At 36.8% G+C, this 72,089-nt stretch overlaps 1 long non-coding RNA gene across 2 annotated transcripts; it reads left to right on the top strand.

Annotated features, from left to right (window-relative positions):
- The first annotated feature begins 43,009 nt into the window (after nucleotides 1-43,009).
- LOC132616643 (uncharacterized) lies at nucleotides 43,010-57,531 on the top strand. Of its 2 annotated transcripts, none has more exons than XR_009573313.1 (3): nucleotides 43,010-43,235; nucleotides 43,664-43,731; nucleotides 57,261-57,531. It is a non-coding gene; the product is annotated as an uncharacterized LOC132616643 (long non-coding RNA). The 2 variants fall into 2 exon arrangements; XR_009573314.1 differs by lacking the exon at nucleotides 57,261-57,531 and adding an exon at nucleotides 46,828-47,156.
- The last annotated feature ends 14,558 nt before the right edge of the window (nucleotides 57,532-72,089 follow it).

The following is a 72,089-nucleotide window of genomic DNA, read 5'->3' as shown; positions in this document are numbered from 1 at the left end:
TGGTATATAGGATGTTAAAGATTGAGAATGTATCCCATATACACTCATGTTAGTAAGTCTTAGATCACCTTGATTCAGGCTAAGAGTCACACTATACACTGTCTGAACCACATGCTGTAAATGTATAAGGCAATCATATGATCATGATGTGGCCTATATTATATGTTGTTGTTAACTGGGGATCTATGGAATGTGTCCAAATGATTGATGCTTGTTTGACTCATATATGCTTAATCTTAACCAACCCTTAATCCAAACTAGGCTTGTTGATTTTAATATGACACTTAGTTGGCCATATTGATTAATCACATGCTCATGTAACTAGTCTATTAAAATTTTCTCTGTGGTCAACTAAGTTTAAGTCAACAGTTGAAATGCTTTATGATTTAAACAAGGCTATTTGCTGTAAATTATGATCTAGTGTCTATAAATATCTAAACTATGCCTAGGTAAGGATCATATGGTGTTTAGTTTTGCTGAATACTCTCTTATACTATTTGGCTCCTATTTTAAAACCCACAACTGCATATAGTCATTGCCTTACCCTTTAGCAGTGTCACAATGTGCATGTTTTGCCCTGTTCTTGCCTATCCCTGCATAGTTATCATGTTGCATATCTCTAATTTTTCCTTAAGTTGAATTTCTTTTGATTCTAACTCTGTAAAAACTTGCAATGTGATCTGGTAGGAATCCCTTTGTGCACATTTTTTATTACTTGTCTTCCCTGAGTGTTGTCTTTTCTTTGTGGAAGTTATCTTACATATATTAAAACTAAGAGTATAGCATGATAAATGTAGTGAGACTTGTCTGTTGTATGGATTTAAGTGATCTGTGTTTGAATATTGGATGGTATACCTAGAAATGTCTGAGGTATACAACCTTGTTGTGCCTTTGGGTATACTAAGGTCTATATACTAAAGGTATACTGAGGTATATCATTTTGGTTATGTCTTGTGAACTGCCTTTATGTTCCTTTTAATATGTATCATGTCATGATAAGTCCTTTGTATACTTAGTATATACGAAGTATACCCTCTGTCATAACTAACTTATGGTCCATGCATCGTTTAAAGACTAAGTATAAGGATTTCCCTTTATTGGGATTTGATGTATTTGGGCCTGTTATTTATGTTCCTCGCCTATTTTCTTTTTCTGATAGCATGTGGGCCTTTCGGCTTCTCCTTAAATTCTTTTAGATTGGCCTAGTTGGGCCATCTGTGTTTTAGGCCATATCTTTGTGCCATTTGATTTAATTGGCTAAGCGTGGGATTGTATATGTATGTGTGATCAATTATGATTAATTGTTTATTTATAGTTTAGTGTACAAACCTTCAACATTTCCTGATCCTTATCCTTTATGTGTTTCATATTAATCATTATGAGGCCACTCGGGCCATTCCTTGCATTTAAACCTATTGGGCCAGAGGTCCAACACTCATTTTTGATCGAGTCCGATAAGAAAGGGAAGCTAATATTTATTTGAAGGCCCAACCATGGGTGAAAATGGTTGAAGGCCCGGCTATGGGTGAAAATAGCCAACAGGTGGGCTTAGGTAGGCCCACCAGCCTAACTTTTTTTAAAAAAAAATTATATATGTATGTATATTTGTAAAGATATGAAAAAATATTGAAATCCCTTATGCATGCGTAGAACTTAGGAAACACATAGTATATTAGGAAGTCGCCTAAATCTTTTTTTTTTCAAAACTCGGTTAACATAACCTTGCATGAAAATTGACACTTAATTCGGTTTTTTGATAAATTTTAAAACTGAGTTGATGTGTCGGACAAGGTTAAATGGTTTTAAAAGTGATTAATAAGTAAATGATTTGGGCACTTTGCCCCTTTTGTAGAATTTGATGATAAAACAACAAGTACTTAAACTGTTTTGGGCCTTATGCCCGTTGCTAAAACTGAACTGCTTATTGGGCCTTTAAGTTGGATTTGAGTCAAAAACGGAAAATAACTTAAGGACTGTTTGGATGGAGAAATTATATTGAAGAAAAACATTTCAAACACTTGAGCAAATTCTGAAAATTAGGAGTTGAGAACTCGGGAGTTTGAAACATAAACAGACCTTTTTGGACTTAAAAGATTTTGAGATTGTGGGCCGAAAGCCGAAACACTAAGGGGACAAAAACAAAGGGAGATCCACTGGGACTAAATTGAGATAATATGGTTTTGGGTATGAATAAAATGGACTTAATAAAACTTTCAATTATATACACACACACACACACTTATCAAAAATTGGAGATATACTCCATATTTTCTTATATATATATATATATATATATATATATATATATATATATATATATATCATAAAACCTGTAAGTACTATACTCATTTTATTAGGACTAAAATAGTAGTGGCTCTACTTGGGAAAAATCCCGAGTGAGTCTTAGTCCGGCAATAAAGTGAGTTGAACACTTATACAGATTTTTTAAACCAAAACCCCTTTTTCTAAAGGGAATTTTTGCCGAAATTTTAAATTTATAAAGAATGACATTTTGCGGAAAACTAAATCATCTTAAGCAAATAAATTTATTAATCACACATTGAAGCTCGTAAGTTAACTGTATTCTACGGATCCTTAATGCTAGGGTGCTTAAAACCTTCCCTAGAGGATCACCAGAACCCTTACCTCGAACTCTGATCAAAAAATAATTTTTCTCCTGCTTGATAAACCTTTTTAAGCCTGGTTTTCTTAGTTTTCCTTAAATAAATTAGGTGACGACTCTAAACTACTAAAATCCAATTAGAGTACCATCAACCTCTTAGTAGCTTTTATGCGCCCGCGTAAAAGTGAACTGTAACACCATCTTTTATGGCATAACATGCCAAGAAGACACCAAATACTTCGACCTAACCCCCACAATTCTAGCTGATATGTATCGAGCCTTAACCCTTTGTCGAAACCACTATAAATACTTCCAAGGGTGAAACCTACTCCTACCATGGTAGATCCTTAAGCACATGATTATAGTTAAGGGTTCCCAATGCCTAAGTAAGCCGGCGGTAAGAGATGGCCTGTTTAATTTTTATCCAAATTTTGGGGATCAGACCAAACGAGATTGTGCGTTTACATTCTCTAGGCTTCGGGAGGATAATGTATGTTTGAAGACTTCATAACCGATACCGTTGTAGTCAAAGGAAGAAAATGACTGTTTTTTCCACTTATTAGAATTCGAGGACTCCGCCCTTATGCGCCTTCTAGAGTTTTAAGATAGTTCGGGAGGACCCAAGTCATACCTCAAGTCGGGAACATGGGGGATTTTATCATTGACTATGATGGGGATAGGATCTCGAGGGATGGAGATTGTGTTCGTGAATGGAATTGCCGCACAATGTGGGCCCCAAACACCTTAGCCCCCGACAGATTTTATGAAGAAGAATATAGGGATTGGTTGAGAGCCGACTTGCAAAACTCCCTTTCCCCCAAGCCTATCCTCTATATTGTGTGTAAGATAAAGTCTCCAAGGCCGAGATTAGAGCCCGTTTGATTCAAAGAAGGGCCGATGATGGAGATGCTAAGTATTTGGAGAAAATATAGCATGACCGAGCCACCATAAAAAATTTGAACCACGAGTTGGAATTCACTGGTGATTGTTTGGTGGAGATCGATGATCAAATGAAGAAGACCTTGGACGACTCCGCTCCAATGAGTTTCACATAAAAGGGGTTTCTAATGGACGCCATGTTAACGTCAACTCACTTCTATATCCAAACAGCCCTCCAAAAGGCCAAGAAGGTGAGGACAGATAGGGCTTCATTGTCAGCTACCGGAGGACATTTCTTTTGATTTGTCTTTAATTATCTTTTGTACGCCCACGGGGAGAATATTATTAATTAAAGTTTATTTCTTTTCTTGGGCAATGGTTTGGCATAATTGGCATGTTCATGTTTCAATGCGACTAAGAGAGTTAGAAACCCGAGTAGTGTATATTAATATGTGAATATATGCTTTGTTTGTTTCATACGTTTCGTTTTAAAAAACTTGATTAATCTAAGGTATCGACCACTACCCAAAGATAAACCAAAGAAAAACACCAAAATGGTTACAACCCCCACTAACCCTAAGGTCAAAAGGGATGTACTAACTACCCAAGAGCATACCACCATCAAAAGGAAAATCCAAGAATTGAAAAGGAAAATTTGTGCGGTTAGGGCCAAGATCAAAGAAGCTGACGAGTTGATGGAGTTGGCAGAAAGCCCGCCCAAGGAACTTACCGAGATAAGATGCCATCAAGAGGGCTTTCTTAACAAGGGGAAAGGAATATCCCCAGGATACGTACCTCTGTTCGAAGAACAAAAAAGTGAGGAGCATGGAACAAAGTCTGATCCACAAGAACCAACTTGGCCATCAAGAGAGGTCGCTTCTGTCGCTTCCGCGAACCAAGAGAGAGAGTCGGAAACGCAAGTGAGTTCATCTGCCCAGTCTTGCCAACTTGGTGGGAAATTGTGCTTAAGGCTGCCGCTTGTCCATATCACGCCTCATCAAGGCATGTGACATGTAAGGAAATCTTTAACAAACTCAAGAGCATGGGTGCCATCTACATTAACCGCGAGAATCTGCCCGCATGTTCACCAGTCTTCGCACATAAAAGGTGCCCTTTCCATCAAGAACAATCAGGTCATACCGCCAATGAATGTTTGGCTCTTAAGAAGAGAGTCATAAGGCTAATCGATGACACCATCACCAAGATTTATGGGGCACATTCCATTGTTGTTCATGATACCGTCTCTCCAAACGAAGGAATCACGCTACACACTCACATTTGGTGTTATGACTTCACTGTCTTCAAAGATTCATATGCCAGCATTTTTTAGAAATTGGTTAGCACAGGAAAGATTCAGCCAATCAGAGCTGCTTGGAGAGACTCATCAGCAGGGACAAGTCGAACGAAGATTTGCCTTTTCCACTCTGGGCCACTAGGACATGACATTGAGGAATGTGAAGCTTTTAAGTTCGAGCTGGAACATCTGGTCCATACGAGAGGCTTTTGGGTAGTACTCCCTCCTCAATATTAAAAATAATAAAGGCCTCTCGGCAGGGAAATATGGTTGAAAGGACAAACAACCATTTTTTATCTCAGGGAGAGATCACCTTTTGGGTAGATATTTTGGAAGGATCCCCTTTTGTAATTTTACACAAATATGTCCCCCTCCCATATTTTGTAAGAGAAACTACGTTCGATCTGGTATCCCGCGGAGGGATACATAGGAAGCCCTATAGATCCTGGTCCGTGTAGGTTAAGTAGAAGAGTCCTTATTTTTATATAAAATGAACTACGAAAGGGCCTGACTTCTCGAGGAGAGATACGTAGGCAGTCTTTGTAAGACTCGGTCCCTATATTTTATAAATATGTATTGCCCCACTTAACAAAAGCCAAATACTCGAAAACCCGATACAAGAGATTAATCAAGCATCAAAATCAGACGTATGATAATTTGTGTGCTACTTGCTTTAAATGCTTACTCTGTGCGATATTTTGTTTATCTTATCATGATCTAACAACTAACTTTGTTATCTTTGATCGATTTTTCATCTTATAGAAGAGAAAGTTGATCCGAGCTCACACTGGCATACTTTACGAGGTCTAACGCCGCAATAGAATTACTATCCCAATAAGACTGAGGTAAAGGGATAATGACTGGTACATTAGAGAATGAACAGAACCAAACTAACCTCACCTCAGAGAGTCGCCTGTGGCCGAATCACAAGGACCCTCGACTTTCGAGGATATAATCAAGATACTATTAGAAAAGGTCGATGATCTTCAAGAGAAGGCATCAAGAACCGAAACGGCCAATGCTGCCTGGGAAACAGTCACTGAAACAAGAAGGCCTCCGCCATCTTTTCCAGCTCTAAGCTCTCCATTACCCGACCATTTCCCCACCTATCCCGCTGGGATCCCCACACCATTCACCGAACACATTGGTACCTCGTACTAACCCCACCGCCAACTGGCACTACCCAAATCCCTGGAACTACACATTCTGTTCCTTCTTACCAAATGCCAAAAAAATGCCCATCCCAGCTCCACCACACAAAAAAAAAACACTGCTCCACCACCAACCACACAGGCCACCTATGTGCCCAGAAATCACCTTGCACACCCAACTGTTTCTTTCCGTACACTTATCACCACATATACCTTCTCACCCGATCACCAAGAAATTGACCACTATGAAGAGATGGAGAAGGCATGGAGGGCCGAACAGGACAGTCGCGACAAAGAAATAGAGCGTAAAATGGACGAGATGTTGGAACAATCTACGAGTCAAAAGGCTAGAAGCTTAAGCTATGATGACCTGTGCATGCATCCCGAGTTGGGTTTTCCCGAAGGCTTCAAGGTGCCAAAATTTGAAATGTTCAATGGAACGGGTAACCCCAAAGCCCATCTCTGAACTTACTGTGACCAGTTGGTCGGCGTATGAAACAACCAAGCACTCATCATGAGACTATTTAGTTGAAGTTTGACCGGGGAGGCTTTTGAATGGTTCACGGCACAAGATATACGCCAATGGACCGCATGAGAAGACATGGCCGGAGCTTTCATGGAAAGATTCAGTTTCAACGTGGAAACGGTGCCGGACAGATACTATCTGGAGAAAAATAAAGCAAAAATCCACCAAGAAATACCGCGAGTATACAAGTAGGTGGAGAACCGAGACTGCTCGAGTGCAACCGCCTAGGGGGGAGGAAGAACTAATTTTTTTCTTTATCCGTTCCCAGGAAATAGACTTCTACAATCGAATGCTTTCAATGGCTGGGAGGCCATTTTTCGAACTCGTCAAAATGGGAGAGTCTATAGAAGACGACCTTAAATCAGGACGAGTTGTGAGTGTAGCTGGCAGAGCTACTGGAACAAGTTCGACAGGATTTGTTCGGAAAAAAAAAGGAAGACGTAGTAAATGTCTCTCATACCGCCAGTCCCAGACAGAAAAAGAAGGAGGATTTTCAGTCTCCAATAAACGTATATTCTTCATCACCTCTAAATTCCTACATAACTACCTCATACAACCCAGCGCCTGTTTACTACGCACAACCCACTTTCCAAACACCACCGCCCACCTACCAAGCTCCAATAAATACCTTCCAAACACCACCGCCCATTTACCAAGCTCCACAAATTATTTTCCAAACACCACCGCCCACTTACCAAGATCCACAAAATACCTGCCAAATACCACCGTCCGCTTACCAAGCTTCACTAAACACTTTCCAATCACCACCACCAAACTATCAATCTCCCGCACTTGCTTTTGGACCCTAACAAAACAATACCCAGACAAATTACCATAATCAACCATCCCCAAATACCTATAATACGCCACGTCAGAATCTCGAGAAAAATCATGCCCGCATATTTACACCATTAATGGAAACTCAAACTGAGTTATTCAAGAGGTTGAGCGATACTGGAATGATACGAACACTTCCCCCTAAGGTCGCCGATCCCAAGAGCCGATTCTATCGACCAGATCAAACATGCGCCTACCATTCTAATGAAGTAAGGCATAGTATTGAGGATTGCACCAATCTAAAGTACAAGATACAAGATTTGATCGATAGAAAGAAAATTATCCTCCAAACGGCTGCGCCTAACGTAAACACCAATCCTTTACCAAATCACGGCTATAACGTGATTCATATGATTGAAAAGGAGAAAGATTTGATCGCAGGAAGGCCAGCCATTCGAGACTCTATACAAGCACTCCAGCGTACGGTGGCATCACTTACCATACAAGAGCACCCACAGTTCAAAGTACTAATACCCGCGCCAGTAGTTGTGAACATTGCTTAGATAACCGAAGCGCCACCCAAAAAAGACTTTGTAGCACAAGTGGCTGCGACACATGGAATGACAAGATCAGGAAGGTGTTGTACTCCTGTGGATTTGGCCCAAGGGGCGCCATAAAAAGAGGAAAACCAAAAAAGGACCATTACTGAGGGAGAGGCAGAAGACTTCTAGCGTCGAATGTAGCCAAAATAATACTCCATTGTGGAACATTTAAAGAAAAAACCGAACCAAATATCAGTGTTGGCGCTTTTATTGAGTTCACCGCAACATCGTTTAGCTCTGATGAAAGTGTTAGAAGAAGCTCATTTCCCATCTAGGACGAGCAGTAAAAATCTGGCAGAAATGGTCGCACATGTCATGAAGGATCATCAAATTGCCCTTATTGAGAAGGAATTACCTAAACAGAGCATAAATCACAACAAAGCACTACACATCGTCGTTATGTGTCGCAACAAGGTAGTCACTCGAGTTTTGGTCGACAATGGTGCTAGGTCAACATTTGCCCTGAATACACTTTGGTTCAGTTGGGTTATGACCTTGGGAAAGTGCGCCAAAGCCATACAAGTATATGAGCATTCGATGGAGATCGATGCGATGCCATTGGATGGGTTGACCTCAATATTCAAATTGGTCTAGCGAGTTCATCACTGAATTCCAAGTCATGGAAATACCCGTCAGTTACAATCTGTTGCTAGGAAGGCCATGGATCTACATGGTAGGAGCAGTGTCATCCTCAATCCATCAATCTTTAAAGTTTGTATGGGATGGTCATGAGGTCGTAATCCATGGAGAGAGTAGCATTCACAACTACCCGGACAATTCGGTGCCCGTCATCGAGGCAGTGCCAAAGGGAATGGATTTCCATTTGACAGAATTGGTGGGAGCTGCTCACACGGTAGATTCTACATAGGCGCCCATGTCTACAGATTATCAAATGATTGCATCAGTTATGCTTCAGAATGGCTTTGAACCCGGAAAAGGTTTGGGAAGAAATTTGCACGACATCACAAAGCCAATCTTCATTCCTCAGGATAATTTTTGTTTTGGACCAGGGTATGTTCCAACCAATGACGAGGTTTCAGCAGCAGCTAAAAAGAAAATGGACATTTCGAAGCTTCGCAAGCCTATGCTGAACTTATACCAATCATTCCCAAACAGAATGCCGATGTCGAATGATGCAGACATAGAAGAAGGGATAGGGATGCTATTCCAAAAGGAATATTTCTCAGTGGTGCTGAAAGAGTACACAGAAGATCCCACCATCCGAGATGCAGATCCAGGCTAACAACTGTCAAATTGGACTTTCGTCCCGCTCTAGGTTCCTTGGTAGAGAAATGATGAATTTATTTTCTGAAAAAATGGCAAGAATCAGTCGAGGCCCGATTACTCTCCCTTTGCACTATACTTTACCTCGTAATGTTTTCAAAAATGGAAATGGCTCGACATTGATCCGAATTAAGACCAAAGTTGTACTTTTATTTCAATCAAATCAATGAAGCCTCGAATTATGGAAACATAACTTTATTGTTTCTTAAAATTGCATGCATGTACTAACCTCACTTTACTTTGGTTTTCAGTAATAAAAACAATAATACAACCCTAAATGTCAGGACATGTTGCGATGAGAATGAGTCACACAGTATAGAAAAGAGGAATACGATGAGGAGACGATGTTATCCGAAGGCCTCGTAGAGGAAGTAGAGCAATTGGAAAATGAGCAAAAGCCAAATATGTACGAAACAAAAGCAATCAATCTAGGTGACGAGGAAAACATTAGAGAAACTAGGATAAGTGTGCACCTAGAAGCATGGTTATATGCTGACATGCCAGGGTTTTAGAGTTCTTAACAACAAACACCTACCCCTCTATTAGAATAGAAATTCCGCACTAGTGTGGTGTCCCACAGGTTACCTATCAATGTATGGTTTACCCCTGTAAAACAAAAAACCAGACAATTCAAGCCAGATCTCAGCGTCCACATCACGGACAAGATAGAAAAACAAATCAAGTCAGGGGTGGTGGTGGTAGAAGTAACCTCATACCCCACATGGTTAGCCAACATAGTGCCCGTACCCAAATAGAATGGAAAGATATGAATGGGCGTAGACTATCGGTATCTTAAACGAGCCAGTCCAAAAGATAATTTTCCCCTCCCAAACATCCACATACTCATAGATAATTGTGCCAAGCATGAGTAGCAGTTATTTGTGGATTGTTTCGTTGGGTATCACCAGATCCTCATGAATGAAGAAGATGCGGAGAAAACAGCCTTCACCACTCCGTGGGGAGTATACCATTATAGGGTCATGCCATTTGGTCTTAAAAACATTGGCCCCACCTACATGAGAGCCATGACTACCATTTTCCACGACATGATCCACAGGGAAATCGAAGTGTATGTGGACGATGTCATCGTCAAGTCGAGAGAGAACGCGGAGCACACCACACATTTGAGGAAATTCTTTGATAGGCTCCGAAAGTTCAATAAAAAATTGAACCCGACCAAGGGCATATTTGCAGTGCCCGCTGAGAAATTGCTTGGATTCATAGTGAGCCGAAGGGGCATCGAACTAGATCCTATGAAGATCAAAGCAATCCAAGTGTCACCTCCTCCCAAGACGAAGAGAGAGGTCATCAGCTTCTTAGGAAGGTTGAATTACATCGGGCGATTCATAGCTCAGTCCACCATCATTGTGGAACCGATATTGAAGCTTTTGAAGAAAGACGCACCAACAAATTGGACGAAAGAATGCCAAGAAGCTTTTGACACCATCAAGAGATATTTGTCTAATCCACCAGTTTTAGTACCCTCTAGGCCCGGGAGCCTGCTTTTAATATATTTTTCTGTATCAGAAAATGCCTTTGGGTGCGTGTTAGGACAGCACGATGAGAAGGCCAAAAAGGAACATGCCATATATTACTTGAGCAAAAAGTTTGCCACCTGTGAGGCGAGATACACGCTGGTGGAAAAGACTTGTTGTGCTCTAACATGGGTGGCCCTAAAATTCAGGCATTATTTGTCGTCATACACCACCCATCTCATATCTAAAATGGATCCGCTAAGGTACATATTTCGCTAGCCTATGCCCGTTGGAAAGTTGGCCAAGTGGCAAATGCTATTAAGCGAATTCAATAGAGTATACATAACACGAAAGGCCATCAAAGGACAGGCTTTGGTTGATTTGTTTGCTAAAAGTCCTGTAGATGAAGAGCTTGAACCCCTCTAGACCCATTTCCCAAACAAGAGTGCTGGCTATCGAAAAATAAATAGTAGAATCGTACAACGGGTGGAGATTGTTCTTTGACGGGGCCGTCAATTACAAAGGCTCAGGAATTGGAGCGGTTTTGATATCAAAAATTGGGCAACATTACCCAATGACCGCAAAGCTCAAATTCTGCTGTCCCAATAACATGGCAGAGTACAAAGCTTGCATATTAGGTCTGACAATGGCTTTGGATCTGGACGTTAGCGAGCTGTTTGTCATAGGAGACTCCGATCTCCAAATACACCAAGTACAGGGCGAGTGGGCCACTAAGAATGATAAAATCATGTCGTCTGTAAACCTGGCGCAAAGATTTTGCAAGATATTCAAGAAGATCAAATTCAGGCATACCCCAAGGGATCAGAATGAGTTTGTCGATGCTTTAGCCACTATAGCATCCATGATCCAACACCCCGAAAGCAGTCACATTGACCCGTTGGAAATTAGTTTGAAAGAAGAGCATGCATACAGTTCTCAGAAATGGGAATATCCCGAAGACATCGCGAGTAGTCAAAAGAAAACCATCCGAAGAAATGGCCAATGGTTTCTTCCTAAATAAAGAAATACTATACAAGTGAACCTCGGATTTGGGATTTCTCTGGTGTGTAGACGCGGTAGAAGCCACAAAGTTGTTAGAAGAAGTACACGTCGGGACCTACGGGACTCATATGAATGATTTGGTGCTAGCCAAGAAAATACTCTGGGCAGGATACTACTGGATGACCATGGAAAGAGATTGTTGCCAATTTATACAAAAATGCCATCAATGCCAGATTCATGGAGATCTGATCGAAGTCTCGCCCAGTGAACTCAATACCATAAGCTCACTTGGGCCATTTGTCGCTTGGGGTATAGACATCATTGGACCAATCGAGCCTGCTGCTTCAAATGGGCATCAATTCATCCTAGTTGCCATCGACTACTTCACTAAATGGGTGGAAGCAATGTCCTAAAAATCAGCGACGAAGAAAATAGTGGTGAACTTTGTGTGAAACAATATCATATGCCTTTTCTGCATACCCGAGTCCGCCATAACGAATAACTGAGCAAATCTGAATAGTCACTTGATGAAGAACCTATGTGAGCATTTCAAGATCAATCATAGGAACTTCACAGCTTACCGGCCACAAATGAATGGAGCTGTAGAAGCAGCTAATAAGAATATCAAAAGGATATTAAGAAAGATGACGGACAACCATAGAGGTAGGCATGAGAAATTTCCATAACCCTTGTTAGGATACCGTACAACAGCCCGCACTTCAACAGGAGCAACTCCTTACTTGCTTGTTTACGGTACCTAAGCCGTCATACCGGCCGAGGTTGAAATACATTTGCTGAGAATCATTCAAGAGGCAAAATTGCATAATACAGAATGGGTCCGAGTTTGGTATGAGCAACTGGCTTTAATCGATGAGAAGAGGATAGTTTCCATGTGCCACGGTCAACTGTACTGACAAAGGATGGCATGACCCTTCAACAAATGAGTCAGAGCTTGACTTTTCCGAAAAGGACAAATGGTACTCAAAAGAATATTCCCGCACCAAAACGAGTACAAAGGGAAGTTTGCTCCCAACTGGCAAGGCCCCTATGTGATTTGCAAAGTACTCTCCGGAGGAGCAGTGGTGCTAGCAGAAATGGACAGGCAAGAGTGGCCCAAGCCAATCAACTCGGGCGCGATCAAGCGGTACTACACATAAGGGCATGCCTTTTCAATTATAATACATATTCCTTTGCTTGTAATAGTTACTTATTTGCTTGTAATATGTCACGACCCAACCCCGTGGGCCATGACTAGTGCCCGAGTTGGGCACCGCATACACTTACCTACCACAATTGGCATACAGATAACTAATCCAGATTTAGTACACATAGATTTATACAGTCGCAAGGCAAATCGCCCGAAAACCTATACATGTATAAACACATACATAAGCCGTTAAGGCTATTATAACATACGGGCGACATACAGAACAAATCACACAAACGTACCTGACCAACGGTGACCCATGACCCACATACATGTCTACAGGCCTCTAACAGAGATAACAGAATCAGATGACGAGACAGGGCCCCGCCGTACACTTAAACAGTCATATATACACAAATATATACAGTAGATAGATCTGTACCCAAAATACGAGCTCCGGGGCAAAGGAGCACTCCAAGCAGCAGAATAGATATCCTAAGCTGGCGGCGTGTCAAAAGGAGCGTCTGTACCTGCGGGCATGTAACGCAGCCCCCGAAGAACAGGGGGTCAGTACGGAATATGTATTGAGTATGTAAAGCAGGGAACATAACAAATAAGGCTGTAATCGGAACAGGAAATACGGAATCATAACAGACATTACCATAATCAGAATCAGAAGTACTGGAAGACTTACCTCATTCAAAACATAAAAATACTTACTTTTTATATCCTTAATCCTACAAACAGGATCATATGCAGAAACAGACAACAGATATCACATAACAGATAACAGATAACAGATAACAGATCCCGACCCTCCGGGGAGGGACGCGGTAACAGATCCCGGCCCTCTATTGCGGGACGCGGTGACAGAATCATCATATACCATCCTGGCCGCCGCCCCATATCATCATACATATACATATAACAGAACTCGGCCCGCAAAGGAGAGGGACGCGGTGAACAATGCAGAGGAGGTCGCACGATAACAGATCCTGGCCCGGGCTCAGTGAAAAGACATATTGAGACGTCCACGAGCAGATTAATGAGAAACCATATGCATATAAATATCTTTCCAGACTCAATGAAGTAATCCAAACGACAAATCAGTACGAAGGATTCGGACGATAGTCATAATATATATATGTGTATACCTCTTTGGATGACACGATAGATAGTATCAAAACAAAGTTTTTGGAATCATTCTACACATCATAATGCATTATAAGGTTCATTAGAATAGTTACAACATGTATCGTTTGATGACGGAATAATGGTCAAAAGTTCCCTTTGGAGGTTGTGCGAAAATAAGTTCAAAGGAGTGATACAAAAGGGTACGGAAATTATGGGCCCACCTCGGGTCAACTCGAGGTGGCGTACAAAAATTTACGAACATTACACTTGATAGAGTTACCTATAAAAGTTTTAGAGCATTCCGGTTCCGTTTGTGAAAGTTACATATGTTCAAGCTACTTTTCCAATTAAACATAAGGAACTTAAAAGGGTCAAATCTACGCTCGGATTTCTAAGAGTAGAGTAGTCCCCGAGGCTCAAATCATAACCTATTATACCTAAGACATGCCAAGAGAATGAAAGGCAGAGCTTTACATACCTTAGTTGCTCCTTACGCTTGTCCAAACTCAATTCCCGTTTCTTCTAGAATCTACAATTGGTCACAATTACCAATTATCAATTACAAGTCTTTAGAAGTTCAATCTCAACTCATACTTGTCTACAGAAATTTGGGCAGCATCTCCCCTATACATACAACATCCCCGAGATTTAACTCGGCTCCAAATGTCAACAACCATACCAACAACAATACCAACAACATCAACAATCAAATTAAAACGCATTCTAGCATGAATAGTATTCTTTTCTACATAGTGCGACAACTTCCAATCTAACTTCGCACTTCCAAACCAATATCAAAATTTTCATATTCATTTACTAATCAAGATCATTCCAATACAATTCGGAAGCATTTCATATCATTCTACAAAATATACAAAAATTCCACCAAAACCATAATTCATCCAAAACCTCCAATTTTCAACATAAACATTCACAACACATTTTTATCTTTCAATTTCACTTACAACAATCACCATTTGCATCTTACAACTTCATTTCCTCAATTACATAATTTATAATAAAATCGCATACTTTCCGACAACAACTCAACCACAAATTTTTCATGCTAACTTAAGCCATTATTCTTCCATTTACTTCACAAAGCTAAAATCAACACAATTAACATACTAAATAATATTTATTCATCTCCCCTTCACCCTACACTACACGGCCACACACATATTCACCCACAACACACAAATTTCATACTTTTCACTCACTTCCACATACTACAACATGTATATATCTTCCATAACATAAAAAGAACATAAAATTCTTACCTTTTCTTCAACTTTCCACTTGCCACAAACGTAGTTTTCTCGCTTAACTAATTATACCATGTTGAACAGCACCTTGAACTTAATAAGAACACAAGAAAGTTATGATTTTTGGATCAAAGTTGGTGGACAAAAAAAAAATTCCTTTTTTTCTTTCTTAGCCGAAGGCCTCTCTTTTCTTTCTCCTCTCTTTTTTTTTTTTTTTTTTTTTTGTTCTCTTGAAAACTCTAGAAATGATGAATTGGTCCCTTTATTTATTAATACATGGATTTAATTAAATAGGCTTGGGCCAATTTCTCTTGACCATGGCCGGCCACCCTATACTCTTGGGCCTCTTTTTTCTAATTTTTTTTTTTAGCCCAATTATTTGTGGATCACATTTTTGTAATTCCCGAAGCTAATTTCCAAAATTTCCATTTTTGCCCTTAGCCTCCCTCAACACTTCCGCATTAATGTTTTCCGTGAACAACATATATATTAACTAAAATCAAAATATTGTTCTATCTCATACAAGTCACACTTATTTCGATTTATTCGAATATTCAAAATTACGGGATATAACATAATAACTATTCCTTTGTTTGTAATAGATAGAAAAACCAAATGACTTCCTTGTAATATGAACTACGTAATGACCTGACTTCCCCAAAGTGGGATACGTACGCAGTCCATTTGGGACCCGGTCGCATTATTAGCAAAAACCAAAACTCAATTACTTTATTCCGAACTACGTTCGACTTGATTCCTGCTGCGACAGGATACGTAGGCGCTCTTTGAGCTCGGTCATACCAAAAGAAAAACCTATGAAACCCCTTGTCATGACCCCAACTGGTGGGTCGTGCGGGCACCTACCATATTACTAACTAGTAGGCAAACCCTGACCAACCACCCAAATACTCATCCATTATATAATAAACAATTTCTTAAAAATCACAAGATTAAAGTAAAAGTTCACACAACTCTGTCTTTAATAAAATAAAACTGAAAAGAATTTCCAGGGATCTAGTCTAAAATGTACAAGAGCTCCTACTACACAAGGAAAACAAAATAAATGACCCAGCCTCTGGCTGGAGTGAGATAAGCAAGGCTGTAGGAGAATGCCTGGTAATCCACACGAAGAAACTTCAGCTTACACCTGCAACATACCTACACCCCAAAAAGAGATTTAGCAAGAGTAATATCAGTACACCACACGTACTGGTAAGCATCATAGGTCGACTAAGATTAGTTCACGAAATACAATATAAAGTAGATAGCATAAGCAGATGAGTCAAGGCTCTCGGGATCCTCAAATTAGATTCCTTCACTGCCACCCTTTTACCTCTCTACTCCAGCTATTTACTTCTTTTATTTCCAAGAATTACATGTTTTCTACTTAATCATAACAGTTCCCTTCCTTTCACCCAATTAATTAAATCTCGTCTCCACGTTCACCCGAAACTCTAATTTCTAATTTTTATTCGTAGAGTTTGTCTACCCGATCCATTTCCTACAATGTGATGCACCCAAGAAATAACTTACCATCTAAAATCCGCTACTACACTTACCCTTATAATAGCCACCCCCCACACAATCTCAATGATATCATAGAAGATGTACAAGTAGTATAACAGTCTGGCAGTACACACATGCATAACATAGAAATATGAGATGTAATGCGATGCAAGGGCCTAACCACGCTGTACATACATGCTAACTGATGTCATTGCTCAGTAGTCATGACTTGCCGAGGACCCATGGTGTCCATGTACCACTCGTTTCGAATACTCATTGGACCCGAGCCATAAATCCTCCGCTTTGAAAAGAACCTCGGATACAGATCCACATCATATATAATTCTCATATTCAACCCAAATGGCCATATGACCAGATAACACAACTGCCCCATACTTAGACTTTTCTGCCTCCATGTATTTCCTCATAAGCACATGCAATGTAATGCAATGATGCAAATAAATCAAACAAAGTCATGAATCATGCCCTCGATGGGCGTAGTACTAATCACGATTTCCTCCAATCCTCTCAATACAAAACCTCTTGTTAACAAGAATGACAATCATGTGAATATTTCAATATACTTGGAATTAAAGACGAAAATCCAATACTCCTAGGGGTGCATAATCTAAACATGAAATACCTCCTTCTAGCCATGATACATAACCCATTCCCATTCCGTAACACATACCCCTCAACGATGATAGCACTCACCGCTCAATAAATATTCATTATTACCCTAGCTAATATTTACACATAGTTTTAGTCAAGTTTACGAATATGTCCATCCAAACTCCGTGTCCAAAGACCTAATCATGCAATCTCCCATCAACTCTAAAAGTATATACGATTCACTAATCAAAGTCTAACTTAAGTAAACCACAACCTACCTTGTTAACGAACATCTAATTGAATTCCCATGAATTTCTCACCTTTCTAACCTTCATTCGAATCCGTGAGAGATGATAGTCATGGGGAGGTGCGGAGGAAGTAGAAAGAGTCTCTTTTCTTTGTGTCAAGGGTTTTTTCCCTTCTTGTAGAAACCTAATAGCAGCCTTGGAGAGTCTTTGATTAAAAGAGAGGGTGAAAAATAAACTAAGTGACCAAAACGCTACTGCCCCGCCTCGACCGTTGCAGTGGTCGATGTTCCACTATAGCGGTCCCTTTCCTTCCCTGGGCCCACTACTTCTAATTCTATATGAAATTGATTTTTTCCACTATTAATCCTTAAAACACCCTATAGGGCTTATTATTTGCGATCATAGACCTAGATTGGGCACAGGTTCGCGAAGTATTAAATAACGATCGGACGGGTCGTTACACCCCTAGGAAGCCTCAAGAAGGATTCAGATCATGCACGAAGAGATTGCCACACAAGCCTAACTGGGCCAGAAATTTTGAGAGGATCTCAAAAATTCCCGCCGTCAGCCCATTACGAGAAGCAGTAAACCCAGAGTTCCAAATTGATCGTCTCAAAATTTCTCACCCTCAACCAGTTAAATAAAGTTTGATCAATTCGACACCTTAAATTGGGGCTGCTATTACTAAGCACGGGAGTTCGCCAAGCAACACAGTCAAACTGGGGCAGAATCTTGAGAAAATCTCAAAAATTCTGCAAAAGAGAAGGTGCCATGAGCTATTCGAGTAGCAAAGAAGGGAATACTTCTCATTCAAAGCGCATGTCATGACAATTAACCTAAACAATTTCATAAAAATTAGAGGATGTGTTTACTTCCATAAAATAGTTTTAGCTAATAAATTATGAAAAAAACATTTTCCCTTGCATGATTAAAATCATTCCATCTTTTAAATACCAAGCCCAAGAGGGATTGAGCCCGAAGTCAGAAAAGCTAGTGATACAATCAAGGATGGCGAGACGGGTCAACTTTAATAGGAAACTAATTCTTTGCTGATGTAGGTCCCCATGTCGTCAGGAGGACGACCCGTGTTTCTAACTTTGTTTCATGTGTAGGTGAAAAGCGTTTGCCAGATGTCGTAGCAGCTACCGCCAGAGTGAGATGCACAATTTGGTTAGCCACGAGTGTTATTAAGGGGTTGAAACGCCATAAGGGCAAATCTCTATCCACGAGGTCTATAAGAGGATCAAAACACTATGAGGGCAAATATCTAGCCACGAGGGCTATAAGAGGATTGAAACGCCATAAGGGCAAATATCTAGCCACGAGGGCTATATAAGGATTGTAAAGCCATAAGGTCAAATATCTAGCCACAAGGACTATAAAAGGATCAAAGCGCCATAAGGGTAAATATCTAGCCACGAGGGATATCATATGGGTGAAAATGCCGCGAGGGCAAACATCAGACCAACAGGGTCATAGTAAAAGACCAAAGCAGTGCATCTGACCGAGAGGGTCACGATGAATGGTTTTAAGGTCAAACGATGTAAATTCGACCATTTGGACGTAGTTTTGCTCCAGTGAGTCAGGGGATGTAAATCCAGTCAATTGGTTGCAGTCTGCACTACAAAGGTTAAGAAATGTAAATCCGGCTAGTTGGACGCAGTTTTCGCTCCAGTGAGTCAAGTGATGTAAATCCGGCCAGCTGGATGCATTTTTCACTCTAGTGAGTCAAGCGATGTAAATCCGGCCAGTCGGCTGCAGTTTTCGCTACAAGAGTCAGGCTATGTAAATTCGGCCAGTTGGACGTAGTTTTCGCTCCAGTGAGTCAGGCGATGTAAATTCGGTCAATTAGTTACAGTCTTCACTACAAAGGTCAAGCGATGTAAATCTAGCAAGTTGGATGCAGTTTTCGCTCCAGTGAGTCAAGAGATGTAAATTCGGCCAGTCGGCTGCAGTTTTCGCTACAAGAGTCAGGCAATGTAAATCAGGTCAATTGGTTGTTGTATTAGCTACAAAGGTCAAGTGATGTAAATCCAGATAGTTGGGTGTAGTTTTTGCTCCACTGAGTCAGGCGATGTAAATCCGGTCTGTTGGTTGCACTCTTCGCTACAAAGGTGAAGCAATGTAAATCCGGCCACTTAGGTGCAGCTTTCGCTCCAGTGAGTCTGGCGATGTAAATCTGGTCAATTGGTTGCAGTCTTCACTACAAGGTCAAGCGATGTAAATTCGGCCAGTTGAGTGCAGTTTTCGCTCTAGTGAGTCAGACGATGTAAATCCGGTTAATTGGTTGCAGTCTTTGCTACAAAGTTCAAGCGATGTAAATCCGGCCAGTTGGGTGCAGTTTTCACTCCAGTGAGTCTGGCGATGTAAATCTGATCAATTGGTTGTAGTTTTCGCTACAAAGGTCAAGCTATGTAAATCCGTCCAATTGGTTGCAGTTTTCGCCCCAGTATATATTAAAGTGATGTCAGATGGCCACAGTATTCATTTCAATGTCAATTACAATGTTTATGGAAGCAAATTGGCAGCCACCAAACAAAGAAGCAGGTTGATTCAATCAGATCCAAAAACATGCGGAGCAAACGTGGAACTTTTTCTTACGCAGCCGGTCGAGATAGGGTGCCCATGAGAGTCAAGCTCTCCGGCCAAGACTTGGAAGATCACTCCACCCCATGCTCAGTCACACAAAGTGTTTATTTGCTCATTTGCTTTCTTTAAATTTTCCCGCAACCGGTCGTGTACACACTGGCACACACACAAAGGAATTCCCGCATAAGGGATACCCTTTTCCTCCTATCGAGTCGAACTACAAGTAACTTGATTCCCAAGACTAGGGATATGTAGGCGGACTTAATACCAGAGAGTTAGTCACACTCACACCGATCACTCCGGACTTCCCAGTTTTGATAACCATGAAATCTGAAACTTGCTTAAATATGTATTTAAAAGTATAAATTAAGTCGAACTATAAGTGGCCTGAATTCTCATGTAGCCTGAGATATGTAGGAAACCCAGAAACCAGGGTCCGGCCACATATTTGAAAATTCCCATAAAAATGAGAGGTAGTATGAGTTGAGTCACTTGAAAATTAGGGTTAGTCAAATTTCGTTGATCAGGGATGGCTTTGCCATCCTTGAACACCGAAGGGGCAGTTGTTGACACCTAATTTTTGACCTCGCATAATTTATTTCAATTACCCAAAGTCCTTGGATATTAAACAGAGTGAAATATGTACTATCTCTGCAAGGCAAATTTTTTTTATAAATTATGTAGATAATATTTTGCCATTTTATTTGGAAAAATGATCTCTGTAATATTATGAATCATTTAGAAATTAATTGGCATATTTTTTAATTAATATGGAACATTTTCTAAATTCAATCAAGAAGAGAACTGGAAACAATTATTTGTTTAATTGTTAAAATTACCAGAAAATCAATTAGCAAGCGCATTCACTCCGTTTAACTCAAATAATCTGATTAATTAAATAAATTAATCATTTTACCCCCCAATTCTAAAATTAACCATAATTAATTGAGTGTTAAATTGTGGTTAAAATTCATAAATTTATTGCTATATGGCTAATTATCACGACCCAATTCGTGGATCGTGATGGCACCTACATTGTCCCCCCAGGTAGGTGAACCATTCCCAACTCATTTTAATCACTCATTAAAATTATGCAGAAATAAACAATGATTTAGTTAACAGATTCAAATCACATTCATAACAAGTGCGGAAATAACAATAACCCCAAAATCTGGTCTGGACTAGTACAAGAGCTACTACCAAGAAGATACAAGTCTGATAAGAAAATAGAAATCTCAAAATATCAATACTGTCTCATGAATACAAAGTAGACAACCAAATGCAATGGAAGAGTCTCCGGGTCGCAAATCTAGCCAAAGCTCACCCTCGAATCTTTGTCAAGTAGACTTGAATCACTCTTGATGATAGGATTAGAAGGGTTTATCGCTTACTTAGCATTCTATTGCTAGACTTTTACTGTCCCAAGGCATTCGGGGATGTTTTGAGTCTCGAGTGAAGGCTTAACTTCATAGTGTTGGGGTTGACCTGGTCAACACCAGGTTAAAATGATCTCTTTTGGAAATTCTGAGGTCACGAGTGAGTCCGTAACGTGGTTTCCAATCAAAATGCATATATAGTTTGTGTTCGGGAGATTTCGGATGAGTTTCGGGGGCTAAAACGAAATTTTGAACTTGGCAGAAAATTGGGCACCCGTTGCATCAAAGGGTGCACCCGCTGCAGCGAACCACTAGGCAGAAAAGTTTGTTTTTAAGTGCAAATTTCAAGTCTTTCCCCACAAAACCCCAAAAACACTTTCCTAGAAAGTGAGAGGCTATTTTCCTAAGGCTAGGGTGAAGTTCTTCCTTGAAGGTAAGTGCAAACCCTTATGTGATTCATTATCTTTCCTTTTTCAAATCCCATTACAAGCTTAAGCTCCATTAATGGAGGATGAAAGATTAGAACCCAAGAATTGATGAAACTTTCAATAGTTGAAGGGTTGGGGATATAACAATGGAAAAGCATTGACAAGTACCTTGGGGTAAGATTCTAACCTAGTATTCATCATTTATTGTTGATTATCATCATCTCATAGTCGTCCTACACACTAATTGTTGAGAACGAATGGGTTAAGAACCCAGAGCTAAAAATAAAAAAGATGAAATTGGATATCTTGTGATGAATAAAATTCCATGAAATTAAGAATGAAGATTAACTAGATGATGGGTAACATAATTGTCCACTAAGTTTTTCGTATTACCCTCATGAACCCGAATTCACATTGTAGGGGTATTTTGGGTATTTTTCTGAAAGTACACCAATATGGGTATTGTTAGATTCGTATTATGACGTAGAATTCATAGTTGATAGGCGTTAATCATTTCAAGGCTCTCCAAAGAGAAAGGCAAGGCTAAGGTTTGACGATTCGAGACTGTTGTTCGGCAATTCCAAGTAGGTTACGGCTTACTTTAGTTAGACTTTGATTAGTGAAATGTATATATTGTGTAATTGACGGGAGAAAGCATGACTAGGTCTTCAGACAAGATGTATGGTTGGATATTATCTAGGTTGGTATGACTTTTGACTATGTGGGCTTGTCGTCGTTATTTACGCATTGTGAAGGTGTAGTTGTATTCATACTATGGTGATTCGGGATGGAGTTCGATTAGGATGGTTGCTATTGATGGTGGCTTGTTGTCCTATTATTGTGATTAGAATTGTTACCTGAATTTTTGTGTTGTGATATGCGTCGTACTCCATTCTCGCTTATTGTGACAAATATCATCGGAGAAAGGAAGGATAATGAGTTTAGACCTGAATCGTGCTATATACTTATGGTAGTACTTAGATGGAAACTTGACGTATGACTTACTGTTGATGATGATATAGAGCATGGCATACATTCTCATTGCATACGTATATAAATATTGAGTTATGACTTGGTGTTGATGATGATATACGATAGAATGGAACTCCTTGGTGAAACAAGACTTAGTTGTGAGGTCTACTCATTATATGTGGAAGTAAAGGGGGACAGACTCTTTGTGTTGACTGAAATGGTTTATATGATTCATTCCATGGTTGAGCTGACTTATCGGAAGTCTTGGTATGGCTTATGGAATTATGACTTCTTGTACTTTCATTGTTATTTGAGTGCATTGATTTACCATGTTTACACCCATTTTTGCATTCATTCACTCTTACATGATAGAAATGGTTCGGAAACGATTAATGACCAAACACCCCTATACTCATATCTAGATAACATTACATACTATGGGCCCACAAGTAACTCAACCTATGCTACGCTGCTCATGGAAGGATAACATCAAAGACTATGCATATGTTTATATATATCTACTGATGATAACAATGCAAGCCAACTAGGCTGCCACATGACCTGTACACAAAAGAATAAGAGCCGACAAGGTTGCGTCACATGTCAGCTATACATAACTGTCTACAGACCTCTACCAGAATAAAAGATGTAGAAAGGACGGGACAAGGCCCCGTCATACCATGTATATGTCTATATCTCAAAAGTAGCATACCAAAATAAACTGCTGCTCCGGATCAAGTGGAGCACACTGACCATCGCTGGATGAATGCCCCACTGAGCAGGATCTCCTGTCTGTCTACCTGTACCTGTGGGCATGAACACAGCCCCCGAACAATAGGGGAGCCAGTACAGACTATGTACTGAGTATGTAAAGCATAAGAGGACATATACATAAGAATCATGGAGGGAATCTGAAACTCATAAACAAAATGACTGTCTGAATGCATGTGTATGATTGAAGATACTGTATAATATGCATGCTCTTATTTTTAAAAATCATATAATAGTGCCGAGGAACGTACGACCCAATTCATATCTCATCTAATCCCGCGTTCGGGCATCCCGCATTCGGGACGATAATCATCTCACGCCGCCCACTAGTGGTGCTGCCCGACTATATAGACACGGTGTAATTAGACCTCATTATCTATATAACGCATGAAAATATATATATATATATATATATATATATATATATATATATATATATATATATATATATATATAATGCATGAAACCTCATGAAGGATATACCCTAGATAACAGAGATTGCTAAGAGTCATGAACATGAATATAAGGAATCAAGAATACGATGAATCCTGTACCATCTAAGAGTAGAGTCTTTGGAACTAGCTCGCTTACTCGTTCGTTCAGACAATAAAGATCATGCCAAAAGAATGAAAGGGACAGCCTTAACATACCTTGAAGCGTATCTACTCATCCAACACCTACTTCTTGAACTCGTAAGTCTACAACCAAGATAACACAGGCCACAATTAGACCCTTTATAACACTTCCATCTAATTCAAGTGAAAAGGGGGACTTACCGAGGTCCGGACAACATCCCATTCATAACTCACTAATTCCTCAATCTTCCAATTTAACTAAAATATCAACAGCAATACTAACAACCACCATATCAGTACTTACATATCAAAATATAATCAACTATACTCCAAATCATCCCTCAAAATAACCCTCAAGTCCAACTATACTCATATTCAACTTACAACTTTCATAACTATAATTTCCCTTTACTTAAAACCACTAAAACTCTTAATAACAACTCCAACACAAGGACAAGAATCATAAACATAGCTTCAAGGAACTAGGATACCAAGAATCAAGCTCTAAGTCCGATTCCCAAGCTCATCAACTTCAAAGAAACCCTAGGAGCAACTTTCCCTTTACAAGCTCGGGTTTACGGGGCTCGGATCTTGCTAAATCTTCACTATGATGTTATGAAGTATTGAGTGGAATATTCTAGGCCTTTCTCAGATTTTGGAAGTGAAACTAATGAAAATAAAACGTGAGGGTCAACTATATATAAATAAAATTAGAAAGTACTAGAGGTGCGGTTTGATGTGAGGGTCGATAGCCCGTCGACTTGCTCTATCGATCAACCATCAGAGAATCAGATACGGTGGCATGTTGATGGCATGCATTGACGCCACTATCGACGTCAAAAGGGACTGGTTTTCTACCAGTTCCTTGAGTTTATTCCGCTGCGACGATTCAATTTATTTAGCTTTAATCCTATCGTATTGCAAAGAACATATGTTCATACTTTGGTACTCACGAGGTAAAGCACTTAATGCCTCAAAAACTCAGGCAGGAATCTCCACACTAAGCGTATAAACCACTCATAAGTCAAGGACCGCTTGCGACAAAAACGAGAGGTGTAACAGGTCATGGGCTATAAAAATTTCGGCAGAGACTCCCCTGTAAATATGCCAATCCATCCTGTGCACAGCAACCCAAAATAATGCCACACAGGGCCACATGCTAAAATATACAACACCATGGCCTCACACGACCAATCACAATAACTATAGATGAAATCAATACCTGGAGAAGATGATGCCTCAAACTGAGCCTCCTGAGATGACGGAAATAAGTACGGGTATTTAGCCTTCATTTCCTCTTCAGCTTCCCAAGTCATTTCTCTAACATTATTGTTTCTCCATAGAACTTTAACGGAAGCCACATCCTTAGTTCACAATCAACGAATTTGTCTATCCAATATAGCCACAGGAATCTCTTCGTATGATAATTGTTCGGTCACCTGGATATCATCTACTGGCACAATTCTCGAAGTATCTCCTATACATTTACGAAGCATGGATAAATGGAATACTGGGTGTACAGACACCAACTCTGAGGGCAATTCCAGCTCATAGGCTAACTTACCCACAGTACGAGTGATTCTATATAGCCCGATGTATCAAGGGCTCAACTTACCCTTCTTGCCAAATCTCATCACTCCCTTCATAAGTAAGATCTTCAAGAAGAGCCAATCGTCTACCTCGAATTCTAGCTTGCGTCGCCGGTTATCTACATAGGACTTTTGTCGACTTTGCGCCGTTAGTAATCTCTCTTGAATTAATTTCACCTTGTCAATTGCTCGCTATATTAAGTCTGGGCCTGCTAACTGATTTCCCCCAACATCAAACCATCCTATAGGTGATCTACAACTCCACCCCCATAATGCTTCATAAGGAGCCATCTGAATACTAGAATGATAACTGTTATTATATGCAAATTCAATGAGAGGAAAATGATCATCCCAACTTCCTTAGAAGTCAATCACGCAGGCTCTTAGCATGTCCTCAAGTGTCTATATAGTATGTTTCACTTGTCCATCTGTCTGTGGATGAAATACAGTACTAAGGCTCACCTGAGTCCCCAATCCATTCTGAAAAGACTTCCAGAAATTAGCTGTGAACTGCGCCCCTCTATCTGAAATAATGGTTGTAGGAATACCATGAAGTCGGAAAATCTCCTTAAGATAAAGCTTCGCATAATCTTCAGCTGAATAAGTAGTTCTGATAGGCAAGGAAATAGGCTGACTTTGTAAGCCTATCAACTATGACCCATATCGAATCATACTTCCATGGAGTACGGGGCAAACCTGTAATAAAATCCATATTGATTACCTCCCATTTCCATGTTGGAATCTCCATAGCCTACAATAAACCTCTAGGCTTCTGGTGCACTATCTTGACTTGCTGGCAATTCGGACACTGAGCGACAAATTTTGCTATGTCTCTTTTCATTCCATCCCGCCAATAAACTTCCTTGAGATCATGATACATCTTTGTTGTGCCAGGGTGGAGAGAAAACTGAGAATAATGAGCTTCTCCCATAACCTGTTGACGAAGTCTTGCAACATTAGGAACACATAATCTACTTCGATACTTGAGTACTCCATCTCCTGTAATCACAAAGGGTGTCTTTTCTTTCTAAGGAGTCGTATCTCGGTAATGGGCTAGAACAGGATCTTCGTACCGACGTTCCTTTATCTCCGCTACTAAAAATGACATTGTTGTATCCTGGATCGTAATTCCTGCATCACCTGAATCTAACAGCCGAACTCCAAGGTTGGCTAGTTGACGAACTTCGCGAACTATCTCCCTTTTCTCTGGCTGTACATATGATAGACTACCCATAGAATTATGACTAAGAGCATCAGCCACTACATTAGCCTTCTCATGATGGTACAGAATATCCACGTCGTAATCTTTCAGCAACTCTACCTATTGCCTTTTGTTATACCCCATTTTAAACCGGGTTGAAGCGGAGTATAACATTTTGGTGATTCCTAATGTTTTATTTAAGGAGTCGCCACCTAATTAATTTAACGGTGAATTAGGACACCTAGAGGCTAACTAAGGCAAAGTTAAAACTAAACCTCAATTAATAGTCTGCTTAACCAGTATGATTCTAGGTAAGGGCTCTATATTATCCTAAAGGGAAGGGGTTAGGCATCCTATAGAATCCGTTAACTTACGGTTATCCGACCAAACTTAGGTTAATTAGTATAGACTAAACGCAAACATAATATTAAGAAAATAATTTGTAAATTATTGCTAAGGTTTTAAAAGAAGAAAAAAAAAGATGTAATAATGCTATTTAAAATGATACTTATAGATATTGCTGGGGCTTTAAATGAGAAATATTAGCTAGAACAAGACTGATAGAAAATATGATAATTTACATAGAAAGGAGATTTCAAAGGCCGTTTAGCAAAAGAAGATTTGAAATGCTAAATAACACTTAAAGATATGTTGATATGATTTTAAATACTAATACTATTTTTTAAATAAAACTTGCAAAAGATAGTTTGCATATGAGTAATAATTTTTAATAGAAGACTTAGCAAATTAAACTTTGAATAAAATAGTGTGATATGAATATGACTATGTAGAAAAATCTAGACTATTTTTTATAAATGGGAAGCAAAAGGAAGTGAGTTTTCTTTCTCTTTTAATTATCTTTTATTGACTATGCTTAATGCATGATTGATTCAAACTTGGAGATTTATTTATGAATATACTAGAGTTTATATTTGAGTATTAACAATGCTTTGAAATGTCTATGATAGTAAAATATGATTCCCTTTAGTTGAAATATATAGTCATGCCATTTTGCAAATCTATTATTCCCAATAAAAATAAATATTAGACATTATAAATAATTTTAACATAAAAAAAGAGAATAAAACTTATGGAGTTAATTTTTAGTCTTCCTAACTACCCACTATTAAAACTAAACCTAATAATTTCACTAAGGTTTATCTAAATTAAGAAAATAAAACAAAATAAAGAGTTAGTCATGCAATACAAATTAAATGCACAAAAATAAAATAGAAGGGGCAAATAAGTTAAATGGGCTCAGCCCATTTAGGACTGCTGGACCAAGCTGCTGTTGGGCTTCAGCCCAGAAATTTCAGTGCATTGCTGTGGGCTGTCGCTGTTATATGGACCTCAGCCCATAATTTTTGTATATGCTTGCTGCGGACAGGAGAAGGCTGGACAGAGAGAGGAGTCGTGTTGGGCTTTTAGCCCAACACCGAATACGGAGGGAAAACAAGTCCCGCGGACTCGTGTTCGATGATCATGCATAAACGAAAGAAAAGGATTAGTATCTAATCGACAAAGATGTAAAAAATATAAATTCAACAGGTCGGCTATGAAAAGAATAAAAATTCAAAACAGATGAGCGTATATTCTGTGTATATCTAATGTATTTCAACGAAAGTATACCAGCAATATACACACGTATATACGATTCAAGCACGACAAATTACGATCTAAGCGAGTTAATACTCAGACTAGGCTGAGATGAGTAAATGGTTTAACATGTAAAAGACTTCAATAGCTAGTTCTGGTATGTTAGAGGTCATGAAAAATGCCAAAGTTCAAGTAATGCAAATTGAGAGAACTGTCAATATTGAAAGGACAGCATACAAGATTCAAGCAACTAAGTTGTATAAGTGTGAGGCTCAGCAAGGAAGTTGAGGAGTTACAGGTTATGCAGAGTCTTGAATGAATGGTTACAGGTGCAGAAATGCAACAACACAGGGCATAAATGATCACAAAACACACAGCACATACACTGCAGTTATGGGAAACCAACAGGACCTTAAGACTTTCAATAGTGGTTAGATAGAAAGGTCCAGTTTAAGACAATAAATTTTAATTTTAGATGGCATATATAAATGTAGTTGAGAGGGTGAGACAGTTCAAACACATGAAGGACCTCAGGAGCCCTTCTCAAGTAAGAAATCATAGTCTCAGATAGGTTCAGACTCAAGCAATGAAGAACAAGTAACACTCCAGTTACTTGGACATACACAGTTACACAAGTTGAGTCTATGCAGTGTAAGTTCACACAAGGGGGTATCCGGGGACTTGTCAGAGTTTCTTTTAGATTATGAAGCCAGGTGAATCACAACAACATATAGACAGAGAATACAAGCAAGTTCCAAATAGTTCTACAAATAGCTAAGCCAAGTGATTCAGAGACAACATGTGTGATTTAAAACAAATCTATGGGACAGTGTAATGCAATCAGTGCAGGATCACCATTTTGGTTCATGATAAACATTTCATTCACAACTATAAAGAAGGCATAAATTGACATAATTCATAAGCACATTTTAGGCTAAGGTGAGATTTAGATGTAGGGATGCAAAAGCAAGCATGAGGCAATGACAACATGGTAAATGGAGGTGTCTAGTATCCCTTTAAGTAAGCAAAAACAGTTTCAAGGAATGCAAAAGCAAGCATCCGATAAGTCCAAGAAACTGAAAGTTCACTATTAAATGAAATCAAACTTAAACCAAAGAGTCATCTGCCATTGGAATAAATTGACCAGAATTTCAGAGATCAAAAGAGAGTCATTATTGGCGATGTCAAACTAAAGCAACACACAGTTTCATTTCCAAAAAATTCAATAAACGGTTACTTGACAAGGCATGATTCTGGAAATTGAGATGCGTTTAGTTCTAAAATGCAGTGAATGTCATTTGAGAAACAAGGGGATTTAGAGAAAAACCAAGTAATAACACATAGAGGAGATGGCCAAAGAAGCAAACAATTATGGACCAGGTCCAACTTAACACTAATATGATGTACCAACTAATAATCCCAAGCCCGCATAAATGATATACCCTGTATATACTTTAATATACAAATTCTTGTATATCGAAGGTATACTTGAAATTATATACATCCAGTATATTTGGGCATATCTCCTATATACTCAAACAGAAAATCAACATTTCAACCTCAAATAAAGACATGCTTGTATAGTAAATCATGATTAATATATTGGCAGAACATTTTCAACACATTCGTGGGCAGCCAAACAGCAGATTTGACTAACAACTGAATATAACCAATTTTAACACATGCAATCCCAGTTTAAACTATCGAACAACAAAATTATACTAACAAACTTCAACATGCCAAATCAAAACCTGACGACACTTATTTTTTAACTAATACTGGAACCGAAACAAATACATGTCGACATAGGAAGCTAACTCATGCAAACATCACCACGAAAATAAAATGAATTTCGAAGAAAAGGGGAAAATTGCTGACCTTTTGCGAGTGCAGCGAAATGGGGTGCGGAGGTTTCAGATCTATGCCCAAACACTACGAATCTTGCATGCGCTCAGATTTGAAATGGTAACAGAGTTTGAAAGAGCATAAAAAGATTTCGTATTTTCGAATGAATATCAAGAAACGTTAAGGTTTTTGTTTTTAAAAGAAGAATGATATTTCTTAGGGGATTTTAGGGGGGTTTCAAACTTTAATCTTTGGGGGTTTCCTCAATCCAAAAAAAAAACCATCAGGTTCTAGGGGGTTTTCACCAATCCAAAAACCATCTATTTCCTGGGGTAATCTCATGAATCCAAATCCCTCTTTTCGATTCCACTCCACCACTATTTATCGGGATATTCTAGGTTTTTTGTGTTGAAGAGAGAGAGAGAGAGAGGAGCAGGGGGGACAGACGGAGGTGGAATGACAGTGAGCATGGGGGACAGGCATGGTGGAGGCGACAGTGGCGTGGAAGAGGAAAGGAGAGGAGAAAGAGAAATGGGGGTGGCGGCTTGCAGAAAAAATGAAAAATGAACAAGGAAGGGTTCCTTGTTAAACGAAAGGCGGGTCGGGTATTATTTTAAGTTGGGCTGGTCCGGGTTTAAATGGGTAATGGGCTGGGCAATTAAAATATGGATTGGGCATTAAAATGGACTGGTAAAAATAAAATGTGGACTGGTTCTGAATTGGTCCGAAAATAGTATGATTGATTGGGCTACTACATTTAAATAAAAAACCTATTTAAATAACTTGTGTTAAAATATTACTTAATATAAAATATGTAATTATTAGTGTTCAGATAAAAAATGGCGTTGTAATGGCCATGCAATAATATGTCGAAAATCCTCAGTAAATAAACACTATTATCTAATCATGCAAAGATAAATGCGATGCGTGTGCGTAAGCTGGCAAAAATGCCGAAATGATAAAATTGTGAATTATAAAAATAATAATAATAGGTAACTGCAATAGAATAATAAAACGTGGGTATTGATAAAAGGCTAGTAAATATATATATTTTTTAATTTTTTTAAAAATATTAGAAGCGTAAATAGGTATTTCGGAGGAGAGGCGGGACAAAATTGGGTGTCAACACCTTTTACGTAAATTCAAGTCCTTCTGCTTAAAAATATACTGGAGGCTCTTATGATCAATATAGATATCAATATGAACACCGTATAGATAATGCCTCCAAGATTTCAGGGCATGAATCACCGCAGCTAACTCTAGATCATGAATTGGATAATTCGTCTCGTGCTGCTTCAGCTGTCTAGAAGCATAAGCAACAACCTTGCCATGCTGCATTAACACACAGCCCAAACCAATACCTGAAGCATCACAATAAATCACATTACCCTCTATTCCTTCTGGAAGAGTCAAGATGGGTGCCGAGGTCAACTTGTCCTTCAACATCTGGAAACTCCGCTCACATGTATCCGTCCACTGGAACTTAACTGACTTCTGAGTCAACTTGGTCAATGGGGTCGAAAGAGAAGAAAATCCTTCCCCAAACCTTCTATAATATCCAGCTAGGCCTAAGAAGCTACGTATCTCCGTTAGTGTCGTGGCCTTGGCCAATTCTTCACAGCTTCAATTTTTTGAGTGTCCACTCTAATGCCTTCACTTGAAATAATGTGACCCAGAAAAGCCACGGAGTTCAACCAGAATTCACACTTGGAAAACTTCGCATATAATTCTCTATCTCAAATAATTTTAAGCACTGCACGTAGATGATCTGCATGGTTGGTCCCTGTCGGTGAATAAACCAGAATATCATCTATAAACATGATCATGAACAAATCCAGGAAGGGTCTGAATACGCGGTTCATCAAGTCGATGAATACAGCTGGAGCATTAGTTAACCCAAATGACATGACACGGAACTCATAATTTCCATATCTAGTCCTGAATGCCATCTTTGGAATATCTTCCTCCTTTACCCTAACCTGATGATATCCCGACCTCAAATGTATCTTCGAGAAATATTTGGCACCTTGCAACTGATCAAATAAATCATCAATTCTCGGGAGCGGATACTTATTCTTTACAATCTCTTTGTTCAGTTGTCGATAGTCAATACACATTCGCAAAGAACCATCCTTCTTTCTTACAAATAATACTGACGCTCCCCACGATGATGTGCTAGGCCTAATAAAAGCCTTTCTCGAGTAAATCCCGCAATTGCTTCTTCAATTCTTTCAATTCGGTAGGTGTCATTCTATAAGGAGGAATAGATATTGGCTGGGTATCTGGAAATAGATCAATAGTAAAATCAATCTCCTGTTCTGGCGGAATTCCTGGAAGCTTATCTAGAAATACCTTTGGAAACTCATTGACCACAGGGACAGACTGAAGGATCGGTGAATCTGCTTGCACATCCTGAACTTGAACTAGGTGATAAATATACCCTTTTCTGATCATCTTCCTTGCCTTAAGGTAGGAAATAAACCTGCTCCTCGGCGAAGCAGCATCTCCCTTCCACTCTAAGACTGGCTCGTCGGAAAACTGGAATTCAATTATCTTTGTTCTACAATCAACATTAGCATAACAAGAGGCAAACCAATCTATGCCCATAATAACATCAAAATCAATCATGTCTGCTAAGGTATGGTGGTTACAAACTACCACTACACAGCCTTGATATTCTCGCCTAGCTATAACTGGATCACCAACCGGCGTAGACACCTCAAACAGCTTAATCGATTCAGGCTCTATCCCAAAATTGCCAGCAACAAAAGCAGTAACATTTGATAAAGTGGAACCTGGATCAATTAGTGCGTATACGTCATGGGAAGAGACTGATAATATACATGTAACCATACCAAGAGACGAATCACGATCCTATCTACCGGCTAATGCATAAACACGGTGCTGAGGCCCATTCGAGCTAGAGGCTCCACTCCTTCCTCTACCACGTCCCACTGATGACTGAGGAACTTGCCCGGCAGGGCGTACTGAAGAAGAACCAGCTATGGACCCGGTGGGCTAAACAATGCCCACACCACCCCGTGACGGACACTCTCTCATCACGTGGCATGGCTGGCCACAAGCATAACAAGCATCCGATCCAATTCGACATTGCTCGGAATGTAATCTACAACACTGCGCACACCGCGGTATAGGTGGCCTCATCCGGCCTGACTCGGGTCTATACTGAAAACCTGATGCTCTGGAACTCTGGCCTACTCATGACTAAGAAGACCGATCAAATCTAGGACCTCGAAATCACGGAGGTGCACTCCATGCTAAATGAAATGGATACCGGGAATGTTGCTGTCTCCGTCTTCCTCTGAACTCACCAGCAATATCTAAGGACCTATCCCTCTTACCATGGCCTCAGTCACCCTCACACTCTATTCCCCGTTGATGCTTATGATCTTCTAGATTCTGGGTGTATGCCTGTATGCAGGAAATATCCATACCCGGCTGTAACGCTGTCTTGCACTCATCAATCAAATGTAGCCCTAGACCCGCCACGAAGCGATGAACTCTGTCCTCCATCTCAGCCACCATAGCTGGGGCATATCTAGCCAAGGAGTCAAAGTGTACACAACACTCCTGAATAGTCATATTGCCCTGCTCAATACGCAAGAACCTATCTGCTCGGGCCCATCTGATTTTCGGTGGTAAATAATGATGAATAAAAGCATTTGAAAACTCTCGCCAAACGGCTGAAGGAGCATTCTCTCCCCTAGATAGCTTTCTTGCCTGATACCACTGTACTGAAATATCACGGAGCCTATAAGATGTCAGCTCCACTGACTCGACCTCATCGGCATGCATAACCCTCAAAGTCCGCTGCATACTATCAATAAAGTCCTGAGGATCCATATTTTGCTTCAACACAGAAAACCCTGGAGGGTCTAACCCAAGAAAAGTCTTAACCCTCGCACATCCCGCTCGGTCTGCCTCACTAGCACAAACTCCCTGACGCTGCACCTGAGCGGCTACCAATCTGGTTAACACCTGTATAGCCTCCCGCATATATTGGCCCGGTGCATCTGGCTGAGGAACTGGGGCAGGTGCTGGAGGCAGTGTATGTGAAGTCTGAGATGGGCTCTCACTCTGGGACTCGCCTCGAGCTCTGGTAGCTTGCTAAGTATGGCTAGTGGCCTCACCAGCCACTCTCTTGCCCTACTGGGCGGCTGTAGCTTTCTTGCGAGGCATCGCTGAAATCAGAACAAACTATTAGAAAGCGAACTCTTAACCCTTGGCTCTATCGCATGATCTAAGAGAGAAAGAATGACAATTTCCTAAACGTCCCGCAACCTACTGTTTAAAAGTGTGGTGCACGACACACCTATAAACTAGACTCTACTAGACACGATCTGTAGACAACCCTAGGACGGAACTGCTCTGATACCACTTCTGTCACGACCCAAGCCGATGAGTCGCAACGAGTGATTGATCTCTAGTGACCGAACACCCCTATACTCATATATGTATAACATTGCATACTATTGTTATATCCCATATTTCCATACATTGGGACGTTTTAAACTAAACGCGACAAGTTAAAGACAAGACTATTTTAAGATACGAAACAGAGACTTTAACTTCCGGTTTCGTTTCAAGTCACAAGTTACCTATAAATTTCGTTTGGTATAGAAGCATTAATGGAAAATTGGGATTAAATTAACCATGATTAGATTATTAAGTGGGATTGGAAAACCAAATCAGTCCATAAAATAAGCCATAGTGGTCGTGTAAGAGAATTGAAGTGGTCAATGATCATTGACCCAAAATTTGAGTGGGACACATGTCCAAATCATGTAATGCATATATATAACACAAATTCTGATTCATTATCAACTAAACAAGTCATTTGCATCTTTACAAAGTAGAAAATTAAGAGATAGAGCGAGAGGCTCTCGGCTACAAGCTGACCGAGAATAACCTCCTCCAAATTGACCCAAAAAAATCAGTTTCTTAAGCAATTCAACTCCCTTAAAGGTGTGTATTAACGTGCAGCATTCATTGGAATAGCAAGAACAAGTGTTAAAATTCAAGAAGTGAAAGTGAAGGGCTAGCCGATTAAAGGGTTTAGTTACAAGGTAAGAATTGATCCCTTCTCATGTGTTTTATGGTGAATTGAATGTTTATGATTGTGCATGTTGGTATTGGACTGTTTTTCTTGAAGTTGAAGTGGGCCGTGTGCTATAGACCTAGGTGAAATGATGCTTAATCTTCTTGTACATGTATTGGGAATGAATTGAATGTGTTGTAGTATGGATAAATGGATGAAAATCATGAAGTTGTTGTAGTTGTGTTGAAGCCGTGTAGGGGACTGCTTTAGGAGAAGTTATGGACTGTTTTGTGTCATGTTTTAATTGTTGTTGTTATGGACATTGTGGTGAATTGTATGCATTATGGAAAGATGAATTGGGATGTAAAAGAAATGAATTATGTTGAAGTAGGAAAACAGTCCCAAACCGTGGACTGTTTTAATGATAGGAGTGGATTAGTGCGTTTTGAATGTTGATTGTTGTTATGAACGTATAGTGAAAATGAAGCTTAATGATTCAAGTTGAAATTGAAATGGTTTGTGGGCTGTTGTAAGAATAAATATGATGCTAAAACAGTTCCAATAATCGTATAAGTAATGTTGTAAACGTGTTGTTGTCGTTGTAGTTGAAGTTGGAAAACTGTGAATTGAAAATGGTAATGTTGTGCGTGCTGTTTGGCCGTGAATAGGGGACTGTTTTGAATGATGTACGGACTGTCCAAAGTTCCCTTAAGTCATGTTTAACCAAGTTCTGATTGATACTTGAAAGTATGATTAGCAATATTAGTTGTAGTACTAGTTGGTTTGAATACGAACGAAACGTCGTCTAAATGTTAGAAAGGGATTGTTAACGTTAAAATACATATTGAATTCCCTCGTAGACTAATCGTAGCTCTTGATATCTTGATATAGGATAAGTACCATTGGGCAGCAAGTACAAGTTATAATACGACTAAACGCTAAAGGTATGTAAAGCCTATTCCTTCTTTTTCTTGGCATGTCCTAGACGTAAGTAAGAAATGATATGAGCCTTGGGGTAAATTCTACTCTCTAGTTTCAAGCATGACTTATGATTCTATTCATTCCTTAATGTTATTGTCACGAGCCTACTATATGATTGACTAACAAATGATGTATGGAAATTCCTACTCTTAAAGAATTGCATAATTAGAGTCATATTTGACTTTCAAAAGCCATGTCATGTTAGATTGATACAAGTATATGAATCCTGAAACGTTCCTTGCTATGGTTTGTAATAAGATTTAGAAAGAACTGAATATGATTATTATCCTGACACTAGAAAGCTGATTAGTTACTTATCTATTGAGTCTCCAAAGATGATTTGCATGTATGTGGTTGCTTATTATTCTTCTCGTGCTTACCGTTACATCCTTCACTGAGTCCCGGGCCAGGACACGTTTTTGTGCGCATATTTATTACATTATTCACCGAGTCCCTCACTAGAGGGCCGGGACAAGTTATATATATATGATGATATGATGATATGATGACATGATGATATGGGGATGGCGGCCAGGAGGGCATATGTTCATTATTCACCGAGTCCCTCACTAAAGGGCCGGGACACGTATATGTATATGTTTATGATGCTATGATTGTAATTACCGAGTCCCTCATTAAAGGGCCGGGACACGTTATATATGTTATATACAGAATGATTATTCAGCTTTGATTACAAAACTCTATATTGATATTGATATGAGAACGATACCGATGAAATATGTTCAAAGGCAAGTTTTATGAAATTCTGTTTGTTGCATTGGGTCCTACACACCTTGTCTCAATATGAGTCTATTACTATATTTCATGCTTTACATGCTCAGTACATATTTCGTACTGACCCCCTTTCTTCGGGGGGCTGCGTTCATGCCCGCAGGTACAGACGCTCGTTTCGGAGATCCGCCAGCCTAGGATATCTATTCAACTACTTTGAAGTGCTCCTTTGTTTCGGAGCCTAGCTTGTGGTATAACTCCCTTTTGTTGTATATGTATGTGTTTATTTGGGGTACGGCGGGGCCCTGTCCCGTCATATGATTCTGTCATTACTCTTAGAGGTCTGTGGACATTTGTGTGGGTCTGTATATAGTTGTTGTTGCGTTGTATGAATACGACTTATGTTTGGGGCGTACCCATTCGTAATGGCAGCCTTGTCGGCTTGCATATATATATATATATATATATATATATATATATGTTTGGGATGTTGCATGTAGTGGAAGCCTTGTCGGCTTGCATAAATATATATATGTTGTTGTTGAAGATCATAACTCCTTAGGAGACAGGTGCCTACGACATACAGAATTGTGACACTCTACGGGGCATGTTTGCAAGTGAGTTTATGGAAGGTCTTACTTCCAATGAGCATAACCCCTCTATTAATTTGGGATTTGGGAAAACTTCCTTGATGAAGGTTGTAGCCCCTTGAAATATCTTTGCAACGGTAGATTATGGGCCTCAAATGGACATCTGTGCAAACAGTTATGCCCATTATACGACAGACTGTCCGAGCAAAAAATTTTGACGGACCATTTGATGGTCCGTAGAACAGTTTGACTGCCGTAAAACATTTTGACGGTCCGTCAAAATGTCACAGAAACTCAATTTTTCTGAGCAGTTTTACGGACCATTTTGACGGTCCGTCAAACGATTTGACGGTCCGTCAAATTGACTCAGGCCAGCGTAAAATGGTCACAGAAACCCATATTTTGCTGGGTAGTTTTACGGACCATTTTGACGGTCCGTCAAACAGTTTGACGGTCCGTAAAAATGGGCGTAGAATTGCCCGATGGGTCAGATTTTAAGATGTTAATAAGAGACCCAAACTCATTTTTTTCATTCCCATTTTTCCTCCACGACTCAAGGGTTCTCTAGAGCCATCCAAACACTTCATATGCAAGAATCCAAGTGAAACTAAAGATCTACTTCATCAATCCACAAAACTAAGTGTGAGAAACACATCAAATCCATTCAAGTCAAGAAATTCCATGGAAGGTGGAACTAGGGTTTTGTTCAAGTGAAGCATTTCAACTCAAGGCTTATTCCTACAATAACTAAGGTAAGTTTTATGATGTTTCATGACGATTAAAGTGTTGATAAGTTCTTGGGAGAATAGTAAATGGGTTTGATAAAGAGAATTATATGAACTATGCTAGGGCTTTTGGATTGTTGACTTGGGATTGTTGTATTCATATGGGTGATGAAGAATGATGTTAATTACATCTAATTAAGATTGTAGAATCACCTAGGAGTAATAGAATGGGAATTGGGTGAAGAAATCACCATTAATGGAGACTGTGGAGCTTCATGCCCACTAAGTGTTTGATAAAATGCTTAGATGACAAAAGCCTGAATATTATTGCTAATATAGAATCCCTTTGACTTGTATTGATATAGATCAAAGTTGAAAGGGTTGACGAACATTGTATTACGCTCAAAGGCTGGAATTAAGGTATGTGAGGCTAACTATCTACGTTAGGGAATGTTCATAATCCTCCCTACGCCACATTCTTCATACTTGTTAGCAATTTGACTCAGAATATAGTTAGCTCTAGTTTCATGATATGATATAGAACTGTTATCTTCTAGGGTTGCAGTTACTGAATTCGTTCATGGTTGTCACTTTGAACATCATGAACTCAGCACATAATCTTTATAGACTTATGCATTGTTATCACATGAGTCTCAGTCAGTGTATAATCAGTTATTGGTATGAGTCCCATAATCAGAAACAGTTATCATGCTATCAGCTATAGCCAGTCTCAGTTTTGTAAATTGTTAATGTTGAACACCTGTATCTGTACTTTTGGGCCCTAGGCCACAATTTATGCATACGTATTGCTTGGGCCAGAAGCCACAGTTTTTGTGCACATTATTTGGGCCCCAGGCCACAGTTATGCTTACAGTTTTACAGGTGATTCTTCATCCAGAACAGGGAGTACTTCAGCTTCTTGCTTTCCTGTTTAGTTCAGTTTCAGTTTCAGTTTCAGTTTCAGTTTCAGTATCAGTATTTTATTGCTTCAGTTGCTTTACATACCAGTACAATTCAAATGTACTGATGTCCCTTTTTATTGCTTGGGGGCCTGCATCTCGCGATGCAGGTAACGATACACAGGTTGACGACTCAGCTAACTAGGAGTGCACGTATCAGCTACTGGTGAGCCCCACATTCCTTCGGGGCGTTGTCAGCTATCCAGTTATTTCAGTTTATAGACAGCCCTATCATTTAGTACTCTTAGAGGCTTCATAGACACAGTTCAAACAGTCATATATTTATTATGTTTGCCTTGTTGGCAGTTGTTCAGTTGTTTTAGTTTAAGCCATGTTGGCTACGTTCAGATATTTCAGATTGTCTAAGTATTTCCGCATTATGATTTCAGTCAGACCTTTAGTATATCAGCATGTGTTTAGTTATTTCCACATTCAGTTATGTTTTTGATATCACATGTTGATTCAGCCAGCCAGTTGGTTCGCTCGGTCACATGCAGTCAGGCACCGGGTGCCGTGTTACGTCTAGACCCAGGTTCGGGGCGTGACAACAAGGCCCCGTAATACCCATGTACATGTCTATATCTCAAAAGTAGCATACCAAAATAAACTGTTGCTCCAGATCAAGTGGGGCGCATTGACCACCGCTGGATGAATGCCCTACTGAGTGGGACCGCCTGTTTGTCTACCTGTACCTGTGGGCATGAACACAACCCCCGAACAACAGGGGAGTTAGTACGGACTATGTACTGAGTATGTAAGGCATAAGAGGAACATATACATAAGAATCATGGAGGGAATCTGAAACTCATAAACAAACAGACTGTCTGAATGCATCTGTATGACTGAAGATACTGTATAATATGCATGCTCTTATTTTTAAAGATCATTTAATAGTGCCAAGGAACGTACGGCCTAATCCACATCTCATCTAATCCCGCGTCCGGGCATCCCGCGTTCGGGACGATAATCATCTCACGCGCGCCCATTAGTGGTGTTGCCCGGCATATAGGCGCGGTGTAATCAGACCTCATCATCTATAAGCCGCCCATCGTAGTGGTGCTGCCCGGCCATATAGGCACGGTGTGAGAAAAATAGTTGTACACATATGTATATATATATATATATATATATATATTGTGCATGAAACCTCATGAAGGATATACCCTAGATAACAGAGATTGCTAAGAGTCATGAACATGAATATAAGGAATCAAGAATACGATGAATCCTGTACCATCTAAGAGTAGAGTCTTTGGAACTAGCTCGCTTACTCGTTCGTTCAGACAATAAAGATCATGCCAAAAGAATGAAAGGGACAGCCTTAACATACCTTGAAGCGTATCTACTCATCCAACACCTACTTCTTGAACTCATAAGTCTACAACCAAGATAACATAGGCCGCAATTAGACCCTTTATAACACTTCCATCTAATTCAAGTGAAAAGGGGGACTTAACGAGGTCCGGACAACATCCCTTTCATAACTCACTAATTCTTCAATCTTCCAATTTAACTAAAATATCAACAACAGTAATAACAACAACCATATCAATACTTACATATAAAAATATAATCAACTCTACTCTAAATCATCCCTCAAAATAACCTTCAAGTCCAACTCTACTCTTATTCAACTTACAACTTTCATAACTATAATTCCCCTTTACTTAAAACCACTAAAACTCTTGATAATAACTCCAACACAAGGACAAGAATCATATACATACCTTGAAGGAACTAGGATACCAAGAATCAAGTTCTAACTCCAATTCCCAACCTCAACAACTTCAAAGAAACCCTAGGAACAACTTTCCTTTTACAAGCTCGGGTTTACGGGGCTCGGATCTTGCTAAATCTTCACTATGATGTTAAGAAGTATTGAGAGCAATATTCTAGGCCTTTCTCAGATTTTGGAAGTGAAAATAATGAAAATAAAACGTGAGGGTCAACTATATATAGATGGAACTAGAAAGTTCCAGAGGTGCGGTTTGATGTGCGGGTCGACGGCCCGTCGACGGTTCGTCGACTTGCGCCGTCGATCAACCATCAGAGAATCAGAGACGGCGGCATGTCAACGGCTTGCATTGACGCGTCGACGGTCTGTCAAAAGAGACTGGTTTCCTACCAGTTCCCTGAGTCCATTCCACTGCGACGATTCAATTTGTTTAGCTTTAATTCTATCGTATTGTGAATAACATATATTCATACTTTGGTACCCGCGAAGTAAAGCACTTAATGGCTCAAAAACTCGGGTACGAATCTCCATACTAAGGGTATAAACCACTCACAAGTCAAGGACCGCTTGCGACAAAAACGAGAGGTGTAACACGGAACTTGGACTTGTGATTATTAGGTGAGATTATTGAGACTAGACAGACTTGTGGTTTAAAAGCTTCATCTTAGGCTGTGATTTTAGTTATGGGATATTCTATGACTTGGATTTGAGTATTATGTGCCTATCTGTTTATCTTGTTGATTTTATGCTCATATGCGTGAACTAATCTTAGTCGGCCTATGATGCTTTCCGGTACATAGTTTTGTACCGATACTACCTTGCTGCACCCTTTTTGAGTACAAATTATGTTCTAGAGATTTCACCCAGACCACATCTCTAGCTTGAAGCTAGTTTGCTTGATCAGATCTGTGGGTGAGCTTCTATCCATGTCATGCCGCCTAAAGATCTTTCTTTCCAGATGTCTACTTTTATTCCAGACATTATTTATTATTATATTTGACAATTTTTTCATTCTTTAGACATTGTTGGTTAGAGTCCTTATACGATGACTTTCAGATTTTGGAAATTTAATAGTTAGACTTCTGCACTCATATTATTTATCATTTATGACTTGGCTAGATTATTTATTTATTCTCGTATTTATTGATTGTTAGAGTATAAATGATTAAAGAAGTTGAAATTGGCTAGTGATTAATGGGTTAACGGGTAAGGGTTCGCCTACTAGTGATAATTAGGTAGGTGCCCGCACGATTGGTAATTAGGGTCGTGACACTAATAGTGGCTACAATTGAAATAATCAATTGTTAGCTAATTCTGGCCTTAATTAAAATGGCCAAATTCATTGGTTTAAATCAATTGAGGTCATTATTGCAAATTATCTTTAATTGATTAATTGGGCCAAATATGACCATAATTGAAACGACCAAATCCATAAGTTAAGACCAATTAAGGTTGTATTTGCAACCTAAGCCCATTTACATAACTAGTCGTGCTTTATTTAGGTCAATTGCCTACATAATTGCAATTAGTCATAATTAGATTCCTTAATGACGGCTATTTGTTTAATTAAATAGATAGGTCCTTTCATATATACACAGACTAGTTATGTGAGGCCCGTGCTAAGCCCGGGCTCAAACTCAAGATATAAAAGTAGATATTTTAACTAAAAAAATATAATATGTGTTAGTACAAGTGTACAACAACAACAACAACCATATACCCATTGTAGTCCCACAAGTGGGTAATTATATAAAAGCAAAATTTTCATTCCACTGCAATGGAAGCCCTAGGGGTTTTCTCTCTCTCATAAGCAATGGAAGCCCTAGCCGCCCCTTAAGTGTTTTCTCTCTCTTATGCTGTTTGCCCGAAATGGCAATTATTGCGGGCCCTCAAAGCATCCTATGGACTAGGTGTGGTTGAAAATGTTAAGAGCATTTATTTCTCTGTCATTTTTCAACCAATACCACCTCATATCAACCCAAACGAGGTATAATCTTCCCCTTTTTCATGCTTTTTCTGCATTTCAACAGTCATAGACTGAATTTTCTTAATTATTTTTGTGATATTGCGATTTTGAATCCGCGATTTTCATTGGTTCGTGAGGAACCGAGTGGATAGATCCATTGGGGTTCAAATCTGACCCGTCATGTGTTTTTCTACTTGAATCTTGGCCTTTAAATGAGAGATAAGGAGGCAATTTTTAGAAATTGCACTTGTCCCACATCGGTTGAAATTAGGGTTTCCCAATTTTTGGGGTTCTATTTACAACTCACACTTCGCATAGACCGAATATCAGATATATTCACAAAAAACTCGAAATACTTAAGTTTTGACATATTTGCTGTGAAACTTTGATTTCTCGAGTTACGTTAAGTTTTTAAATATTTTTCTTTGTTCTTGTTCGTGTATGGCTAGAGTATCTGGGGTTGAGGAAGCAAAATCTTCCAAGTTCAAACCTCGACAAGTGGCTGCACTCGCAAAAGGTAATCTTCTTCCCATTTAGTTATTTTATTTTATCTTTTCTGCTTATGTATGATTATTAGGAGTCATTATTTATGTGGTGTTAATTGCTGTTTTTGTTTAGTTATTAGTTGCTAGCTTAGTATTTTCGGGTATTTTTAATTCTCGTCTAATCATGTTTATAGATGCTAATTGCTTGTTTAGTTTTTTTTTATTGTTGTTTAATAGTCAGTTTAATCTGTGTCATGTTAGAATAGCTTTGCTTTGTTGTTACTCCAACTTAAAAACATGCTTAAGCACTGTTGGTCTTATTTGAACTTAGTTATGCTCTGATCAACTAGTATAACCCAGATGTAGGTCTGTGTTTTGAATACCTTAATGTAGCAACTGATTAGTGTTCATACTAACATGTTTCAATTTCATTAGGTATAGTTAACTAAACTAGAAATCCTCTATAACTATTAGAATGTCTGATTAATTAATCTAATGTAAATATAAAACATGATCAAGTGCAACCTGATTTGAAATTAGAATTAAAAGCTATAGTATAGCTTTTTTAGTTTATTAACAGTGTCAAGAAGAGTTGATTAGTTGTAGAAAATCATAACAATGCTCAATCTGTTTTTGTTAGATTTAGTATACGAAATCCATGTCTACTCTTATCTTTTCTTGATTCTACTAAGGCTGTCATTTGAGGCTAAACTAGTTGATTCAAGTGTTCATTGTTAGAAAATGACCTGATACATGTCCATTTTCTATTTGCTTAATGTTTCCATGTCAAAACTGCCTATGTTGTGTTACCCCTCTTTTTTTTTTTTTAACCAAACTAGATACTGTGCTAGTGTTACTTGCTTTCTCTGAAACACTTTGCTTGTATTAAACTGAACTAGCTCAAGGTCTTGTGTGGGTGTGTGTGTGTGTGTGTGTTATTTGAATAGGGAGGGTGTCACTTAGGGTGATTCACCCATAGGTGTGACTTATCCAGGGCCAGAAAGAGGGTTGAGATGGCTTAGAATTTCTAGTCAAACTCAGCCTAATCTTCCTCTTTTCAGGCTACTGGAGTTCCCCTATGCAAAATTACACCTTATGGGACCCTTTAGATTTTGAAACAAGTAGGATTATGGGAGAAATCCATGTTAAAACAGCTCTGAAGTTCATAAAATGGCACAAAATGTTTTCATTTGTTCTGAGATGGACCTTTTGACTTTCTCTTATACTACTTGTCATACGCACTACACCTGTGTTATGTTTTTTTTTTTTTTTTGAAAATATGTCCCTATGTTATTAAATTGAAGTGTTAAAATACTAAGTAGAACAAAACACCCTTTTGATGAGTATTAAGTGTGGGTTTCTGAGTTAAAATATACAAGGAATATACCAGAATATACCAATTATATGCAGTTTTTCTGCATACATTTGGCATATGGAATTTGTATATTCAGTAACAACATGGCATATCACCTGTACGGACTTAGAGTTGTTTGTTTCATGTTGTATGACCTGAATTTGGGCTTAGCCTTTACTTTGCTCATTCTCCCTGCTTTGGACTTACCTTACTATGACAAGTTTTTGGTTGGGTCACTTTGTTTGTTGCTGCGATTGGGTTCATTTGTTTTATGTGATCTATCCCTTCTAATTATGATATGGACTGAATATTTCTTGCGTCTGGGCACTGCCTCAATAGACGTGTTTGTTTTTCCTATGTGTTAACTTGAATAGCTTATATGTACATACAATGTTATATTAAGCAAGTAGTTAAGTCCTAGATACTTTCTAACCGCAAACTTCCTTTTCCCCCTTTATGTTTGCATGTGAAATGTCGCGGGCCACTTGGGCCATTCCCTTCTATCAAACTTGTTGGGCCTGAGGCCCAACGCCTATTTATTGATCGAGTCCGACAGATATAAGGGAAGCTAATATATGTTGAAGACCCAACATGGGTGAAAATGGTCACTGGTGGGCTTGGGTAGGCCCACCAGTTGAAATCTCATTCCTTTCTTGGTATATCATGTATGTATATATTGTGTAAACATGTAAAATATTAGAACCCTATGGATGCTAAGACGTAGGAAAACACTTAGTATTTTAGGCAGTCGCTTAAATCTTTCAAAAACCCGGCTAATATAACATCTGCATGAAGTTGACACTTAATACAATTCTTTAAATAAACCTCCAAAACTAGTTCGATATTGAATGAAGCTAGATGGTTTTAATAAAAATAACTAAATGGTAAATCATTTGGGCCCTCAGCCCCTTTGTAGAATTCAGCAATAAAACGGTGGTTACTTAAACTGTTTTGGGCCTTAAGCTCAACTGCTAAAACTGTATTGTTTATTGAACCACAAAAAAATGGAATTTGAGGCAGAAAATGAAGAAGTAACTTAAAGATTGTATTTGGCAGAATTGTTTTTTTTTTTTTTTTTAATTTTTTATGAAAACCATTTCAAACACTTTGAGCGATTTATGAAAGTTTGAAAGTTGAGGACTTGTCACTATTTGGAAACAGAAATGGGCTCTTTTGAATTTGGACTTAAATGATTTCTGAGTTATTGGGCCGAGAAGCACAAAATACTATGGACTGAAAACAAGAGGGATTCTATGTGGGCCAAGTTTGAGATAAGATGGACTTTGGACTAGACTATGAGTTGACTTGATATGAGCTTCAAATAAATAAATTTGGACTTAATAAAACTTCCACTTTTCTTTATGTATATATGAATAAAAATAGGAGATATATTCCATACTTTCCTATATATATATATATAAAAAATAAAAATTAATAAGTACTAAACTCATTTTATTAGGACTAAATAATAGTGACTCTACTTGGGAGAAATCCTAGGTGTGTCTTAGTTCGACAATAAAGTGAGTTGAACACTTATATGAATTTTCAAATCCAAAATCACTTTTTCTAAAGGGATTTTTTGCCGAAATTTTGAATTTTATGATTAAGATTGGCAAGTTTAGGAATAAACTAAACATTTCTAGCAAATAATCACATTAATCACACATTGAAGTTCGTTGGTCAATCGTATTCTACTGATCCTTAATACTAGAGTGTTTAAAACCTTTCCTAGGAGATCATCAAAATTCTTACCTGTAAAAGTGAACCGTAACAGGTGTTGTGCTTGAGATGCCACAATTTGAGTGAGCAATTGAGTAACTTCCTTAAGGTCATCATTTGAAATACTTAATGGAGGTGAAGGAGGCATTGGAGCTTTTGTGGGCTGCACCACTCTCATGGGATGTAGGACTGAAGATGTCTGACTTGATTGGTGACCCTAATCCCTTATTTGAACCCTCGTAGCAATTAACACTTCATTCGATACTACTTTCGGAGCGACATTTGTCCTTTGACTCATTTGGTCTTGTGCTTTGGTTGCATTTTTTGTGAACAAGAACAATACACAAATTAGTAACTATTCTTAGAGTCTAGCTCTATCCACAATCTAGTGTATTGAAGAAAATGGTAACTTCTTAAATGTCGTATTGCCTCGCTATTATAGATATGGCAGATAACACACAATAAAAAGAATTCTACTAAATATAATCTATAGACTCCTAGAACAAATGAAACCTACAACTGTGATACCAAGTTTGTCACACTCCAAAATTTTGGTGGGATGGAGCCCACCTTAAACTTGATCAAGCGAACCAACCTTTAGACACATTAATAAATGTGGCGCATGCATAATTGAGAAAATGAAAGATTTTCATAAAAAAACACTTTGCCTTTCATAGTTTGTAAAATTATGATTACAAAAATAGTATTCATACAAGGCATGCGAGACTTCAATAAAATGACAAAAGAGACATAACATGATTAACTATGCCTATGGAGCCTCTATGACTTCATGACTAAAAAGAAGTGTCAGTGACAAGTGTCAGTGACAAGAACTATCTGCTGATACAAAAACTATCTACTGATTCCGTGAATTGATCGCTAAACAAATATATGAAACCAATTTAATGGAAAACTATTTTCTTAATATTGTCTCTTCGCTAATGTTATGTTATTAGACGTAACAGCATGAATTGCTTTTATAATCTATTATTACTATTGTATATACGTTACTTTATTAAAGAAATGATAAAACTTCAGCCTGATGTAAATTGAGCAAATAATATTTATACAGAAATTAACAGAAAAAATATATGAATAAAAGGAATGCTAACTCCATGAGAAAGAATATTTACCAAAAATTTCTTGTAATTTTTGACTGATTGGGTCACATAGTCTAAATTTCATTGTCGAACTTAATATCAAGTAATCCGCCAACTCAAATAACTCTAACAAAGTATCAGTTGCTAGAAATCTTGTTCAGATTTATATTTGAAAACCTAGAATTTAATAAAAGGTAGCACATAAGAGTAATTTAGGGATATTAAAGAAAACTTATCATTTAAATTAATTCTATTACAAAAATACTAAAATAAGGGAGATGAACGTAATGTCTCAAAACAACGTTGAAGTCAATGCTTAAAATCTGAAACATTATATATATAAGTTGTCTTAAATTATATTGTGAATGAGAAGTGAAAGTAGGAAAATCATAGGCCATCGAATTAGTTCTGGAAGGTAGGCTTGTGCACAAATCGGTTCAATTCGAATTTTCGAACCGATTTGAAACAATTCAGATAATTCAATTTGGATAATACAATTTGATTTCGATTTACAAATGCAATTGTAAAACATTACGGTTTGGATACGGCTGACTTCAATTATCAACCGAACTGATTCGAACAAACCGAATTTATATGCCACTAGTGACTAATACTCTAATAGTCTAACTGTATATACGCTTAATACTGAAGTGATATTTATTTAACTTCAGAAGTGGTGCAAATGAATATCTGCATGCACAGCTTGCACTGGACATTCATGGCCTTCTTGTTGGCCTCAAGCTGACTTCCCTTTTGGTCTTTCATCTTTTCAGCGTTCTTCTCATGAGCCATCTTTGCCTTTTCTCCACAGCCTCCACCCATGGCTTTGTTTGTTCTTTGATCTTAGCCTGTACAAATTAGACTTTTTTGTTTTTTTGAGGATGAAAACTGAGTTATTATGCTTGTCTACTTGCAAATTGCAAGATGCTGGATTATTAATTTGGTATATATAATATGGTGTTGGTAGATTTGTATGCTTGCACAAGTTGTCAAGCTCTTGTTTTGCTATTTATATGCTATTATGCTTGGAAGTTTATGATTTTTTCTTGGTTAATGTCTTGGTTAAAAGGCTGCAAATTTAGGATCTCATTATTTTTTGTTATGTTTACTCTAAAACTGAAATGAAATAGTTACTTGTTTAAATTTCGAATAAGCCGAACAAATCGATTTGTGTAACCGAACCGAAATAATAAAAAATGAATCGAATTGAACCTAGAATGGATCGAGTTTGGTTAATAATTTTAGAAAGTCGAAATTCAAAATTTCAACTCGATGATGGCCAAAATCGAACCGAACCGAACCGATTTGTGCACAGGCCTACTGAAAGGTAGGAAATGAGACAGTGGGATATGACAGATTGAACATCAGAACTTTCGTACCATATGGCAAAACATAGGTTTTTATGCACTCCATGAAACTCTACTACTACCTTAAAAGCACCATAGGGTTTTGTATCTTTCGTGTCCTCCACTGGTAGAGATTTTGGATGTAAATATATTCAGCCTTTTTATTTTTTGGTAAATAATTTAACCGTAAGCTACTGCATATTAATCAGTATAGAAGATAGTAGGAGTAATTGTTCTTGTTGGGATCGAAATAATCAGGTTGTCATTAGGGGCGGCTCAAGAGAGTCGGTGGCCTAAAGCTAGAATTTAAAAGGAGGCCTTATATATATATTTAGTAAAATTTTAATATATTTTAAGCGTTATTTATTCTTATAGCTTTTTTAAAGTGTACTTTTTTTTTTTCAATTGACGATATAGTCAATTCGTGTAATTTTTCATGAAACATTAACTGAATCATGAGTCTTATATTCTGTATTATGATCATTTCATCGATTTAGTTTTTCTTTTTAGTTCAAGCGATTGTTACAAAAAACTTTTCAAAATTATTTTACAAGGAATGGAAACATTTAAAAATAGAAGTAAGACTTCAGGCCAATAAGAGTATCATCTTCTACATATAAATATTTTCGTATCACTAAAACTATAAAAATAGATTAAAACCATGAGTGACTATTATGCCTAAAAAATATTTAAGGGCTTAATTATGTCTTTTCTATTCTAATTGTTTAATAATCTACTTAGCTTGAGCTTGAAAAATATCTAAAAAAAGCACTCAAAGAGTTCGAAAATTTAACTCCAGCTGACTTTTAAGTTTGGAAATTACTAGAGGTGACTTGTAGGGACCACATCAAGTCAAAACCCAATTAAATTTGGGATTAAGAAAATTGGGGTTGAAAACGTATTTTGCCAAACTTGTTAATCTTTTATAAAATACAAAAAAGACCCTAAACCATTTAATTCAACCCTCCATTTATTTCAAACTCAACATCGGTCCATATCAAAACACACGAACTTCATTCAAAACACACGATCATCTCAACTGCTCCTTCAAACTTTCAAGTTCAAACCCACGAACTGATCTCAACTACTAAATGTGCTTCTTCAAACTGTCGTCAACCTCTTAAAAAGCCGACTCAATAATGAACTGCTGCTCTCCATTTCTCTCAGGTAAATTCTCTCAGGTAAAATCGCTCAAATTTTTCTTCTTTTAAAGTTAGGGTTTTGAAATCAAAGTGAGAAAATGATGATTTTGGTCAAAGAAGAAGAAGAATAACATGGGTTTGTCTGCAATGTTTATTTTGTTGATCAATGCTTGAGAAACCCTTATTTGTTGTATTTGTTCGAGTTGTTAGGGTTTGTGTGTTTGAGGAGGAGGAGGAGGAGGAAGAAGAAGAGGAAGAGGAGGAAGAAGAAGAGGAGGAGGAAGAAGAAGAGGAGGAAGAACTAACTTACCTGCTGCAACAAGTGATTTAGTTGTTCCAACAGATGTGTTACTTGTTGGAAAGAGCTTTAGTCTCTGTGTCATACCAAAATGCAACAACTAAGTGAGTTGTTGGAACAACTAACTTACATGTTGCAACAAGTGAGTTAGTTGTTCCAACAGATGTGTTACTTGTTGGAAAGAGCTTCAGTTATAGTCTCTATGTCATAACAAAATGCAACAACTAAGCGAGTTGTTGGAACAACTAACTTACCTGTTGCAACAAGTGAGTTAGTTGTTCCAACAGATGTGTTATTTGTTGGAAAAGTAATGTATGAATACCTATTTCCGGGGAAGAATGCCCTGCTCCATTTGTGGAATCCAACACGTTCAAGATGTTCGGCGGCCCGAGGGACGGTATCTCTGATTTGATTGAAATGGTCATTGAACTCATCTATATTGTACGATTTTGCTGCTTTATAAAACTGAGATACGACTTCGTATTGTGAAAGGTGGTTCGGAGATTTTCCCCAAGGTGCTTCATGTAACAACCATAATGAGATAAAGGGAAGACAATTGAAACTGTCTTTTTGATACTTGGATGCCTATCAGAAATTATGCACAACTCTTTGGTATCATCTACAAAGCTTTTCATTTGTTTAAAAAAATATTTGTATGAGGCATCACACTCCTTGTCCACTACACAAAATGCCACAGGAAAAACATGATTCTCCGCATCTTGCGCCACGGCTGACAACAACACTCCTTCGTACTTGTTCTTCAAGAATGTCCTATCGACAGCTATGACTTTTCTCATTTGCGCAAAACCAAGCATCCAAGCCTTGTAGGCTACAAAAAAGTACTTGAACTTTCAATTAGCATCAACCTTCAATGCCGTCTTACCTCCTGGATTTGTGGAACGAAGCATATAACGGTACGCATCAAGCACTGCATACCCGTGCTCATGTGTCCCCCTTGTCAAAGATTTTGCAATCTCCATGCCCTTCCAGACCTTCTAATAACTTACCTTACAACCCAATTCTGTGCAGAATGATTGGCTCATATCTTTTGTAGATGGGCCTTTACCGTCGGGAAACCTATCTTTGAAGTATTCACCAATGACTTTCGCTATGGCGTGTGGATTATGGCTAGTAATATGCTCAGAACCACATGTGTGATACTTTACGTAGGTTGTAATACAAAATCTGTCAGAACTTAAAAGCTTCATAGCCCTCAGCCACCACTTGCACTTCGGATGTACACATCTAAAGCAATACACAGTACGCGAATTAATCACCTTCTTGAGTGTAAAATCTTTGTTCAAGCAAGCAAGTTTCAACATAGTTGCTAGTTGTTCCTTGTTCTTGAATGACATTCCTTTATAAAAGCCTGTTTCATCATCTTGAACATGGCTGCACTGTGAAGATTGTGTAGAACACGGTGTATTGCTCGCAACTTAGGGTGTAGGAATCGGCTCACCCCCACTTCCATTATCTGGAATATCCATATCCATATCCACCCCCATCCAATTTATCATTTAACACATCTTGTTGGTCTTGACCTAAATTATGGTTCTCTACCGGGCTTCCTACCACATATACCCTTAAAGTGGGCCTAGCTACATCATTCAAATAAGTACGCAAACGATCCTGATCGGTTATCTTAAAAGGAAAGACCCTCTGGTTTTCAAAAGAGCTATGCATGTAAGTGATGGCAAGATCTTTCGGTTCACAAGTTAATTCACAATAAGTGATGATTAAGTTCACAAAATCATCAAACACAACATCTCTTTGGACACTCATCGCTATCGTCTCTAACATGTGACTACCCTTCCATTGCCAAATATATCGATTGTTCTTCTCGATCCATTCGCCATGGCAATCAACACTTATTGTTATTGAGTCCCCCATTAATGCTACCTGAATATATTTTGTTTTTTTTTAAAAAGGTCATGACAATATAGTAACAAAATACAATAACTTAATGACTTGTTGGAACAGATGAATCAAGTGTTGCAACAAGTGGATTACCTGTTGCAACAACTACTATCCTTGTTGCAACAACTAACTAATCTGTTGGAGTCAACTTCAGTTTTTTGAGTTCTGTTTAATCCAACGACAGTTGAAGATGTCTAACAGATTAGTGAGTTGTTGCAACAAGTATATTACTTGTTGCAACAGGTAATACACTTGTTGCAGAAACTAACTAATCTGTTGGAGTCAGCTATAGTTTTTTGGGTCCAGTTTTTGGGTTCTGTTGGACTGAAGCTGAATCCAACGGACCAGTGAGTTGTTGCAACAAGTAGTACACTACTTGCAACGACTCACAAATCTGTTGCAACTTATTCATACTACGTATTTAACAACAATTAGTATAGAAGTTGCAATAACTACATAATCTGTTGTAATTGTGGCATAACTATAATAGCTGTTGCATAAACTACAGCAGCTTCTGCAGAAACTACAACAATTGTTGCAAAAATTTAGAAGCTCTTATACAGCAGCTTTAGCACTTGTTGCAACAAGTACAATTGCTATTGTAAATTTTTGGAATATTAGCACCAAAACCCAGATAAATAATTGAAACAAAACAACAATATTTTACTTACCAAATGAGTCGAAATTACTTCTGAAGTAATACCCAGCCAAAAAATTGCAAAATCTGCTGGTTTCGTTTTTTCTTTGTTGAGCGAATTCTTCAAAATGCTGCACCAAATGAAGAAGAACAAGCAAGGGAAGCAGCAATACTTATGAAGTAATGCCCATGTAGACACTAACGAAATCCAGCCAAAAAAATTGCAAATCTGGTGATTTAGTTTTTTGTTTTGTTGAGCAGATTCTTCAAAATGGCACAGCAATGGATGAAGAAGCAGCAATGGAAGCAGCAATGGAAGATGAGGAAGAAGAATGGAGGGAGAAAAAGAATGAGAACAAGCGGAGGAGGGGGAGGAGAAGGAGGAGGAGGAGGAGGAGGAGGAGGAGGAGGAGGAGGAGAAGCAGAAGCAGGAGCAGAAGAAGAAGGAGGAGAAGGAGGGAAAGGAGCAAAAACGAGAGGAGGAGGAGCCGGAGGAGGAGGGGGAGGGGGAGGAGGAGCAGAAGGAGAAGCAGAAGCAGAAGGAGGAGTAGGAGGAGGAGAAGGAGAAGGAGGAGGAGGGGAGAAGAAGAAGAAGGAGGAGAAGAAGGAGAAGGAGAAAGAGGAGGAGGAGAAGGAGAAGCAGAAGCAGAAGAAGAAGAAGACGACGAGGAGGAAAAATGAACCGAGGAAGAAAAAGAAGAACATTGGAGGGAAAAGAGCAAAAACGGGTGCGGCTATTGGCGCCCTTTTTTTTGGGACCCATTTTGGTATTTTAGGGTTTATATTGGCTGGGTCAAAGTGTTAAAAATAAAACTTCAGGGCAAAGTGTCAAAATGAACTTTTGGGCAAGGTCAAAACCTCTTAATCACTAATAAAAAAACATCACCTCCACTCAATAATTAAAACTTGAGTCACCTCCACTCAAAAAAAAGACTTAAGAGTCACCTATAGTTAAATGCCCCCAAAGAGTTATAGAAGATGTTACAAAGTCAAATAAATAAACTATATTGATTTAAGTTGAAGTGAATTAAACCATATTACAAAGTAGGAAGTAATTATACATTTAATTGACTACAACTTCTAACTGTAATTACATCAATCATATTTCTAAAAAGTAGCATAAAGTTTGAAAATATATATGTAATAATTGATAAATAATTGACAGTAAAATGATCCAGAAAATTCTATATCACTAATAATAAATATATATTTTTTTAAAATCATTTATATAATACAAATTATTTTGGGGCCCTAATATATTTGGGGCCTAAAGTCACTGTGTTATAACCCGTATTTTGTACGTTCGGATAATTCGAGATAATTGCGAAAAGTTAAAGGCAAGACTATTTCCAAAATTATTTCGATAAACAAGTTGTTTACTAGTATGGAAATATTGAGAAAGGCTAAGGGTAAAAAGGGAAATTCGCAAGATGACTCATAGAAATATGGAGGAAGGCTAAGGGCAAATTTGAAATTCGAAAAATAAATTTTCATGAATTACCAAAAAAAAAAAAAAAAAGTGGGCTTGACTAAATTGGGCCAAGGTGGCCGGCCAAGGTGGTGGACCAAGGCCCACATGGGTGCATAAAATAAATAGCCCAAAAGATGAGAACTAGAGCACATTTTCCATTCTTCTCACTTAGAATTTTCAAGAAGCTTGAAGAAGAACAACAACAAAGGCCATTCGGCCATAGCTCCAAAAATTAGCTTCATGGAAAATTGATCAAAAAAATTATTTCTTCTAGTATTCCTACTAATTCAAAGGTCCTCTTTAACGTGGTATAATTGTTAGAGCAAGAAAACCTCTCTTTGTTGCAAGTTCATAATTCTAGATCAAAGGAAAATTAAGGGAAAAAGGTATGAATTAATCTTCTTTTATATGTTATGAATGGTTTGGGTATGTTGTAGTATGTAGAAATGAATGAAAACCATGAATTTAGTGTGTTGGAGTGGTGGCCGTGTGGTGTGGAGTTTGGCCGTGTGTGTGTGTTGTGTTGTATAGGGATGATGAACTAATTTTATCTAGTATTTTGGTTGTTGTTGTAATGAATTCTATGATGAAAATGAAGGTGTAATGATTCTAGTGAAGTTGTAATGGTTGGAGAGTTGTTTTAGAAGTTAATGTGATTTGAATATAGTCTTCTTGTAATTATGGAAAATAATGTTGTTAGTGTGTGAATTGTAGGTATAATTCATGAACTTGAAAGAAGGAAATGTGTCGCTATTGTTCTTTTGAATTTGGAAGGTTTCGGGTGAAGTAATATGTTGATTGGGTTGTTGGAATATTATGTGAATTGTTAGAAGTATTCTTGAATCATGTTAGAAAGATTTCGGATTAATACTTGAATGTGGAATCATTGGTGTTAGCTTGAATATATGTGATTAAATTGAATATAAATGAAATGTCGTGAATTGTGTGACAAGAGTTGTTGATGTTAGAATATGTTTTGGGATTGATTGTTGAAGTTGTTAGTATGATTGTTGGTAATGTTGTTAATAATTTGGCCGAGTTGAATTCTCGGATTGTTGATTTGGCCGAGTTAGATTCTCGGGGATGGTGTATTTACAGGGGAAATGCTGCCGAAATTTCGACAGATTATAAGTGAGTTTACTTGAAAGATTAAGACAAGTGTGTGACAATATGTCTGATGATTATGTAAATCTCCTTGAATGTAGACTAACGAGCTTGGACGAATAAATGTAGCTAATAGGACGTGGAGCAGGTATGTAAGGCTTACCCTTTCTTTCTTTTGGCATGATCTTTATGAAATAAGCAAATGACGTATATGTATGATTTCAAAGAAATTTCCTATTTTTAGAGCCACTAGGATGGCTAATATTCTTGACTTCCATAAGTTATTTCATATGGTTTTGATGCATATCTATGATGTCCAAAGTTTGTTGATATGTTTTCAAATGGCATTCGAAAGATAATTGATATGACTAAAGTTTTGATTTTCAAATGCTAGCACGTTTGATTATTCCATCGAGTCTTTGATATATTTTGATACGTGCATATGGCTTCAAAAGCTCCACTTGATTTGATCCATAACGATATCCGAAAGGTACTTGACATGGTTATGGCTTTGATTTTCTAAAAATGGCTTTTGAAACGCTTGTAGAACGTTCTGTACTTCAAACGCTCATAACTTTCTTATACTGAGTCGGATTGACCTGAAACTTGTTTCTGAGCCTTCAGGGGTCGGTAAGCATACTTATCCATCGAGTCTTGATTTATGTGCATATGGTTTCTCACTACTCTGCTCGTGCATACTACTATTATATCGTTCGCCGAGTCCCGGGCCGGTATATATTGTGCGCATGGTTCGCCGGGTCCCTTGCTTGAGGGCCGGGTGCCATATATGTATTCCGGAGTATGATGTGTTACGGTGTTATGATGTGTTCATGGTTCGCCGAACCATATATGTGTATATGTATATTCTGATCTTATGATGTGATATTATGATGTGTGGCGCCACGTTCTCCGGGTCCCGTAAGGGGCCGGATACCGTTCCTGGCATGCATGATTCGTGTTTCCAGTAAGTTATTTTTATTATTCTGCATATCGTGCTTATTGTCTGTACTAACCTTCTGCACGTGCCACAATAATATAATATGTGTATATGGATCGGGCTGCACGTTCCGCAGCAAATACATTTGTGGATCGGGCCGAACGTTCCTCGGCACTAATATGTTATATATATGGATCGGGCCGTACGTTCCTCGGCACTATTATGTTACATATGAATCAGTTATGTGTGTATGTATATGATGACATACGATGTTGGCACGCACGGTCTGTGTTTGGAAAATACGCATTTTGGCACTCTGGATGATCTACTTATTTCTGTACTTCTTCTGACACATGACATCGGTATACACGATTTGCATTCTGAAAAATAAGTATTTTGGTATTCTGAAAATGTACCTACTTTTGTACTGCTTGTTTCGGTTATGGTTCTGTTTTCTGTATTCCATGCTTTACATACTCAGTACATATTCCGTACTGACCCCCTTTTCTTCGGGGGTTGCGTTTCATGCCACGCAGGTACACCCAGATGAGTAAAGGACATTGTTAGAAGATGCTTCAGCTGGATTGGCGAGCTCCACTTCCTTTCGGAGTGTTGCCGAGTCGGAGTTTGTATGATATGATTTCTGATCGGGGTTAGAGACTTTGCAGACAGAGTCGTGGGTATAGAATGTCAGTTTTGTAAGCGGCTCCATCAGCCGATATGTCATTCTGTGTTACGTGATAAATTCTACATGATTACAGATTTTGTTTGATTTGAGAATAACGATAAAAAAGAATATTTCTGAAACACTGTACTATGTATTTCATCTTTATTTGATTTAAAAGTCTAAGAAGTTTATGTGTGCACTAAGGGTCTGAGGGTTCGCTCGGCCCTAAGGGTCGGGTGCCCATCACACCCTAGGGAGATTAGGGTGTGACACACTGCTTGGTGGCTTTAGGCTTCAGTGGGCCCTGGTTGTCATACGGAAGCTAATAATTTGCAAACCTTGAACACGATAAATCGGACAACAAAGAAAAACATACTAAAGAAGAGGCATAATATTCTAATATGGTTTGATCAATTGATCTACATATGAAAAACTAATAGAAAAGCTTAAAAACTATTGAGAGAAAATCTCCCCCTAAATAAAAAACTCTCTAAATGACTACATTGTAGATGCTACTGTTTTTTTATTTGAGAAGAAAGGATCACTATTTATAGAAGTCCAAACCTTCTCTTTCAAGGAAAGATAGATATGGTAGAGTCCTTTTCCACCAAGAAATTCTTTTTAAGTACAATACAATTGTGATAGAATCCAAATAAAGTAGGAAATTCAGTGCAAACACGAACAGTTCAGCTCCAATCTAGCGGCGGAATCACCTTCAACCAAATGGTTTCATCCAATATCGCTTTGCGAAAATATTATGTTAAATTTATGTAGGGGTATAATTATAATTTACCTACGGCTTCGACAATATCTAGTTGTTTTGCGCGAGATTTATATTTATGTTTAACATCTAGTTAATATGTATAAACAGTTTATCTAAAAACTAGTAAGTTGTTTTTTTTTTTATAATTTAGAAAAAACTCAAAATCCTGACCTTGTAGTGGTAAAATATGGTCTGACACGTGGACTGTTGACACCTAATTTTGGCTCGCTGTGCTTTAAATTAACGTTTCGGGGGGCCTTGATTCGTTAAAGAGCACGAAATAGCATTTTTACATAGTTTTGCATTTTTCGATAATTTTTCGATAATTATCCTTATTTTAGGAATTTTATCAATTTATTGTCATTTTTAAGAATCATTATTTTTGCACATGTACAGCGTAATACTATCATTTTGTGCAATTAATAATTGTTTCTTTATTTTATAGCAGTACATTTTTGTATGTTATACATTCATATTTATATTTTATACTTACATTATTATTTATGCATGTATTAGTTAACTATATTTTAGTATAGTCCGTCAGTGTAGAGAAAATCGGAGAAAATAATTCTTAAACGTAGAGCAAGAATTCGATCAAGTCAAGGTCTTGTCACTTTTTAAAAAGGTGACATTTGAAGTGATGGGTTGGGTTCTTCATCCATTGGTTAATGGATTTTTATACATTGGTTAAAAGGGTGAAATCCCCATTGGACAATAACCTAAAGACCAAATGTGGCATTAAGGAGACAATTTAGTGTAGTCCTTTATTTTTTGGACAAAACAAGGGTCATATTGTATTATAAATAGAGGAGATGGGTCTTCATATTTTTTCTTCTCTCTACACTCTTCATATTTTCTCTTCATAAGAAAATTAGCAAGGCTAGCATCTTCTTTCTCTCTTTATTTTTTTCTCTCTTCTTTTTTCATACATTGTCTTTATATTTTTTATATGCATAACATACATTCTTTTCATATTTATTCATGCATTTATGTTTACATTTATTCATGCATTTGTCTTTACATTTATTCATACATTTATCTTTACATTTATTCTTGCATTTGTCTTTATATTTAGTCATGCATTTGTCTCTATACTTATTCATGTATTGTCTTTACATTTATTCATGCATTTTGTTTATATTTATTCATGCATTATCTCTACATTTTCTTCATATATTTTCTCTACATTTTTCATACATCTTTTTTCCACTTTAACCCACATTTTTCGTTTACATCATTTTACATCTCTATATTCTTTTATATATTTTTATACCATACATTATATACATATACATGTACATACTTACTTTACCTAACTGCTAAGTGAAGAAGGGAGAAACTTTTCATTCAAAAGAATGCACTTTATTATCTTTACATTATCCTTATATTTTTCATACATTATCTTTATATTTTTGTTATGTTGTTTCTACAATTTTTATTTTTTATTTTTTATACATGTATACATTTTCAAGCATTTTCTTTTACTTTTTTTGTACCATCACACTATATGCCTATTTTATTTTTTCTCTACACATTTTGCTCTTTATATTTTCTCTACATCATATTACATTTACATATATTTTCATTTTTATATTCATATATTTCATTTATATACATCATTTCCATATACACTTTTACACTAGATCCTAAGGCCAAATCAAGTTTCACCCTCACTTTTGTCAATACCTTTTTTAAATACTTTATGTCAAATCATCTTTTTAGGATTTTATGTCAAATCACCTTTTAAGATTTTTATGTCTCATCCTTTACTTCTTGACTTTTTAATTTTTTTTAACCAATACATTTTCTTTCATCTTGCAATTTATTACAAATACTACACTTTTGGTTGATGAAGTAATTTCCGTCGATTTCCAAGGCCTCTCATGTATAAAAGACGGGTTTTTATTTTAAGTATATTTATCATTTCTTTAATTCATTCGATAGTTATTTATTCTCTTATTAACACTTTTACTAAGTGTTTATACAGGTACCCGAAGACACATCCCGAAGACGACACTCGGAAGGAACCCGAAGACTTCATCGAATCCTTGTTTGTATTTACTTTTGCGCGTTATTTAAAATTGTACAAAACGTAAACTCAGAGTAGTGAAAACTTCACTTTAATGTTGGGTGGGGATATTTAATTACTTGTCACTTATATGTTTAATTTAAAGTTAATTATTCGCTTTAGGCAAGACTTAGACTGTCTACACTTTCATAAATTGATTAGATTGACTCGATATAAATACTTTGTTAATTAAATTCACACTTTTGGCGTTTAGGGAAAAATACTAGTCCATCCTTTATTTTATATTCTTTATATGCTTTTAATACAACACACATTTTATATTGTTTCGTATACACTAATACATATTTTAGTTAAGTTAAATCCACATTTTTGACGCTAGATAAATACTAGGCCGTCCATTTACAAATCTTTCATTTTTTAAAGGCATTATATCTTTTTCACTCATTTTTTCTATACATAATTCCTTATACTTATTTTTTAACAAATTTTTTTACTATCATTTTGTTCCTTATTCTTTTGATAGGATATTCATTAAATGAATACTCTTTTTAACTAACAATAGAAACAAGTCAAATCAACTTCACTTTTCTTAATAATTTTGTTATATAAACTCTTTACACCAATGAATATTCGTAGATTATTTTTACATTCTTTATGGACTAATATACCTAGTTATACAATTCTTTAGACATTTTATGTTTGATATACACTCTTTTATACTTGAAATATGTTCTTTATATGTTTAATATACATACATTCTTTTAATATACATAGACACACATTCTTTATATACTTTATATACCTATTTTATATACTTTTATATTTTTTATACATCTTCTATATTCCTGTATACATTATTTACACCAACTGATATACCTTTTGTGCCAATAGATATATACTCATTTTACTAACAAATACACTACTATCGAACGAGGTATATTTTCTTTACACTCCTTTGTACATTCCTATCAATATACATTCTTTATAAATATTTGATACTTGGTATAAATAAATTTTTTATACACTGTATATACTTAGCATATAATCACCTAGTGTGGCTTTTAATGAAATCACAACATTTTGAAAACAGGTAATAATAATGATAAACAAATAGATTATCCCCTTCTAGTGTTCAGTTAGACTAAGTTTAAGGACTGTCTTTGGGCAGGCTCTGAGGGATGTTTAATACCTTCCCCTCGGGGTAAATAAAATCCTTATCTAGAATCTCATATGTTTCGTGGACTAAAAATGGAGTAGACACACAAATACATACAGGTTTCCTATTTTTCCTTAAAAATAAGGTGGCGACTCTAACCATTTTTAAACCAGTTAGAAGAACCGGAAAGTTGCAAACTATCTTGGATCCGTTCAAAATAGGGCGTAACATGGAAGACTCAGAGATCGACGTGTGGCAGCATAAGCATAGTCAGGTCCAAGTCAGTAAGGATTACTTTGTCACAAAATCGAAGTACCCCACTCAGGGGAGCTAACTCTGGACTTTACTTGTAGCTTACTCCGCGTTAGCTACAACGGTACAAGATGTTGTTGCTCCGGAATCGTATGACTGGTCAACCATCTACGACCAAATATGATAAACTTCAATTCACTGATCAACTGACTCCGAGGAATCGGGGATTCACTATGACAGTTACAAATCAGTATCCATTATCTCATAGATGTGCAGTAATGGCCATTCTTATGTGCATGATCTTAGGAAACCGTTACTTTAATGTTAGACTATAAATACCTTTTTCCTCACTTATAGATCATTTGATTTTCATTACAAATACTGTTTAAGCTGTCAAATTGTAACAAGCTCGGATTCTCTATTCTGTTGAGCTGTTCATGATCATCAACTCAACAAGGTGTTCTCAACAAGAATTTCTCTTTCCTTCTTACTTTATTACTTGCATACTTTTCATTGCTTATTTTACATCATTACGAACAGGGTTACAATATCAAAAGGTTAATTGTGATTATTATAACTCACTTGCCCTTGATCCAATGTATAAATTCAATTGTTAATCTTAAATCCAGATTTAGGTTAAACACACCTCTGAAAATATATATAAATAATATTTTTCAAAACATAATAAATGTATATACAACAGGCCGACACATATTGAAAAATAATAATACTGTTCCATAAGACTTCAAATCAACATCAACAAGAAAAGGTAGAGACAGTTTGTGGCTCGACAGTCTTAATCCCCCCTCTGCCCCTGCAAAAATTAAAAGACTCAATTAATTTGGCTGCTGATGTATATGATACTTTGTCTTGGATTATGGATGGAACTGTTTGGATTTTCTTCTCAAGAAAAAATAATAAAGTTTGGAAAAGAAAAAGCAGCGTGACAATATGTATATATTAAGTTGTAAAAAAAGACCACAAAATGACAAAAGACGATAATAGATCAATTGTCATCAGCTTATGCATCATTTTCATTTCATATCATTTCAATTAATTTATCTCATCCATCATACATAAACCTAAACTAATTTATACAAGCTTTGTTTTTTTGACTATTTTTTTTTTTTATTTGTCTATACGTATGTAGTTCATGTTGTGAGGTGGATAGCCCCACCCTCCCTTCTTTAACATATCTATAACTTCATAAAATGAAACTAAGCATCATTAGATGAACCACTATACAAAGTTGCACCATTATGGATCAGTTATTAATTTATAACAATCACAGACACTGATGTTATGCAAGAAAATAGATCTTTCATAGCTTAATGTTATGGTGGGTTATTATATCTTATATATTAGAGATATATCTGAATATCTCATGTTCAAAAAATTAATTAAGAAGGCATGATTCATTCAAAGCGAGAAAAGAAAGTTTTGAAATCGTTCATTTTAGGATGCCGTGCAAGTTTTGTAAAACTTCTGTATAACAACTTAAACTTTCTACATTATTGTGTAATAATGTCAGGCCTCTCAATAACAGCCTGAAGAAAAGCTATGGACGTAGAGAAAGCTATGCTTCCTCAGTCCTCACACTTTGTACAAAGTGAAAGACTATAGACATAGGAACTTTAATGTCAATGCTAAGGTTCATTACACTTTGTATAAAGAAGAGAAATCTTTTAGTGATGAAAATATATATTCGTATATATAATATAGGTATCTTTTTTTATCATAAATAGTGTACTTAAGTATCAAAATATTTGGTCAAATTCTCTCAACCTATTATTGGTGATCTTAGAGATTTTTTTTTAATAAAGATGGTTAATTATCATTACCATAAAAGAAGATATTTGTTATATAGGGGTAATCTTACAAAGAGCGTATTGTTATAAAGATGGTTGTTGCTGTTATAGAGAGGTAAATATAACAAACAATTGAAACTTGGCTTCTATATTGAGGTATTATATATATATATATATATATATATATATATATATATATATATTAAGCATGCATGTCGTGTTATTTTTGTAACTTTTTGTTGGCATTGATTCAAAAACATACTCTCTCTGTGTCAATTTATGTGAACCTTTTAGTATTTGGGAAGTCTTCGAGGTGGTTCTTTGACCACGTTTTCGTTACATTTTTTCTAAATTATTTAAATTATAGACTATCATAGCTTATTGTACTTTTTATGTAGTTTCTGAATATATAAGTTTTATTTTTACAAACTTGAAAATTTTTTGTCAAAATTTACTGTTAAAGTTATAAAGTTTGATCTTGTACTCCGCAAAAGTTCACATAAATTGAAACGGAGGGAGTATAATTGTAATGGACAATTACTAAAGATATAGAAGATAATTTTGAAAATCATGCTTCTATGGACTTTATGATGCCATGTTTCCTAATCTTTCTTGGGTCTTGACAATGTGATTCAAAATGCTGACCTCTACTAGCTAGTGTCTTGACAAATGATTAAAAGAATTATAATACGTAATTGTGCTTTTATCATGACATTTGTAGCTTTTTTTTAAAGGATTTGTTTATCTTACTTACATGTCTTGTATGTTTATAAATGCAAGTGACCTAGACCTTTCATGAACAATTAATTTAGATAAAACAAAATCGAAAGTGGTCCCAACCTAAATCAACCTACTCATAAATTGAAATTTACGGGTAAAACTCGTTATCTGAACTGTCCAAATCAGTCTCCTTCAGCTTAATCTTTGTTTTAGGAGAGTTTGAACCCACAAGTAACCTTGTACTGTGTGTTTTTTTCCTTCCCTTTTATTTTCCTCTTTATTCTTTGGAAAAAAACAGAATTTTCTCTTAAATTAACCAACTTCGCTTTAATACCATCCGTTAGACTTGCAAAAAAAATCTTTCATATTTATACTTCCTTGTTTACGGAGCTTTAACTTAACAATTTTATTCATGCAAGAGATGTTTAAGTGTCACGTACGTTAACACGTAAATGAAACGTGTAATTAACTTCTTTTCCTCTAATCAAATGTAAAAGTAATTAAATTACACGACAAATATGGTAAGGGTGAGGTTAGAGGTTAGAGGTTTGTTACTCAAGGAAAATCTAAGTCACGAGAGACGATGTGGAGTTAATTTGGAACTCAAGAATTACTGTAGTTTGACTTCTTCATGATTAAGCATTGATAATGATGCATTACCTCGCTCCTATAAAATTGACGGGACCTAATGATGCTTTATTGGATTTAATTATTTAAACGACTATTATCCTACCTGATCCCCATTAACGCAATTTTGGTAGTTGCTTATCATAATTCATAAGTCATCACCAATTAAAGGTTTCACTAATAAGAAAAAGTTATAAATACTAAAGTAAACATTAATTTGAAAAAGTTAATTACTGCTACAGCTAGAAAGGTAAAATTGACCAACTTTAAGTATAAAGATGAATAGCAATCAGAGTTGCGGAGAAAATACCAAGATCCGACCAAAAAGATAAATCAACATAATTAATCTTTCTAGACTCACCTTTAAAACATCTAATCTTCGTATAGCCCTTTTATAACTTTAATAACATATCATTTTATAATCAAGCCACTTTGCTTACATATCTGCACGGCCTTTAATGAAGATTTACTGATTTAGATGAAGTTTAAAGCTTCGGGTACCGTAAACTACCCAATTAACCATAACAGGAAAACATAATTTAGAAAAATAAAGATTCGAAGGATAGTACAGACTATTTCATATATTCAATAAGATTTAGATGAAGTTTAAAACTTCGGGTACCGTAAACTACCCAATTAACCATAACAGGAAAACATAATTTAGAAAAATAAAGATTCGAAGGAGAGTACAGACTATTTCATGTATTCAATAAAGACTGTACAAGTATAATTAGGTGGGGAGCTACAGTGACCAAAAGATAGTCAATTCAACATTTTCATCGCAAAATTATAACGTATATGTTTAGAGAGCATGTGTTGCAACTTATTAGTACTTTTATATCAATTAAATACCAATAACCTGAGTTAATCACAATTCATGACTATGGTTACTAACTTACCGCGTTTGCATAACTTATGGATGCCCAACCTCACGATGACTATTTTGCTCAAAATTTTTTGAGGTGCAATGATTATTTGATGACAATGTTATTTATATAAAGATATGTGATAATATAATTGTGGAAGGTGTGAAATATAGAGGAAAATTACTATGTTGATTGTATTCATACTAATTTTTGTTGGTCTTCCTCTTTTCCTGAAGGGTGCGTTACGTTTCTCCATGTAGAAGCCTTGTAATTCGAACTTACAACCTATCGTTTGGGTAGGGATAGTGTTCTATCACTAAGCAAGGGTTGTTATTTGTATTTGTACTAATTTATTTATTTACTACATCATTATATGTCTAGAAAAAAAAACGGCTGTTTCTTGAAAAGGATCGTGGATTGATCAAAGCAATTACACTTGATGTTTGAGTCAAAATGCGCCTTACACTCCAAAAGAACATGTGGGACATCCAAACACTAGAGATTAATGCCGGATGCTAATACAATATCTCGAATCCTTACAGATTGTTACTTAAAGATTGAGCTGCTTCACTTGAAAAACAACATAGATTATCAACTTGACACATTGAAAGAAAATAGGTTGAATACATCGTTAAAATTGTGAGTAAATTTTATTTATTTGGGCACTTGAATTATAGTTTGTTCTTATTGACCACCTGAACACATGACAAAGTATTACTATTAGATATACTTTCGGCTCATATTTTAGAAAAGTTTATACGCGTGTTCACTAATGCCCCTTATGTAAACTAGTTAATAACATAAAATGTGTCTCCTTATTTGATTATACACATCAATATCAATTCGAACATGCATGAGGTTTTACGATTTATTGAGGTTAATTCTTATAAATAAATGAGGTGACATATTTTAAGCGGTTAACTTATCTATATAATGAGCACTTGAGAACACATGCAAAAACATTTTCAAAATTTTGAGTCAGAAGTGTCTGAATGAACACATTATCATATGTTCAGATGCAAATATATTGGAAGTCGAAACATGCCGTAATTCTAATATCTAAATAAAATTTACCGTCAAATTTAAGAATTCTTTGACGTATTCTGCCAAAGAAAATAACTCTTACTTTACACCTCAGGTTGGAAAGAAAACGAGAGTCCTTACATTACTCTAACTCTTTGATGTATTCTTCCAAGAAAATAACTCTTAGGCCTTGTTTGGACATGGTTTGAAACCATGGTCGGACATACAATTTGAACATTTTAAGTTGTATTTTTTTTTACAGACATAAAAATTCCACAAATTGTGAAAACTATCAAAACATTCTCAATTCTTATATAATCTTACCAAATCAGCAAATCATAGTTTATAACAAAATTAGTACACTACTAGAAGACCTTTCTTAAAAATGCAACATCAATTAATCAAACTTTAGTTCAATAAAAATGAAAATTTAACATGAATGGTAATGTAACTACTCTTTAATATAATCTTCCCACATAAATTAAAGACTGATAGACATAAATAAAGGTTGGTGGAAGTTAATGAGATTGGTAAATGATTGATGGGGTTAATTGTTAAAAATATCTACCAACTTATAGGTTTTTTTTTTATAAAATATAAACTTATGAGTTAAATTTTATATTTTAAAAAGTTGAAACTATGATTTCAAACCATAGGTTGGCCATACGCCTACTTACTTTACACATCATTTGGGATGAAAACGATGAGTCCTTACATTACTCTAATACTTTGATGTATTCTGCCAAGAAAATAGCTCTTACTTTACACATCATGTTGGAAAGAAACCGATGAGTCCTTAATCTCCTATATAAGAAGAGACAGTGGTACAGCTCAAACAGACATGTCTTCGTTGACATGCCTGCTTGCAGCGGAGGATACTTTAGGAAATTCACTTTTATATGCCTAAAGGCATTGCACTTATAGTCTTATCACTTGTACACGAGTGTATGAATTTGTTAATAGCCTTGGGCCCACTTCAATTGAATACCACGCGCTGAACTTGCAGCTCTTAAAATTTTTGCTTTGTCACAATGTCGGCCCCACATTGAATACCTCAATCTGACATTTAACTCCCGCTCGTGACTGCTTGGCTTCTGTATTGTTGCCCTCATGATATTTGAAGTCTTTCCATATTGTTTTGGCTGTTTTCATTTTTCACTATATTATTGGAGTAACTTGTATAATAAATCACATGCTGTTATATAACAAATGCAAAATGGTAATTAATAAATTGCTTAGTTTAATAGTTACTCCGCTGTAGCAATTTGGAAATAATTTAATTTAAGTTTCTCATTTTATCCTTAATGAAAAGATTTTAGTCACATAAATATATTATGCAATGTTTAAAACCACAAGTTTTAAATGTTTTATTTATATATAATAGTCACAAAGTCCAAAAATCTCTATTTTCTTAACTTCACAAGAATTTTGAACAATACAATAAATTCTAAATATTTATAATGATTAACTCGTAAATAGTAATGTAATTAACGATAATCAAACTCAAATAGACATACAAATATATAGAGGGTTTGAAGTTATTTGATGTTTCTTAAAACTTTCTTCCGACTTTCCGTAATTAAACTAGGTGCTCTTCCGTGCTTTAAACTTAAATTTTTTCATAAAATATTTAATATATTTTTTACCCAAATCACTTAATCAATGTTTAGAAAATTTAAATCTATGAACACACATTGGGCCCGTGCTCTTCCTCTCTCTAGTTTTAACTATATAGAAGAGTGAGTTGCTCGCTTTTTCGTCGTCCGTCATTAAAAAAATTTAAAAAATAAGGTGGGCCCCAATCTTCTTTAATAGTAGAAAATTTGTAAAAAAAAAAAAAAAAAAGGTGGGATCCAATCTTCTATAATAGTAGGAATGAGAAAAAAAACAAATTTAAGGTGGGCCCACTCTTCCATAATAGTAGAGATTAAAAAAATTAAGGTGAGGTTCGCGTTAAGAGATAATTGCAAAAAAAAAAAAAATGTGGGATCCGCGTGAAGAAGTAGGAGACAATTGCTAGGAAAAAAAATTAAGGTGGGGTCCACATAAAGAAGTAGGAGACAATTGTAACAGAAAAAAAATAGGATATTTAAATAATGATAATAAGTTCAGAAAACGGTAAAGGTACGCTTAGAGAAAATATAAAGAAGAGAAGTACGGGAAAAAAAAAATAACGATTTTAATTAAACACAAAAACCCCTAAAGAAGTTATAAAACCAAAAAATTTAAAACTTATACCTTTGGATATAAGTTTAGACACATACGTTTCACACAAATAATGAAGAATAACATCAAGAAGACGAAATATAAACGGTCAAGAAACGTATACACATATTTTCTTAAAATGATGAAGTTGGTCTATACTTAAAAATTTAAGACTACAGCAGATGCTGACACATGAAAGCGCTTTTCAGTATTGTTTCGTAGAAAGAGATGATGGCATGAAACTCGGTAAGAAGTGAATTTCAAATCTTTCAATAGAGAACCAAACCAGGAAATTCATATATGGGAGAAGCGGACTAAGTAAAATAATTTATTGATATTCTCAATTAATTGAATTATAATATTTTCTGTAATAAAAATTTCATAATTATATTACTAAAAGGTACTATCACTGTCCTAATTTGTGGACTAAAACAAATCATAGATATTTATGTGAATTTAAATAATTTCATTAAAGGTAAAAGGAAAAATTTCAAGTTAAATGATTTCTAAACATAAAAATATATCATTTTTTTAGACAGTCTAAAAAACATATAGTACTATTTTTTACCTCCAACTCATGTTGAAAAAAAAAATGGACCCCATATTTTAAAAAATAAGCAATATAAAAAAAACATGGACCCCATATTAAAAAATAAGAAATATCCAAAAAAAAAAAATGTGGACCCCATATTAAAAAATAAAGCAATATCCATGTAATTGTCAAAGTATCCTCCATTAAGTCAATAATGATGGATTCATTCAGTTGGATTTCTATACCACGCGGTGCATTTGCAGCATTTTTGCCAGCCCATTTGAAGGACAATTCATGCAATTTCTTCCATTTTTTTAGTTTTTAATTTGTAATAGACAAATTCCTTTTTTTAAACATAAACTATATAAAAGCACGAGTTGAAGAAGTAGAACGTTGACCAAGGGCAATTTGGTCAAAGCACTTGCCATTGAATAATTCCATTAGTTAAAAATAGAATCTTACTGTAGCTTAGTATTAAATATATTCGTACTTTTTCTATTTTGCCCCTGCTCATAAAAATTGTATCACAACAGATGATGTTATTTCAAGTGGCAGGTATTAATTATATTTTTGGCCACGTGTCACTTTTCACTATTTTATCATGCTCACATAATTCCACTTAATAGACAAATACATTTGTGTATATGTATTAATGTTCATCTATATATACGCATCGACAGTGCAAATTTAGGTATGTTTATTAGCAATATAAAATATATATACTATCACTACCAATACATAAATCTTTACAATTGTGTAGACAATATGACAAGTAAAATGAGCTAAACTGAGAATATTTACCAAAAATTAAAAAATAGTAGTTCTTCGTTTAAATAGAAAATCAAATTTCTACTTTGTTTCATTTTGAACATGTAAAATTAATTTAATAATTTGAATTAGAATTATCCAAATCAAAATTTGATAAAAATAATAAGTAATTTACACCTTTAAATTTATCGAATTAAAATTAAAGTATCAACTGATGTTTAAATATTGCTATTGTTTTATCTCAGAGAGAGGAAAATAGTTTCCTTTTAAACAAGTCTTCTCTTTTAAAAAGTATTAATAAATTTTTGCAGACTTTGTATTCGTAGCAAACACTAATATAATAAAGTTTTAGATACGGAGCACAAACTACAATGTTATATTAATCGTGTTTTGAACATATTATATATATATATATTATCACTATCCAAACACAACTACATACATATAAATACACTATAATTCAAAGTGTTGGGCCCGTGCGCAACACGGGCAAACGTACATAGAAGAGGCGAGAAGCACAGTGTTGTCCGTCGACATGCCAGCTTGCTTGCGAGGTTATTTTCCGTATTCTGTAACTTTAGTGCTTAAGAGTATTGTACCTTAGTGCTGCATGAATGTACTTTTTCACTGCTGAACAAGAAAAGCCCTCCACTTTAGTTTAATTACTCCTGTACCAGCCGAAAAGTTATTGAATCCGTGGGCCCAGTGGCATTACATTTTCTTACTACAAAACTCTGCATTGTTACTTTGAATTTTTTCTAACCTTGTGGGTCCCACTAATAGGCATTTCACGTGCCTGTTTACTACTTTAGCTACAATCAATAGATCATCTCGAATAAACACGAGAGAATACGTAAATACCCCCTTTAGATGACACCTTTTTTTAATAAGACATCTTAATTTTGCGGGGGTCCTATAACTCCCCTGAACAACTTCAAAATAGTATATATTCACCTTTTTCGATCAATCCCAAATATAAGCAGATCTGTGCAACTCACGCACCAATCATCACTTGCCACGTGTCAAATTAATTTTTAAATATTTTTATTTTTTATTTTTTATTTTTCCTATTTGATTCCTTTTCTTTCTTTTCTTTTATTTTTCTTTCCCCCCCTTCTTCTTCACCACAACTTCTATAGAAGTTCCCCCACCTTAGCCACCCCATCACCGCCATTGCACCACCAATTCCACCATAGCACCACCGAAAGTTGCCAAACCACCACCAAATAATTAAAATTAGCACCAAACTAAATATGAAATTTAAATCGACATCTATCCAACTTCTTACCCCCAAATCAATATCCCTTAACCTCACTACTTTCAACCTCCATTTTTAGGAGGGAAAAAAATTAATGAACCCAACTAAAAAAAAAAAGAATAAGATAGAAGTGGAAGAACCACCATTCCATCTCCAATCAAAATAGCATTAACCATCACCAAATCAAACTTTGAAAATTAGAAATCACCTTCAAACCACCATTTCATCTCCAGTGACTTACCCCAAGCTCCTTAACAAGAATCAAAAGCAAAAAAAAAGACAGAGAATAAGGACGATTCGGAAAAGTCCATAGAAGAACTATCTTGAAGAAACAGAGGAAACAACAAAAAGAAAAAAAGGGTAACCAATTGGGTCTTCTTGGTGAAAAAGATAAGGAAAAAGAAAATATTAAATAAAATAAATAAAGTAAAAGGAAAAGGTATTTTGAATGAAACAAATGCTGAAATGAATTAAAAAAAAAAACCTTACCTCACGAACTATTGGAGAGTGAATACACTCTGTATGCCACGTGGGCTCATAGGGGGGGTGATAAATCCACTGTAAACAAGATTAAGGAGGTGTTAGGACCCCCGCAAAGTTTAGGTGTCTTATTGAAAAAAGGTATCATCTCCAGGGGTATTTATGTATTCTCTCAAATAAACATCATTCCAACAATAATTCTTGCCATAAA

Source organism: Lycium barbarum, chromosome 11 (assembly GCF_019175385.1).
Source record: "Lycium barbarum isolate Lr01 chromosome 11, ASM1917538v2, whole genome shotgun sequence".
NCBI classification, from domain to species: Eukaryota; Viridiplantae; Streptophyta; class Magnoliopsida; order Solanales; family Solanaceae; genus Lycium; species Lycium barbarum.
The sequence above is the reverse complement of the archived record's forward strand: the minus strand, read 5'-3'. Positions and strand labels throughout refer to the sequence as shown.